The sequence below is a fragment of the Dasypus novemcinctus genome, chromosome 9, assembly GCF_030445035.2.
Source record: "Dasypus novemcinctus isolate mDasNov1 chromosome 9, mDasNov1.1.hap2, whole genome shotgun sequence".
NCBI classification, from domain to species: Eukaryota; Metazoa; Chordata; class Mammalia; order Cingulata; family Dasypodidae; genus Dasypus; species Dasypus novemcinctus.
In genome coordinates, this window is record NC_080681.1 from 19,944,215 (window position 1) to 20,016,303 (window position 72,089).

At 35.2% G+C, this 72,089-nt stretch overlaps 1 non-coding gene and 1 pseudogene across 1 annotated transcript; both read right to left on the bottom strand.

Annotated features, from left to right (window-relative positions):
• Positions 1–24,200: 24,200 nt before the first annotated feature.
• Positions 24,201–29,821, bottom strand: LOC101441637 (G patch domain-containing protein 11-like; annotated as a pseudogene).
• A 17,948-nt stretch (positions 29,822–47,769) lies between these two features.
• Positions 47,770–47,876, bottom strand: LOC111761333 (U6 spliceosomal RNA). The gene has a single exon (XR_002794733.2). It is a non-coding gene; the product is annotated as a U6 spliceosomal RNA (small nuclear RNA).
• Positions 47,877–72,089: the final 24,213 nt, after the last annotated feature.

Genomic DNA, 72,089 nt, shown 5'->3' on the forward strand with positions numbered 1-72,089 from the left:
AACAAATGCAAAGTATACTGCCTAGGGATAAGTAGGGTGATTGTCACATATGAGAGATAGCTTAAGTATTGTTTTGTCCTGGAAAAGAGTCATGATTATGAATATTTGAATACATCAATTGAATATATAATGAGACATAGAGTCATGAAAGCCTAAGTGTTTCAATCACATCCAATTTGGAGATACGAATGATTACAACCAATGTAGTTGATTTTATGGTGATTTGTGTAGATGTAATTTCTGCCCCTTCCACACCTATAATCTTTTACTTTTATATTCCATGATTATTTCATAGACACATTTATAAACTCCTCCATTTAGATTAATTCATGTAGAAGAAGTAATTAATGATTACCTTTTTATTGCTCTGCTCATTATCTTAATTATTTGTGAAAGCAAATTCTAATATAAAGAAAAAAACAGTCTCAGTTTAGAACCTAAGAAATAGCTGGAATTGTGTGCTTATATTGATGTCTTTGTATGTGAGCAGAGAAAAACCTTTGGTAAGCATAGAGTATATGCCAGTCAGTTACCTGAGTCTGGAATAGTTATGGCCATTTTGTTCACTGAAATGTATCCAGTTGGCAGAAGTTAATCTAGAGGGAGAAAGTCTAAATATCAACAAAATGTGTTTCTGGTTAGATAATAAAACCTTGATGGAGCCGATCAGTTGGCAGTCTTCCAATTCTGTCTCACACCTGCTTCATTTATTTGTTTTATGTGAACTCTAGTTTACAAACTGTAATATTTAGAAAAATCAGAGTGTTCCAGCAATCTAATTGCCAATGCTGATTTCTTGATTTAGGTTAAGAAATTCCAGTGAATAATGCCAAAGTTTCTCATATAAAGTAGGCTCTCTTGCCAGCACATGCAGTGCAATTAGGGATGTGCCAATTTTTCAAATGAAAATGTTCTCTATAAAGAAGCTCATGGGCATTTATTCTGCTAGAGCTTAAATCTGATTAAATGGGCCTGAACATTAAACTTCAGCAAATTTGAGATAACAAAGAAAACTAGACAATTTAGGGTGTAGATTTGGCCTTTTTGTCTTTTGTGTGTATATTAAAGTATGTAAAATAAGAGGTTAAACTCAAGTGAGTATGTTATTAATATTTTATCTCAACTAAATAATGTATTCAAAGTTATTTGAAATAGAAAATATCCTGCACTTTTTCATAGTCAAATTAATCGGATACATAAGAATGTCTGGTGTGGAAGACTAGAACTGAGCTGCACAAGACAAAGTGAAGCAATGTTTTAACTATTTACTAAATTCAGCTCTTAAAATAGTTACTCTTTACCATGTACTTGGCTAGTATAGTGCTTCAAGATTTTACAGTAAAGAAAAAAAATATGGAATAAACTTTGGAACAGATTCAAACCCTGACCCTCACTTAGCATCAATGTAAATTTAAGTAATTTAAGAATTACAGTCTTTTCATTTGTAAGCTAATAATATTTATTTCATAAGATTGAGAAAAAATGAAAAATATATGAAAAATAACAAAGATATAAGGCATCAACGAAGTACCTAACAAATGGTAATTCTTACCTTTTTCCAATTAAGGAAATCCCAAAAGCATAACAGAGTTTTGTGTTGTTGATTGTATGTTTCTATGTTTTTCTCAATAAAAGGCTACCCTAAAACTCTGGCTGCTTCCTACTTGGATAACACAAGATTCGTAACAAGGCTGGGAAAGAAGATGGTGTTCCAAAGTTTCCAAATCCTTTTGTCTCTTGAGAATAATTCTTTGAATTTTTTTTCCTTTGAACTTCAACTTTTCTTTAGAAAGATAATTCAACATTGAAGCAAATATGTATCTCATTCTTCACTGTGCTTCTCCAAATCTTTTTTAAAAAACGTAGTTCCAGAGAAGAAAGAAAAAAATGAAATAATTAAATATTGCTCATTTTATTCACTGTGGCCATGCTCAAAATCCTACATTATAGATTCAACAGCACTAATTGAGCAGCTCCAGGGCTCTAAATTTAATGCTGAATGCTGAAGATAAAGATGTGTGAAACATAATATGTGACTAAGATGTCTTAAGTCCGGTTGAGTGATAACACAAAGGTGTATAATTTCAGTATGAAATGGTAATTGGAGTCATAATAGACTACCATGGGGTGCAAAGCAAGAATAAGAGGAAGTGAATTTTTTTCCCAGAGGTTATTTAGAAAATAAGATGTTTCCTGGAAGAAATTTTTAAGATTGTGAGATAAAGATACATCCTACAGATGAAACATATTTTGTGTGAGCGAAGTATAGATATTTGTAATGGAAACGGAAATTATGAAGAACTATTAGTGTAATATTATTAATGCTTATATTAGAATTTAGATTCTGTCCTTTATGTTTAAGTGTGTGGAACAGCTATCCCAGTTTAAAAGGTACCTCAAGTTCAGAATGTTTTAGGGATTTGATCAAGATTGTTCATCTAATAAATTGTAGAACCGGGACTCAAAGCAGTTTGTTTTTTTTTAACAAGTATATTAAGCTGCACTTTCTACTTTAATAGATGACTAAATTGACCACTGATTTGTCTACCCAGATATAGATTAAAAATGAGTATGTACCTCTATCAAATATAAATAAATAAACAAACGAACCAACAATGTAGAGATTTACCTACTTCATTAAGGAAGTTCTGATAGACATTTGTTACCTTGGCTGCTGGACTTGCTTACAGAGTAGTTGTGAGTAGGAATACTCTGAATATTAATAATCACATAGCACTTACTTGGAGTAAATCTCTACCTAAAGTAAGCCATTTGTCTTTATTTTGGCTTCCATTGTGTAATCTCAATCTAATCTCCTATCAGAGAAACAATTCCGTCTCCTTCACTACCAAACAAAAATGTCTGAAACAATTTGGGAGACAAGGTGATTTTTACGCTAAAATGAAGCTGATTTACTCTTTTCTGCCACATTTCTAATTGTTTGGTTGATTGTATACCCTTTAGGGAAGTTTTAGCATTTCTGACCCAACATTCATCTCTGCCCTAAATGTCTAGATCGTAGTTAAGAGAATGTAAAGGAAATTGGAAAATACCCTTCTGTGTGATACCATTTGAACTGCAACTGACTGCCTGCTGAGAGGTAAGGGAAGTAGTTGTCAAGTAGATTTAAAGTTACTGTCATGTTTACAGTCACACTGAAATGGTTGTGGAAAGAATGTGCTTTTGTTGAAATTAAGTGCCAACGATTACTGGACCATACAGACGCACATTGGTTATCATTAATGTCTGACATCTGCATCTACTTTGAGAGGTTGAAGTCATTTTTCTTGTCAGAAACAAAGTGTCCTACAGTATGAACTTCATCAATTTTCTTTAAAAATTAGGATCCGTATTTGCATCTGTGAATCTAACACCTAAGGAGCATTTTTTTTTCTCTCTCTTAACTGATTTACTTATTGAAACACAAAGAGGTGGACACTAAAGGATAAAATATTTGTGATTCTTTTTTTATTTAAAATGGCAATGTAAATCAACAACAACAATGAAAGGATATCTTTTTGGTATGTACTGAAGAAATACTTAAAAATGATATTCATGCTGTTGGATTATTTTGGGGTTCTTGATTTTGGAATATTGTATATGAAATGAATATGAAATATGATATAGGATTATTTATTCTTGATATTGGAATAATGTATATGAAAAGTTCTATGGGCATAATGAAATTATGAAGAATTAAAATGAAATAATGGCTTAAATTTTCTAAAAATCAGTAAGAAGATACTTCCAAAATACTTAGATATGCCAAGGATAATTTAGATAGTGAGGTAATAAAGACAAATAAGTATACACATTAACTTCAAGGAACTTTTTCTTTCTTCTTGATAGCAGTTTGTATTTATTGTACAAAAACTGATTAATTTGGAAATTTTTAAAGGGGAAGCAGAATGTTCAATTCTAAAGAAACTGCATCATAAATGGGATGCCAAGACAAGCAAATCATCATATTTTTACTACGTGAAATATTATTTTACAGATAGAGCCCAACATTTGTAAATTCAGACAAGTCCACGTTTTGCTTCCTGGAAATTTTCTAAAGTTTTTTAATTTTAAAAAGAAATCTGATTAATAGGATGTCATGGATCTATTCTTAACTTTTCACTCTCTTTAACATCTATTTTTATTCCTGTATAACAAGATAATTACTCTTCTTATATACTTCAGTATACAGATTACTGCATGTGTTTTTGTACACACACACACATAAACATGTTTCTGCACATCTAACCTTTCTCCAAATGCGAACTTCAGTAATTATAGGACATTTGGTCAGTATGAAATATATCTCTAACAGGAACATTATTTTCATCTTCAATTTTACCACCCTGACACAAGTCATAATATGCCCGTTCTGATATACTTTAATAGTTTCTTAAAAATAACATTATTATGGAACATATATGAAGACAGTTCCTCTGTCCAAGTTATCTAGGACAGTACATCGCCTATAATAGGTACTTAACTAGGTGATTGAATGGAATAAATGAGATATTGCCTACTACTCTGTATATGCAACATTCTTTTAAAGCTCTAGAATATCAAAGAGGATTGAAAAAGAATTGAAACTCCTTTAGATTACTTGAGTATAATAACAGGAGAACAAGGAATAGGCTAACAATGCTCACAATCTAGCTTCCATCTCTTTTTTTATACATGCAGTAGTCTTAGTGGTATGAGAATCCAAAGACAAATAAAAGGTAAATGATGCAGATATGCGCATCAACTTTCTATAAAGTGCTTAGGAGGTACTAATTAGCAATGGTACGTGCAGGACACATACATAACCTATGAAAAATTGCCATTGTTAGTAGTTAATGTGTCCTGCATTTGTTCAATTCCTTTAGTTAAAACCAGCTTTTATATAGCTGCTAGAATACTTTTAAAGGTTAAGGTTTTGGATATGTGAAACTTTGGACTCCAAGTTTAGAAAAACAGCAGAGGCTCAATCCCAACTGTTTAAAATACTTCACGAGAAATGTAGTTACCTGTATTTTGTCATGAACAGCACATGTCTACCCAAGTAGTATCCATTCAGCCCTAATATACTGTCAGTCCAGCAGTTTGGTCAGAACACATCCTGTGTGTTTTTATAGCAACATGAGAGACAATAGTGGCCTGATGTCAAAGTGTGAGTAAAGCATACTAGCTGATACATGTCTCTGAAAATATGTCTCATTAGATGTAGCAGTTGAGTTTTGTGAATATTCAAGGAGTTTGTTAGATATCTTGATGTATTAAAAATATGTTTCTTTTAATCTCTTTCTCTAGGTTATTTAAAAAAAAGTCTAGATGAAGTTATTCTAGCTGGTGTGAAGAACCGGCTAGCCCACATAAAACTTGTCGTCTAAGTAGATCTCCACATTTTCCCCATGCCAGTTACAAGATTCCAGGGCAAAACCAAACTGAAAAGCAGACTGAATAAAGTTGAATACTGAAAGAGAGTGAAATGCCTTGGACCAGGCAAAATGAATACATAGTCCATGTTCATTTCTGAGTCTTTTCAACTTTGAGATTCCAATGAGGGTGCAATCACCAAGAACCAGGTCAGACAAGAGTTGGTCTCCCAAGACCCCTCTGTTTGGCTAGAGGTTGGTCACCACAATTGGGAAGATATGTTGCAGAGTTTGTTTGGGTGCATCTGATGAGTGGGCTCTACATGGCTCAGGACACAAGCCAATAATAAATTCTGAAGTTGTGGAGGCGTGAAGAGCCATTCACTAGTTTCTTGTCTTTCAGGAAAATTTTTGCTACACAGTCCTTTGGACATTATACTATTACAGTAACTCCAACTTAATTTCTCTTTACTACAAAGTGATCACATTTCTCTCCGTACATATAAATCTTTGCTCTTCCTACATATGTACATAGTAATCTATCTGAAAGTGCTTTATTGTTTATCTAATATTACCTAATTTTTATAATTTAGTATAAATCAGAGGTTGACAAATTTTATAACCTGTGGGCTGGCCACCTATGTTTGTAAATACAGTTTTATCATAACACAGTCATGTTCATTTAAATGTGGATTCTGTATCACTGCTTTAATGCTATAATTGCAAGTTTGTGTAGTTGTGCTAGAGATCATATGAACGTTTAAAGTCTCAAGAACTTACTCTGACTCTTTAAAAAATGGTTATTCATTCCTAAAGAACAGGAATCTATAGAGAAATAAAATTTACAATAAATTTTTTCTAACAATGAAAATTTCAGACCTGTGGCATCAACAATGAATTCATTCAAACATTTAAGGATGGAGTAAAATCACATCATTCCCAAATAATTTCTAAAAATACAAGAAGTCAGCATATCCATGATACAAAATTCTGACTATGGCCCCAAGAGAATATTACTTATCAGTATCATTTAGCATAAATGTTAAAACCCCCTATAAAACATTAATTTTAAAAAGATTAATAATTATGCACAAGTAAGTTTTATCACAACCATACAAAGTTGATACAACATTAGAAAAGCAAATGATATAACTCCTCATATTGAAAGGATAAAGGAAGAAAACTATCTTTCAATAGATTTTAAAAAATCTTTTAAGAACTTTCATTAAGCTAGGAGTAGAAAAACACTTTTTTATTCAACTTATGAAATTGCACATCTGAAATGTGTGCATTTTTGCATGTAATTTATAGCTCAGTAAAGTTAATTGTACAAAAGTTGCCCCTGAAGTCATACTTAAAATAAAAAATATTCGCTCTGTATAATGAATTGTTTCTAAATATATGATTCCAAAATTACATAATTAATATATTTTTTCATTTATTTGAAAGGATACAGGTAAAGTGCACAGAAAAAAAATTGATAACATTAAATGTCATAATCCTTAAAGAATACTGAGCTTACTCCAGGTTGAACTAATATAGAAAGAGTTTACAGAATATGTTTAGTTGAATGTTAAAGAAATCATAAGGGCCACATAACTTTGAGAGATTACATTATAAAAACATAATATATGGACTCGAGAGTACTAAGGGGAATCAATGGCAAAGACCAGTAAAGACTGATGGTCCAACAATGAGCCCTTGATATGGATGACTATGCTTCTGAGCCTGTGCACCTGAAATATGAACTAGGCCTAGAGCTGCAGAGTGTCTAAGAGTTACCTCCTGAGAGCCTCCATGTTGCTCAAATGTGGCCACTCTGTAAGCCAAACTCAGCATGTAAATATACTACCTTCCCCCATGCATAGGACATGACTCCTGGGGATGAGCCTCGCTGGCACCAAGGGATTAGTACCAAGCACCAACTGATGAAGTAACTAGAAAAAGACATTGAATAAAAGGGTGAACTTAGACCAGCAGACTATCTCAGTCTACATGTAATATCAGGTGGTTAAAACTGCTTTTTGACCTTGGATAAAGGGGGGAAATGGAAAGGACAAATGAGTTTATATGGGGACCTCTTATATTTTTTGAATGTAACATTAAAAAATATAAAAAATTGATTAATTAATTAAAAGAGTACTAAGGGAGTAACCAAATTAAAGGGGAATGCAAAGGATACAAAATTTTAAAAAAAACACAATGATATCAAAATAAAATGAGATGATTTTATAGGAAGAAAAATAAGGATTTAAATATCAGGGAAATTTAAAAAGTAGAAATTTCTAAAGAAAATTTAGATATTGTCATTGTTCGGTAGATACTTCTTTTCCTTATTAAAAGTTATGTGTCATGATTTCATTCCATTTAGTGACTGAATGCTATGCCTTCATATGAGTATACCACATATTATTTTGTCATTCATCAGTTAATGGACACTTCGGGGCTTCCAATTTTTGGCAATTGTAAATAATGCCACTATGAAAATCAGTGTGTCAGTATCTGTTCAAGTCCCTACTTTTAATCCTTTTGGGTATATACCTGGTAGTAGGATTGCTGAGTCATATGGTAGTTCTATACTTAACTTTCTGGGAATTACCAATCAGTTTTCCACAGTGGCTTCACCATTTTACATTGCCACAGGCAAAGAATGAGTGTTCCTATGTATCCTCTTCATCACTTATTTTTGTTTTTAAAAAGGAGCCATTGTGGATGTGAAATGATATCTGACTGCGGTTTTAACTTATGCTTCCCTGATGGCTAATGATGCTAAGCATGTGCTTTCTGGCCATTTATATGTCTTCTTTGGAGAGATTTCTGTTCAAGTTTTTTGCCCATTTTAAAAAATTGGGTTGTCTTTTCATTGTTAAGGTGAAGGATTTCATTACCTATACTTGATATTAGTCTTTTAAAAGATATGCAGTTCCAAATATTTCTATCACTGTGTAGGTTGTCTTGTTACTTTCATGATACAGTCTTTTGAGGAACTTTTTAAAAAAATTTGGATGAGGTTCCATTTATCTACTTCTTTTCTTTTGTTGATTATGCTTTGGGTGTAAAGTCTAAGAAACCTTGCCTATACACATGGTCTTGAAAATGCTCCCCTATGATATCTTCTAGGGGTTTGACAGTTCTAGTTTTTAGACTTAGTCCTTTGATCCATTTAGAGTTGATTTTTGTATATGGTGTCAGGTAGGTGTTCTCCTTTCTTCCTTCCTTTCTTCTTTCTTTCTTTCTTTCCTTCTTTTTCTTTCTTTTTTTCCTTCTTTCTTTCCTTCTCTCTTTCTTTTTTATTTTTTTGCAAATGAAGATACAGTTTTCCCAGCACCATTTATTGATGAAACTATTCTTTCCCAACTGAGTAGTCTTTGCAACCTTGTCAAATATCAGTTGGCAATGTAAAGGTTGATTTCTGAGCTCTCAGTTCTGTTCCATTGGTTTGTACGTTTGTCCTTGTGTCAGTACTGTGCTGTTTTGATTAATAAGTTTTAAGAAGAGGAAGTATGAGTCCTCCAACTTCATTTCTCTTCTTAAAGATGGTTTTAGGTATTTGGGACCCTTTACCCTTCCATATAAATTTGATGATTACTCTTCCATTTCTACAAAGAAATGTTGTTGAATTGTTATTGGGATTGAATTGAATCTAAAAATTGCTTTGGGTAATATTGACATCTTAATGATGTTTAGTTTTCAGATTCATGAACATGGAATATCTTTACATTTATTTAGGTCTTCTTTAATTTCTTTTATCAATGGTTTATATTTTTCCACATAAAGTCCTTTAAATCTTTGGTTAGATGTATTTTTAGATATTTGATTCCTTTAGATGTTCTTGTAAATGGATTTTTTTTCTTGATTTCTTGTTCTGATTGTTCATTGCTCATATATAGAAACCCTATTGATTTTTGGGTGTGAATCTTCTACCATACCAGTTTGCTGAATTCATTTATTTAACTCTAGTAACTTTGATGTGGATTTTTAAAGAATTTTCTCTATATAGGATCAGATCTTCTTTAAATAGAGAATGTTTTACTTCTTCCAATCCAATCTGGATGCCTTTTACTTTTTCTTGCCTAATGCTCTGGCAAGTACTTCCAGTACAATGTTGGATAACAGTGGCAACAGTTGGCATCCTTATCTTGTTCCTGATCTTAGAAAGAAAGCTTTCATTCTTTCACCATTAATTAGGTTAGTAGCTGTGGGCTTTTCATACAAGCCCTTATCATGATGATGAAGTTTCCTTCTATTCCTCTTGCTCTACATGTTTTTATTTAAAAGGGGTGGTGCAGGCCTTATCTGCATTGATTGAGATGATCACGTGTGTTTTTTTTCCCTTCATTCTCTCTATGTGACATATTAATTGATTTTCTTATATTGAACCAACCTTGCATACTGGGAATAAATCTCTCTTGATCATGGTGTATAATTCTTTTAATATGCTTTGGATTGGGTTTGCTAGAATTTATTGAGGCTTTTGAATCTATATTCATATGAGATATTGGTATGTGTTTTTCTTTCCTTGTGGTATCTTTATATGGTTTGGTATGAAGGTTATGTTGGCCTTAAGGAATGAGTTAGCTAGTGTTCCCTACTCTTCAATTTTTTGGAAGCATTTGTATAGAACTAGAGTTAATTCTTCTTGGAAAGTTTGGTAGAAGTCTCCTGTGAAGCCAGCTGGTCCTGGGCTTTTCTTTAGGGGGAGATTTTTGGTTTACTGATTCCATCTCTTTTCTAGTAAATGGTTTGTTGAGATCTTTCTTTTTTAGTCTATTTAGGTAGATTGTATCTTTGTAAGAATTTGTCCATTTCACCTAAGCTATCTAATTTAATGGCATATAGTTATTCATAGTATCTACTTATAGCCCTTTTTATTTCAGTGGGGTCAGTAGTAATGTCTGCCTTTTTATTTCTGGTTTTTGTTTGTGTATCCACTCTCTTTTTTCTTTTATAATTCCAGCTAAAGGTTTTCCAATTTTATTGAACTTTGTTTTTATTTATTATCTCTATTTTGAAGTCATTCTGTTTTAATCCAAGTATTTAGAGCTATACATTGCCTTTACAGTGCTGCCTTCACTGCAGTCCATAAGTTGTGGTGTTTTCTAGTTTCATTTTCATTCACCCAAGGTATTTCCTAATCTCACTTCTGACTTCTTCTTTAATCCATTGATTGTTTAAGAGTATGGGTTTATTTTCCCCATATTTGTGATCATTCCCTTTCTTCCTCTTTTATTGATTTCTGCCTTTATTTTGTCATTGTCAGAGAGTGTACATAGTGTGATTTGAATATTTTTTAATTTATTGAAACTTGTTTTGTGATGCAACATATAGTCTACCTTGGAGAATGATCCATGTGTGCTTGAGAAGAATGTGAATTTTGTTTTTGTTGGGTGCAGTATTCCATATATGTGTGTGAGGTCTAGCTGGTTTACTGTATCATTTAAGTCCTGTATTTCCATACTTATATTCTGACTAGATGTTCTATTGCTTATTGAGGGTGTTGTGTAAAACTGTCCTATTTTTAATGTAGAGATGTCAATTTCAGGTTTCAAAATCTGTCAGATTTTCTTCATGTGTTTTGGTGCTCTTTTGTTAGACGCTGTGATAGTTTGAAATTATTTTATGAATCCCAAACAGATTACATTCTTAAACAAATCTATTCTTGTGGGTGTGAGACCCTTTTGACTGAATGTCAGTGATGTGTGACTCAGGTTGAATCTTCACCTTCTTGCTGGGTCTGATATAAACAGAGACACAGATAGAGAGACAGACATACAAAGGAAAAGGGAGCATTGATATATTTGATCCAGCCATGTGAGAGAAAGGACTCCAGGCTCACCCCTAGCTGCAGAAAGGTGGGGAAGCTCCAAGAAACTGAACAAGGAGGCCCAGAGGAAACAGCCCTATGCCTGATTGCCTACCACTGAACTCTGGAAGATGGTAGATTCCATAAGTCTAGGCAGAAACCTCAGCAGAGATTGCCAGTCATCTTAGCTGTGTTGCTGGACACCACAAGGATTACCATTAACTGGCTTTAGTGAGAAAGCATTTGTGATGGTGCCTTGACTTGGACATTTCACAGCCTCAGAACTGTAAGATTTTTACCCCCCAAAAGTCCCCATTATAAAAGCTGACCCATTTCTGGTAGTTTGCATCGGCAGCCTTTGGCAAACTAAGGTGTACATATATTTATAATTGTTATATCTTCCTGTTGAAATGTCCCCTTTATCATATGTAATGATCATCTTTGTCCCTCATAACAGTTTTTGACTTAAAGTCTATTTTATCCAATACTAGCATACCACCCTAGCTCTCCTTTGGTTACTACTTCTTTGACATATTTTTTCCATCTTCTCACCACCAACATGCTTGTATCTTTGACTTTAAGGTGAGTCTCTTGCATAACCCAGCATATAGTTGGGTTATGTTTTTTATTCATTCTGCCAATCTCTACCTTTGACTGGAAAGTTTAATCTGTTTACATTTAATGTCACTACTAATAATACAGGTCTTTCTTCTCCTATTTTGCTATTTAGACTTTGTAAGTCTTCTATCTTTTTCGTTCCTGACTTTCATTAATGCCTACCTATTTATTCAATTTCTTGTTTTGAACAATATTGAGTGCCTTCTTTTCATTTGGATATATTTTCATCTGCTTTCCTTTTGTTTACCATGGGATTATAATTTAACCTAATAAATAGATTCCAATTATATTTGGTTTAATACCAACTTAATGTAAGTAACACTCAAAAATAGTTTACCTATACTCTTCTATCTCGCCACCATTGTTGTCCTTATTATCGTTTACATCTTTTTATATCATATGTCCAAAAACATAGATTTAATTTTACTTTTTATGCATTTGCATTTTAGCTTGTGTAGGACATAATACAATAATCCTGGCATTTATAAGTATGCAAATTATTACCTTTATTGCAGGTCTTTTTTTCTTTATGCTGTTTTAAATAACTGCATAGTGCCCTTTCATTTAATTCTGAAGAACTCGCTTTAGCATTGCTTGTGATGTACTCCCTCAGGTTTTGTTTATCTGAGAGTGTCTTAATCTCTCCTTCGTTTATGAAAGCGAGTCTCGCTGCATAAAAATTAGTTGCTAGCAGTTTTCCTTCAGTACTTTAAGTATTCACTCCAAAGCCTTCTTGCCTCCATGGTTTCTGATGAGAAATTGGCACTTAATTTTTGGGGGACTCCCTTTTATGTAACATGTTGCTTCCTTGTGCAGCTCTTGTGCTTTTCATTTGATAGTGTAATTAATATATGGTGGGATTTATTTTTCTGGAGTTCTCTGAATTCTTGAATGTGCCTAGACACATCTTTTGCTAAGTTTGTGAAGTTCTCTGTTATTACCTCTTTTACCATTCTTTCTGCCCCATTCTATCGTCTTTTCTTCTTCTGGGACTCCCATAGCACATATTTGTCACTCCTCAGCCTGAGTCATCTCAAGTCCCTTATCTTCAATTTCACTGATTCTCTCTTCTGCCATCTTCATTCTATTCTTGAATCCTTCCTGGGCATCTTTCATTTTATTTTTTGTAGTCTTCAACTCCATTAGGTCTCATTGGTTCCTTTTAAAATTTCCTCTCCCTTTATTTAGACTCTCATATTGTTCATTCTTTGTTTTCCTGTTGTGCTATACTATAGTTCTTTCTCTGTACTTTCTTTCATCTCCTTAAGCTTTTTTAAGATTATATTTTTAAAGAATTTCTTTGGTATATCCACAATCTCCTCTTTTTTGTCGGTGTTTCCTGGATATTTATTCCCTTCCTTTGAATGGGCTATCATTTCTTATTTCTTTTTTGTTTGTTTGTTTATCATGTATTCTTTTGTTGTGCACTGTACATTTTAATATTTTTAAATGTTTACTCTGGGCTTTACCCCCTTGGATGTCTGTTTCTTGGTTCTGTAACCAGCTAGTGATAAGCCAAAGATTTGCTTGAACTTCAGCCCTCCTTTCAGGAAGGTATGCCCAAGATAAATGCACTGTGCAGGGGTTTTCTTGTCTTTCATGGGATATCTTGTCCTGGGATTTTGCTTCTTAGTTGTTTTGGAGTTCTCCTGTTTACAGGAGTTTGGTTGTCCTCTCATTTCCTCAGGAGACAAACCTCCTTCTCATAAGTATTTGAAGCTGGCAGGTCTTTGACCCAGTCTGTCTGACCCTCTAATTTTTTTACTCCTTTCATTATCTCATGATGCTTTGCTTGGATAGCAAATTCTGGGGGAGGGCCACACCAGGGAGGACTTTCCCAATTAAGTGTATTCCAGCTAACACAAGGCCAGGGACCCACAAGGTGGAGCATACAGGCTCCACAGTATCCTGAGAAGAGATTCAGGAAAATCACTAAAAATTTCTCTGATGGCTCCAAAGACTGAAGTTTCCTTGTCTGCCAGAAAATTCAGCCCTTTAGCTAAATATCCCAGCTGCCCTGATGAATCCCTGTGTGATTAAATTTCCACCACCTCTGCCCCTGTGTAGGGTGTGTTAAAGCAATGACTACTACTGTCTTTGTCCAGAAGTTGAAACAACAGCTGCCCTCAGAGCCAGGAACCAGGAATTGAGATTCACTAATCAAAAGCAGTGATCATTGATTGGCCATATATACCACTGTTCTTGGGGAAAAGAAGGTTTATCATTTAAAAAATATTGAAATACAGTAACCATACATGAACATATGTAAACAATAAGTATATAGTAACTGTTGTGAACTTACAAAACAGATGTTCCTGACATCATACAAGGCTCCCATACATCACCCCACCACCACCAAACTGCGTTGTTGTGAAATATTTGTTACAAATTCTGAAAGACCATCATCAAAAAATTACTATTAAATATTAGCTCATGTCTTACATTTGGTGTATTTTCTCCAACCTGCCTGATTAACACCCTATATTATTATTATATATTTATTATAGTTCATGATATGGTCCCATATTTGTTCTGTTAACCACAATCCATCTTGCACCATAGGATTCACTGTGTTATACAGTACCATGCTTTGTACAATCCATTCAAAGTGTACATACAGTGGCTCTCATTTTCATCAGAGTTGTGCTGTCATCACCTCAGTCATTTTAGAACATGTTCATTACTCCAGAAGGAAGAATCTCATACACACTAATACTCCCTATTGTCCCTCAGAATTGATATAATATATTCTTCGCCATTGCTATAAAAATCTTACACTATTACTGTTAACTATCATACATAAGTTACATTGTTATAATTTCCCCATGTATCACCATATTCTTAACATTATGAAAGAACATTCTTATATTTATATTAACCACTATCTTTATCTACCACTGAAATCACTATGTAATAGTCCCTACATTATGCTCTCACTTTCTTTCAATTGACATTTACATCCCTAGACTATTCTTCTCAACCAAAGTCACATTTATAAATCAGTGGTATAGTTATAGTCACTATAATGTGTTGCCATCAACTCTATTCATTGCCACAGTTTTACCATAAAAATTTTCCATAAAAATTCTACCTACATTAAGCATCAGCTCCATTTCCAACTCACATTCTGTCTAATAGTAACCTATATTCAAGAGTTTGCCTCCATGAGTTTACTCATCATATTTAGGCCGTATTAGTGAGACCATACAATATTTGCCCTTTTGTATCAGGCTTATTTCACTCAAAATAATGTCCTCAAGGATCTTTCATGTTGTTATATGCATCCTGATTTCCTTTCTCCTTATAGATGAATAGTATTTCATTGTATGTGTATACCACATTTTGTTTATTCATTCATTAGTTGATGGACATTTGTTTTCATATTTTGGCAATTGTAAATAAGTCTACTATGAAAATCAGTGAGCAATTTAATCAGTTTGGGTACTTCCCTTTAGTTCTTCTGACTATATTCCCAGTGATAGGATTGTTGGATCATATTGCAGTTTTATATACAGTTTCTTGAGGTACTGCCAAACTGTCTTCCCCAGAAGTTGCATCATTCAATATCCCCACCCATGAAGGAGTGTTCCTATTTCCCTACATTCTTTCCAGAACTTTTAGTTTTCTGCTTTTTTCTAAATAATGGCCATTGTATAAGGTATGAAAGGATATCTTGTAATTTTGATCCGCATGTCCCTAATTGCTAGTGTTGGTGAACAATTCTTTTCATGTGTTTTTTGACCATTTGTATTTCCTCTTTAAAAAATATCTATTCAAGTCTTTTGCCCATTTTTAATTGGCTTGCTTGTCATTTTATTGTTGAGTTATATGATCTAGGGAAGAACCAAATAGAAAAAGAAAAACCATACTGCCATATGCCTCACCATGTGATAAAAAACCAACGACCAAGATCACCAGCATCCACTCTTAGAATGCCAAAGTCATTGGAGAAAAATCATTGCCTGCTGGTGCCTCAAATTTGGACTTTTAGCCTCAAATCTGTAAGCCAATAAAGTCCACTGTTTAATCCAAACCATTGCTCATTATTTGTTTTTTCAGCTAGGAAACTAAACACTACTCAGTGATTGGTAGGAGTATGTTTATAGAAGCACTGCATATAATTCAATGTGTAAACCTTCTAAATGTCTGTTCACTGATAAATGTATAGAATACATATGATCTATCAATACAGTCAGAAAATATTTGAAAATAAGAAAAAATAAAGTACTGGCATATGCTACAACTTGAGTGAACCTTAACAACTTTCTTTTAAGTGAAAGAAGTCAGTCAAAAGGATCACATATTGTACAATGCTATATATCTATGTCAAGTTAAGGCAAATGTATGGAGTCAACAAGTACATTAGTGGTGTCCCAGGCCTGGTGTGGGGATATTGAATGACTGCCAGTGGGCATCATGTTTATTTTGCAGATGCTGGAAATTTTCTAAAATTAGGTTATGGAGGTGGGGGACCAACTCTGCAAATTTACTAAAAATCTTTGAATGGTTTGTAACTTATATACCTCCATAAAGTCTTAAAAATACATCTGCAGGCTGCCTCTCAAGTCACCACTCATAATGAATTAATTATTTCGGTAGGATCCCAGTATACTGTGTTAACTGTTGAGTTACTTTTGTAGAAAACCTTGGTGTTTGTGTGTATGTGCATGTGCGTCCACACATGTATATGTATGTGTTTAGTTTTGACCCAAATGTACTTTTATACATATAATATTACTGTTTTATGGTAGTGCAGAAAATATTCTTAGAGATCAAATACATAAAATTTCTATCATTTAATCAATCACCTTATTTTTTTAATAGTGAATTCATAGGAACTAATGAGATAGTCAATACTGTCAGTTATTTTGGAAGGAAAGAGAAAAAATAATACATTAAAAAATCTTGAAAGACTTACAGAAACTGACTGTAGAAAGGTTGTCATTGTGAGCTACTATTTTTAGTCCTTTGGTGTACTGCAGTCTAATTTAAATGTCACTAACTCATCTACAAAAGTTACATGCAATCTCTACTTATGTTTGCATATGAAGACAGCACTGTGGAATGAAATTTACTACTGCTCAAGAAATATTCTCTTTACAATAATGTGCATTTGTTTTCTTTTAATGAAGCCAAAGTATAGAAACAATATTATTTGCCAGATTTTTCTATGTCGATCACCAACCTAATAAAACAAATGGAACTGGTATTTCAATCTTAGTTAGGACTTTATGTTTTTTTCAGGAAACAATCCATTAATCATTTAATAATATTGTAAAAGTATAAAAAACCTAATGAGGAGTATATGTTTCATTGTCCTTGAGAGTACAGAAAACTCTGGGGGAATATAATATAGTTTGTGAGAAATCCATCATTCTTATAGCTTCTGTAGTTTCTGATCCCTGCTTTATCATTTTCTGTTACAATTTTTCTACATTTTGTTTCTAAGGAACATAACACAGATAAAACTTGATAAACCTGCCTATATTGCAGTGGAAAGTGGGTTTTATTTATAATGATGAGGGTAATTAATAATTTTGAATTGCTTATCTCAATTGTAAAGAAGCAGTTATTATTTAACTGTGTAGTTCAGCTTCAGTGAGAAAAGTAAATTTTTAAAATCTGTGAAGTGTATGTGGCTCAAGTGATTTGAGTGCCTGCTTCCCACATGGGAAGTCCTGGCTTAAGGTCCTGGGTGCCTCCTAATAACAAAGAAACAAACAACAAGCAAACAAACAAAAAACTAATTCAGGGGCGCTGATGTGACTCAGTGGTTGAGTGCCGGCTTCACACATATGAGGTCTGGGGTTCAATGCCAGGCCCCAGGGGGAAAAAATCATTAGCAAGTGTTTTTCTTACAAATATTCTTGAGAGCAAATGAGTTGCTAAACAATTTTGAAATTTAGTTAGTATGTGGTATGGAAAACATTGCTTTGCAAAACTTCTGAAAAAAAATGTTGAGAGATCATACTCATGATATTAATTAAATCACTGTCCCTTGATATAATTCTTTATGACAAACAAATACAAACATTCCAATGTCCTAATGAAATAATTATGAACTGTCAGGGATGTTTTGGAAAACAAACTTTAGGAAACAGCACTAAACATTTCATCTTCCTAGTCATTCAGGTAATATTTCTGTTTTTTCTTTTTTTATGTTTAATTGCAAATTAAAAAAAAAAACCCAGCAAGATATAGAAACAACCCAGTCTAGGAGCATATACAAATACTATCTTTTCTCATCCAACAGTTTAAACAAAGCATAATAGCTGGCATATGAAGAACAAAAATAATTTTCAGTGTGTCTAAATTTGCATTACTGGGAAACTATCAAAAATACATTAAACACATTCAATAATTATAATATTCCATGTACGTTAAGTTTATTTTTAACATGAAAAAGATGTTTTGCATTTATTGACAACTTCGGAGTCACTAAATCCTTTAATCAATTTTTTTAATGGCATGTGAATTGAATTACTAGAAAAACATACATATATATGTATTTATATACATATATACAAATTTAATAAGGCATGATACAGTATCCAAGAGAGTTATTGAATGGGATTTCAAAAAAGTACATAAGAATAAGAATTAAAATGTCATTAAAAATGTAAGTATGAAATGCCTATGGTAAGTCAAGCACTGTTTTGCGCAGAAATATGGGATCATTTTTATGAATCACACTCAACAGCAAAATAAAAGCAATAAAAGCAGTGAGAATATATTTGCACATATATGTGAAAAATACCATGCAATTTCTGATTTTAATCAATTTTGAAATAAAATATAAGCAATACGAATTTATATATTGATTATATTATTGTGCAAATCAAATTCTAAAATTCCACTTATGTTTTTGCTTGCATTGTTTCAATCACCAGTTCACAACAGTTTCTTTTTTTAGCTTTCTTTGCATTTCAAATTCTGCTTATATCATCAGAATACATAAATTCAGTAACTTCACACTCACATATCTACTTTCCCATAATCCCAGATTTTATTCCTGTTTTTTCTTATGCTTGGTGAGATTTTCCCCATTCTTTTACTTTCAACCTCTTTTTTGATTTCATATTTGAATTGTGTTTGTTATAAACAAGATACAGCACGGTGTTGCTTTTTTATCCTGTCCGACAATCTCCATTTACATTTACTAATAGTTACTGAGATGGCTGTGGTTACATTTATCATCCTGCTATTTGTTCGCTCTATGCTTCATCTCCTCTCTTTTCCTCTCCTCCTTTCCTGTCTTGCTTTGAATAACTGCATAAGTCTGTTTTTGTATTTTATTTTATTTTCTCTATTAGCTATTTTGCTATACTCTTTTTACTAGTTACTTGAGAGATTACAGCATGCATGATCTATTACTATGGTTTAACTTTAAATTATATTATTCTACTTCACAATATAATAATTACCAACATTTTATTTCTATTTATGCTCTACCATCATATGCATTCTTAGGTTTGTTTTATATTTACATGTGTTCTAAATCCAAATACACTTATTATTTTGTTTTAGCCATTAAATTTTTAAAGAAAAAATGCATTTGTGAAAGAATACATGCATAATAAATATAACAAAATATCTTTTTATATTGACTCACATACTTATACTTTTATAAGTACCTGCAGACTGTGTATTGATATTGAATGTTTCGCTTCATTGTAAGAACTTCCATCTCTTCTTATACTGTAGGTCTGCTTGAGATGATGCTAGACAGCTTTTTGGATACCTGAAAATGTCTTCAATTTTCTTTCTTTTTTTTTCCACTTTGTTTTTGTTTTTTGCTTTTTTTATTTTTATTGCAGTATATCATTCATACATGAACACACATAAACAATAAGTGTATAGTAAAGATTGCGAACTTACTAATTAAACTTACCTCACATCACACAGGGATCTCATATATCACCCCTCCACCAACTCTTTGCATTGGTATGAAACATTTGTTACAAACTATGAATGTAAGATAAAGAATATAGTTGGTAGTAATATTTTGCTTTCTTTTTTGTTGTTTATTTTTGCAGGATATAGAAACTCAGTTGGACAGTTTTGTTTACCTTCAACATATCCCTGACACTGCAGATACCTAGATCCACCAATTTTTTAATTTGCCACATTTTCCATATCATTCTATCAAGGTATCTGTCTATTATCAATGCATTTTCTGAACACTAGAGTGTAGGTTGTATATATCCTGCTCCTTGAACACTTAATACCGCCACATACACTTTCTAAGAACAAGGATATTCAGTTATGCAGTCCCCTTAAGTGCAGTTAACATTGATATAAAGCTTAGTCTATAGTATTGTTCTTTCATATATCCCTATAAATTTACTTTGAATCTTTCTTCCTCCCTTGATACATCCCATTTAGGATGACAAATTGCATTTAATTGTCATTATCTCTTTACTTGCTTTTTCCTTGTTATATGTTAATTGTGGGAACATATATGCAACATAAACTTATCCATCTCAGTCATCCCCATGGAAACATTCAATAGAATTAAATCATATTTACAATATTGCAGTACCCTCATCACCCTCCATTACTAAAACTTTCCCATCTTGCCAACCTGAAATTCTATACCCATTATTCAATAATTCCTCCTTCCCACTGCCTCCCACCCCTGGCATCTCGTACTCTAGTTTGTTGTCTCTAGGAGCTTGCATATTCTCCAATATTTTCTTTGTAGTTACCAGGAAACTTAACTTTAATATCCTAAATCTATAACAATCTCATTTACTTTGATATCAATTTAACTTCTAAAGTATAAACAAACTATGTTTCTATACATCTCCATCCTCCTGCCTTTATATAATCCTTGTCATAAATAGCATGTTTATACACTGTGATTCCCAAACCCCTGAATTTACATTACATTTTATGCATCTGCCTTTATATGGTATAGGAGTAAAAAGTGGAGTTACAAACCCAAATTAAAATAGGTCTGGCATTTATATTTACCCATGTCTTTATCGTCACTGAAGATCTCTATTTCTTCAAGTAGCTTCAATCTATTTTCTAATGTTCTTGCTTTTCACCCTGCAGAACTCTCTTTAGCATTTCCTGTAATGCTAGTCCAGTGGTGACAAACTCCCTCAGCTTTTATTTTTGGGGTATGTCTTAATCTCTATTCATTTTTTAAAGACAATTTTGCCTGATAGAGAATCTTTAGTTGACAGTTTTTGCTTTCAGCACTTTTGTGTTTAAAGAGATTATGTGTGTGTATATATATATATACACACACACAGATGTATATTTTTTACTTTTTTAAAAAAGGATATTTAGATTACATACATGTTATATAACAATATAGGGGATTCCTATATGCCCCGCTCCCTACATCCCCCACATTTTTCCACATCAACAACATCCTTTATTAGTTTGGTACATTCATTAAAATTGATGAACACATTTTGGAGCATTGCCACTAAGCATGGATTATAGTTTACCAGGTATTTTACACTCTCTCCCGCACAATTTTGTAAGCTATGGCAAGATATGTGATGGCCTGTATCTGTCACTGTAATGTCATTCAGAACAATTCCCAAGTCCTGAAAATGGCCCCTTTTTTCACTTGTTTTTCCCTCTCTGTCCTCAGAACTTCAAGTGGCCACTGCTTCCACATCAATGATATCCCTTGCTAAAATCACAGTAAGTCTATAATATAATAGTAGTAAGTCTCCTTTAGTCCATAGTTCATTCCCTAATTCTGAAGATTCTGAGATAGTAATTCCCACTCCACCTCTAATTGAGGCAGGGGGCTTCAATCTCATGGGGCAGGTGGATGGGACTATCTTGCTTGCAGTTGTAGACTTTCTTAGTTCTTTGGCTGGGTGTTATCCATCATCATCTCCTTGTCCTGGATGAGTCCACTGAACTGGAGAGTAGGTGTTGCAACTCCATTGAGATACAGGGCCCAGCTGGTACATGGACAACCCAAAGACTTAAGTCTCTTGGACATGCACCTATCAACCCTAGTACTAATTATAGGTTCTAATAGAAGGGTCAGAAGAGCCATGTGTAGAGAAACCACAATTGAGTCCAACTCTGTCACAGTGAGGAGTATAAATTCCAAAGTTGGGCCCACTGGTAAAGCATCAAACTTCTGAGCTATCTACAGTGACTATAGTGTCTGGATGTTTCCAAAGCCCTCAGGAGCCCCAGGATTTGAGGTAATATTTATTTTGTCAGTCAATGAGATCCTGCTGAGACAGGCATAAACATAACCTCTGAAATGATCTCCCAACTCACTTTGAAGTCTCTTAGCAATATAAATTCATTTTTCTTTACCTTTCCCCCTTTTGGTCAAGGTCTTTTTCCAGATGCTCTTTTTAAGAGCAATGCTTCCATAACATGTTGAGCTGCTTTTTTCTGTTCTTTTATTTTTGTAAATTTGAAGTAAAGTTGTTAATAATAAATAAATAAATAAGTCATCCCATTGTCTTCTTGCCTATGTGATTTCCAAAAAGAAATTGGCATTTAATCTTTTTTTCTTTTTTTTTTTGGTACATTAAAGTACATTTGTTTATTCTGAATTCCAGAAGCTACAGTATTTTAGATTTATAATTGTGAAAATGAAACACTTTAGAAATTCTAGATAAGATCTTGAAAATACACGTGGTACAATATAAATAAAGTAAATGGCATCATAATGCCAAAAGTCACTTCAAAGTTTCAAATTTGATAAATGTTTTAAGCAAATTTAAAAATTATTTTCAAAATTTTGCTCCCTCATTTTCATTATTGTCTACTTGCAAAGTCCTAAAAACTCTGTTAAAATGAAAAGAAGTTTATACCCATGTTGAAAGCTTAGATTTTTAACCTTAGATGGACAGGAAGGGGAGGACATCTCCCACTCCCTAAGGCCCTATCCTTGGAAGTATGGACCACAAACCCTCTATCTACATTCTCAGCATAATTCTTTATGAATGTATTTGAAATGCTGTTGGTCCCTGGGAAGGTGATGGATTTCCCCATAGTCAGTAAAAGTAGGAAGAAAAGCCCTTTCCTGTCTAATTCTATTCCATCAGAATTTATTCATGTGACTTTGAGACTGACTGAATGTCAGGATGTTGAAATGACAGAAAAGGATTTGATTCTAATTCCAAAAGAAAGGTATATTCATTTGTTTTTGGCTACTAATGCAATTTTATTTTTTAACTAAAAAAGTAAATATTAAATAATATCTAACTACAAATGCCAATAATTGATATATCTTTACATTTACACTCATAAAAATAATGGTTCATTTTCTGGATGAGGATTAGAGGTCGAGATATTAACCAGGTTAGTGGTTCTCAATCTCTGCTGCATCATATAATAGATTCAAGGGTAGTGATGCCCAGGTCACAGTAATCACTTACAGCAGAATCTATGTCAGTGGGACCCTTGCATTAACTTTTTCTAAAGTTATCCAGGTTAAACTTGAAAGCAAGTAAATTAGGTCATATTACATCAGGGGCTAATACCATTGTACTATTGGTTATCTTAACCTGTGCAAGGGTAGCTTATATATATAGATAGATAGATAGATACTTTTTAATTTTTAAAAGATACCTATATTATATAAATGTCACAAAAAATGTAGAGGATTCATATATGTCTTGCTCCCTATCATTCCCACATTTTCCCACATTAACAGCATCCTTCATTAGTGTGGTACATTTGTTAAAATTGATGAGCACATTTTGAAGATTGCTACTGAGCATGGATTATACTTTACATTGTAGTTTACACTCTCTCCTGCACCATTTTGTAAGTTATGACAAGATACATATAGTTCTGTATCTGTTATCACAATGTCATTTAGGACAATTCCCAAGTCCTGAAAATGCCCCCAAATTACACTTATTTTTCCCTCTCCCTCACTTCAGAACCTCCCACCAAGCACCAACTAACAATGCAAATAGAAAAAAGGAACTTCTTGGGAGAAAGAAGTATGGCAACCAGTTCTCCCTTCCCAACAGAGAAGTGTCTTACTGTGATTGATGATATTGGGAGAAGAAACTGAGTATATGTGGATTCTTTAATCTTGAGAGCTTACTGGTCTCAGAATGCAAAAATGGGCCCTCCAGTCAGGAAGAAATATTAGGAGCCTAATTGTAGAACAAGCCAACCTTTTCCTCTATTTCAGTTTCCAAGCTGATATTTTGAGCTCCCTCTGACTCCTGGGTCTTAACTTTCAATTTTTTCCCAAGGTAAAGAAGGGAAGAAAGGAGTTACCTGTTGGTGCATCACAATACAGCCATAAATTGTAATCGGCCACATCTATGCTACATACATTTAGAAATGGCATCCTATTAGTTTGTCAAGTGAATGAACAATTATATCCTCTAAAGTACAAAAAACACACAAAAATTATAATTATATAAAGACCCTCTTTCTTCACTGGCATTGAAATGTAGGGAATTCTAACTGCTCAATTGTCTGTCTCTAGGAAACAGTGACATTTTTCTAGGTTCTACTTTATTGAGAATATTTTTAGTTATCTGCAGAAGTTGGTCCTGGGCAATTTGAAGTTGAGGATTTCTGTCTAGCATCATTTCATCTTGCTTTTTCTTAAGTCTCATTCGAAACTATTTTGCAGGTTTTTCTTTGGCTTGGTTATTCATGTGAGTCTTTATGTGGTCACTTTCTAATTTATCCTCTGCTCTCCCTTTTAATAATGTTTCATGATCAATGCCTCTTATCCTGATTTTGACATTGAGAGGAATCAGTTTAATATCTCCACTCTTGCCAAGTTCCTGGCCACTATTATATTCCATCTTCTGGAGCAAAGAAAACCATTTATTTTCTCAGCCTAGTGCATTCTTCAACTCAGTGTCACATCTTTCTTGTTCTTCTGCCTATTTATTAAATTAGCATCTGGTTGCTTTTCTTCTTTTGACAGGCTCTCAGATTTGCCTCAGTATTGGCAATCCTGGTCTGATATCTTCTTGGATATTAATGAAGGAGTCAGACATGTAGTCCACCTCTTCTGTCCTGTTCAATTTCATATGGCAATAGCATCTGGCAGCTCCACTCTCTACTGGTCAGCTCACAAGAGCACGCTGTGCATCACCATTTAATCCTATTGAAGCTCCCTTGTATATGACATGTTGCTTTGCTTCTGCAGCTTTCATAATTCTTACTTTATCTTTGACATTTTACAGTGATTATAATATGCTGTAGAATGTGTCTATTTGACTTTATTCTAGAGCTTTTTGAGCATCTTGAATGTATATATTCATGTCTTTGGCTAAATAATTTCATTATTTCTTTTAATATTCTCTCTGCTCCTTTCTCTCTTTTTTATATTTCTAGGACTGCCAAAATATGTATATCAGTATGTTTGATGATTTCTCACAAGTTCCTCTATTTCATCACTCTTATTCATTCTTGTCTCCTTCTTCTTTCCAATTCTCAGACAGAATGTATTAGTCAGGCTTCTCTGGGGAAACAGAACCAACAGGAGATATCTGCAATGTGTATGAGATTTTATAAAATTGTCTCATGCAATCTTGGGGATGCACAACTTCCAAATTCCATAGGGCAGACTGTAAGCCAGGAAATCCGATGAATATCCTCAGTGAGTTCCCCAGAAGCTAGCTGTCTGAAGTAGAGACAGCTACTAGTAAAGCCCTTAGTTTGTCAAAGGGCTGCTGATGCAAAGTCCCGGAAATGGGTTGGCTTTTATAAAAGGGATGTATTTGGGGTAAAGCTTGCAGTTTTTAGGCTGTGAATGTCCAAATCAAGCACCATCAAAGATACTTTCTCACCAAAGTCAGCTACTGTTGATTGTGGGGTCTGCCATGTAGGGAGGTTGGCCACTGATCTCTATTGAGGTCTCTGCCTTCCCTTTCAGAATCTACATTTCCTGGGGCTCAGATGTGGGCAACTAGGCATAGAGTTTTTCTCCCACTGGGGCTCCTCTCTCAGCCTTTGCTGCTCTGCTTTCTTCCCTAGGTCAGCTGTGAGCTAACACGCATATGGCTTATCTCTTCAGTCTTGATTCTATTCCATGTTCTTAGCCTCTTGGGGTCTCTTTCAGTGGCTCTGTGTTTTGCTGGTTGCAGACTCTGGGACCTATCTTAGCACTCAAGGTCTCTCTGTTTTCCTGCAGTTCCCTCTCTCACATGGCAAGATCAGTATGGTGTCTTCCCTTTCCTCTGTGTGTCTATCTCTTTCTGTATCTCCATTTAAATCAGCTCCAGTGAGAGGGCAGAGACTCAACCTGAGTCATGCTTCACTGACCTAGTCCAATCAAAAACAATGTAATCAAGTGATCTAAAGTGAATTGAATGCAATCGAAGGGAACTATACCCACAAAAACAGATTGGTTTAAGAACATAATCTTTTTCTAGAATTCAACAAAAATAGATTGGTTTAAGAACATAATCTTTTTCTAGAATTCAACAAAATTCAAATATCACAGATGGGAATTTTCTCTCTGAATCCTGAAATCACTTCTCCTTTTAAGGCCTTAAGTGGATTGGATGATGTCATTGGATGCATTCATTGCTGAATGCAATCTCCTCAGTTGATTGTAGGCATAATCAGTCACAGAGTCAATCAACTCACTCATGATTACAGTCCACGAAGTGTCCTTGCATTTCAATTAGTCCACTGCTTGCTTGACCAAACAACTGGGCACCATTACCTGACCAAATTGACATGCCAGCCTAATCATCACACTGAATTATTTCAGTAGTCTTATCTTCAAGCCCTTTAAATCTTTCATCTGCCAGCTCCAATCTGCTGTTGAAACCCTCTGGGAAATACATAATTTCTGTTGCTGTGGTCTTCAGCTCTGTTTGGTTCCATTTCATAATTTCCATCTTTATGTTGATGCTCTCTTTGTGTTCATCTATCCTGTTTCTGATTTCCTTTACTTATTTGTGCATGTTTTCCTTTAATTCTTAGAGCATATTTAGGACCAATTTCTTAAAGTCTTTGGCATGTCCAGGTATTATCTTCCTCATCGATGGTTTCTAACAGTTTAATCTTCTCCTTTGCCTTTGGCATTGCTTCCTGTTCCTTTGCATGTTTTGTAATAATTTGTAGAAACCTGGACATCTTGAGCCTTGAATTTAACCTCTGAGCCATCTGTTCCTTAAGCTTTTATCTGGCTAGCATTAGACAGAGCTTTCCTTGAATTCCAGGAATTTAAAAATATCAAAAAGGAAGAAAAGGAAACACCTTTTCCAGTTTTTGCAGATTGACTTATCCAAATGCTCCCTTATCCTTAAAAGGAGTTTGGAGAATAGTTACAGGCCAAAGTGTACTGGCTGCCCTGATCCTTTCTGCACATGATAGCTGGGGCATATCATGATATCATAGGAATTTTCCTAATTAAGCAGTTCTCAATGTCCCCTCTTCCCTAGGAATTAGTTTCCTCATGGCTCTGACACCTGCACTACATGCTCTTCTGCCAGCAATCTCTAGCCCCAATCACTTGACTCCTTTTCCACAGTGCTCAGTGAGTTGTCTTCCAAATTCAGGGCAATTTCTGGGATGGTAAGTCCCTCAGGCCACCACCAGACAGATTTGTCCAGGCATACATACTCCCATTTTGTGCCCCAGGTTTATTCTGCTCTCTCTTGAAATGGAACCAAGGATCCACACCGGGAGAATGGGTCAGCTCTGAGCTGAGGGGTCAGGAGAGACCACCCAGGGTCCTTCCAGTTTTAAGGAGGCTTTGTCTTGATTTGGCTCTCACCTTGTTACAGTTTTTAAATTGTTTTCGGGGACTTTCAGAAAGATGTTTCTGCCAGGTTCTTGCTAGAAATTCAAAGCTGTTGTGTGGGGATGGAACACTGAAGCACGTCACTCATTTTGTCAGGTTAGCAAACTTTAGGCATTACTTTTTAAAAAATTGTTTCCCCAGGGTTCTTTTCCCATATAGAGTGCTCAATAGATTTAATATTTAGTGTTTAGGTGTTATAATTTTGTATTTATCCTTCCTGGTTTTGCTGAGTTTCTTAGATCTGAGAATTAATGCCTTACATTAATGTGGAGAAAATTTTGGCCATTATCTCCAAAACTTTTATTTTTTGATACATTCTATCTCGACTTTTTCTAGTACTCTGATTATCTGTATGTTAGGCTATTTGACTTTTTTTTTCTTTCCCTTTCTTTTTTTTGAGATTCAGTTTAGATGTTTTTTTATATTTTCAAGTTCAGCATTTATTTTTCCTCATGTTTCAAATGTATATTTAAGCCCAGGGAAAAATTATTTTATAAATATCAACATATATATATATGAATAATACTTTTAATTGTATAAGTTTGTCAAAGGTTACCAAACTGAATGACCCCAAAGTGTGAAATTTCCTGTCTGATTTACATCTCAATAAAATGAAACAAAATAATTGACTTTAAAAAAATGTGTAAAGACAGAAGTATTTATCATCTATTTCCAGAAAATAGATTCTCTTCTGTCAGACTGCCAAGGTGAGGAATGAACTTTTTGATCAACAGTTGAACTTGGATTTTGGTCTTATGCAACTTTACATAGACTGCATTTACATTGAGAAAATATCCTGAAATCTAGCTTGTTTTCTCTTAATATTGTTATTGTATTCTTTTAATATCAGGGTGATAATGGAGTCATTTCATAATCTGGGAATGTAATGTCCTCTTTCCATTTTCTGCAAGATATGGTTGGTTTTTTTTTTTTTTTTAATATTTGGTAAAATTCTCCAATTAAACCATCTGTATATGGAGAATTATTTTTGGAACTGGGTTTATTTTTATTTTTTTCTTTCTTTTCTAGTTTCTTTTGGGCTGGAACTAACTTAGGTTATCAATTTGACACCATTCCTCTTTCTAATGTAAACAGTTAGTACTATAAATTCACCCTTCAGCAGAGCTTTAGCTTCATACCAATTATTTGGATATGCTGAATTTTCATTATGTTCCAAATCTATGTATTTTTAGTTTGAGATGTTCTATTTGATCACAGATTGGTTCAACTATGACAGGGGAGGAACACTGGTGTGGGTGTTACTGATGGGGAACACATGGTTGGGAGGGAGTTCTCCAGGGCATGTATATAGGGTATATAAAAATGCTCAAATATTCATTGGGTATTTTCATAGTAGTTACAGTTACAAATGACAACTGAAGGAGTGCTGAGTTCCTAGCCAGGGAAGCTCTGTCATGTTCTCCAATGGAACAGCAACAATTCCCCAAGTGCAAGAGCAAAGACCAGTGGAAAAGGATGGTCCAATGATCAGCCCTTGATACTGATGACTATGCTTATAAGCCTGTGTGCCTGAAATTTCAATTAGACCTATAGCTGCAGGGTGCTTAAGGGTTACCTCCTGAGAGCCTCCATGTTGCTCAAATGTGGCCACTCTCTAAGCCAAACTCAGTATGTAAATGCATTACCTTCCCCCCAAAGAGGGGCATGACTCCTGGGGATGAACCTCTCTGGCATCAAGGGATTACTACCAATCACTAACTGGTGATGCAACTAGAAAAAGACCTTGAATAAAAGGGGTAAATAGTAAATACAAATGAGTTTGTGGCTAAGAGTTTTCAAAAAAGAGTTGGGAGGTCATCAGAGGGATCATGCTTATGCATGCCTCAGCAGGATCCCAGAGAGAGTCAAAGTAGATACAACCCCAGATAATGGTGCTCCTGAGGGCTACAGACACACAGGTTCTATGGTCAGGGCAGATGGCTCTGGAGTTCAGTGCCTTATCAGTAGGTCCTACTTTTGAGTTTGTGTTCTTGAATGTGATGGAGTTAGACTCAGAGGTGACCTTTCTACACATGCCTCTGCTGTCACTTTTACTGAACCTGTGGTTGGCACTGGGGTTGGTGTATACTCAGGAGACTTGAATCTCTGGACTGGCCATGTGCCAGCTGGGCCCTGAGCCTCAGCAGAGTTGCAACTCCTACTCAGTTTGTTGGACTTACCCAGGTCAGCTAACAGGGAGGTGAAGATGGTCAACTACCACACTAGGGAACCAAGAGTGCCTACAACTGCAAGCAGGAGAATAACATCCATCAACTGTGAGGGATCTAAGCCCCCTCTTGATATAGAGGTGGAGTGGACATCACCATCCCAGGGTCCACAGGATGGAGGAATAATATGGATTAGAGTGGACTTACTAGTATTCTACTATAGAACTATGTGACTAGTAATGGAAGAAATTGTAGCATTGATGTGGAGAAAGTGGCCATAGTAGTTGCTGAGGGCATTGAGAGGGAAGAAGAGATATGATGTGGGAGCATTTTCAGGACTTGGAGTTGTCCTAAATGACATTGCAGGGACAGATGCTGGTCATTATATATACTGCCATAACGCACTGAAAGTACTAGGGAAGAGTGTAAACTACAATGTAAACTGTTATCCATGTGGTACAGTAGTATTCCAAAATGTATTCACCAAATGCAATGAATGTTCCACAATGATGAAAGATGTTGTTGATGTGGGAGGAGCGGGTGGGGTAGGGTGTGAGGTATGTGTGAACCTCATATTTTTTAATATAACATTTTCATGATCTATGTATCTTCAAAAAAATACACTTAAAAATAAATTAAAAACATAATTTAGCAACACATTATTTTATTGCCAAGTTTTCTGAGAGTCACCTGTAGTCTTTCTGATATTGGTTTATAGTCTGATTTCATCAGAGGATATAATTTGTAGTATATGAATTCTTTTTTAAATTGTTGAAATTTGTCTTATGACTCAGATTTTGGTCTATCTTGGTGGATGTTCCTTGGGTACCTGAAAATCATGTGTTCTGCTGTTTTGATTGGAGTGGTCTATATATGCTAATTAGATCTTTTTTGGTTTGTTATGTTACTCAGATATTCTATATCTTTCTGATATTGTGTCTACTAGTGCAATTAGTTCTATCAACATCTTGACAAAGGGATATTGTTGAAGAAAACAAGCATAGTTGTGGATTTGTGGATTTATCCTTTCAGTTTTTTTCATGTATTTTGAGGCCTTGATATATGCTGTGTACATATTTAAGATCATTGTATAATTTACTAATGTTACTAATGATTATTTATTATTATGCAATGTCCATTGTCTGTAGAAATTTTCTTTGATTTGTATTATATTTCTTCTGATAATAATATGGACATTTCTGCTCTTTAAAAGTATGATTTTTTTCCATCCTTTTACTTTCAACCTATCATGATATACATTTTAAGTGTGTTTCTTATAAACAGCAGAGCTTATAAGACCTGTTTTTAATCCACTCTCAGCTCTGCTTTATAACTGCAATTTTTACACCAATACATTTAATGTAATTACTAATGAGGGCTTAATTCTGCCTCTTTACATTTTTTTCTGCTTTTTTTCCCCCATCAGTTTCTTTCTTTACCTTCCAGGGGGATGTGTGTATATTTTTCCAGTTCCATCTTAATTTACTTTGCTGTGACTGAGTGCATAACTTTGTATAGTTTTCTTTTCATTACTCTTTAAGTATTTTAATATGCATATGTTCTCTATCACAGTCTACCAGTATCAAAATTTTATCTCTTTGAGCAAAGTATGGAAACTTTAATTCCAATTTAGTCCCATTATCTACCCTACTTTAAAATATCATTTTATTTAGTAACAGATGGTGTTATAATTTCTTTCAATTATCACATACCTTTAAAAAACTCATAAAGAGAAAGATAATCTATTTCATTTATCAATATTTGTATTCTTTCCAATGTTTTTTTCTCTCTTGATGCTGCAGAGTTGGTCCTTTAATCATATCTTTTCTGTTTTAAGAACTTCCTTTAGTCATTCTTTAAGAATATTGAAAAATTCTCTTAGTTTTCTGTAATATGATGATGTTTTTATTTCCCCTTCATTCCTAAAAATAATTGCATTGATTATAGAATTTGTGGTGGACAACTCTTTTCTTTCAGCACTTGGAAAATGCTGTATCATTTCTTTCCTGCCTCCATGATTTCATATAAGAAAATATTTCTCATTATTCAGTATTGGTATTTCCCTATAGGTAATATATCCTTTCTTTCTGGATGCTTTCAATAGTTTTTCTTTGCCTTTAGTCTTCATAAATTTAACTCAGTATAGATTTCTTTGAGTTTACACTATTTGGTGTTAGCTCTGCCCCTTGAATCTGTGGGTTTACTTTATTTTATTGATTTCCCAATTCTGGAAGCCTTCAGATATTATTTCTTTGAATATTTATCCAGCACACTCTTTTTCTTTTATTCTTTTTGGACTCTAATAGAAATGTTAGATTTTTTTTGTAATCTTCCTCATGTCACTGAAATGCTGTTGAATTTCTTCAAGTTTTCATTTTTCAGGCTATTTTCTCTCTTTTCTGATTGTTCAAACTCTATTGACTTTTCCTTAAGTTTACTGATTCTAAGCTTTGTTTTCTCCTCCCTACACTTGGTTTCATTAAGCAAGATTTTTTAAAAATTCTATTATGATATTCAGTCCAAAACTTTTCATTTTAATAACATATTTCTTTGCTGAGATTTTATATTTTTGATCAAGAGAATTTGAAATTATTTATTGAATCACATTTATGATGGATGCTTAAAATTCTTTTCAGATTATTCCAACATCTGATTCATCTTGGTATTGACATCACTTGATTGTATTTTCTCATTCAAGTTAAGGTTTTCCTGATTCATATTATGATGGTTGATTTTTTTTTAATGTGTCCTAAATATTTGGATATTATGGGAGGAACCACTAGGTCCTAATTAAAGCTTTTATTTTAGCAGGAATTCACCCTGTTTTGTCATAATACACAGATCTTTGTTTATTTTGTAGGCTGTAATTTCCATAATCTGTGAGGAAAGATTTTGCTCCATTTCATTTATTTCATGCCACTGAAGCTCCCAGTTTTGTGTTGGTTCTACTTGAGGGGTTAGAAATGACCTTACCAAATTTGGCCAACTGGTGCTTCTAAGTAGTGAAAGGGATCTTTGGCCCACAGGAACAAAAAAACGCCCTGGCTCAGGCATTATTGTAACAGGATCATGTTTCATGTGCTTCCTGATTGTCCTATGTCTGTGGGTGGAAGGGGAATATTAGGCCCAACAGAGAAAGAGCGCATTTATCTTGGCTGCTTATTGTTGGCATTGTTTCCAATTGATCCTACTTGCCAGCTCTCCCTGTTTTACCTGTTGATATTAGCTAGACTATTACTTGTTCTGTGGTTGGATATGGATGAGACTCCTTTGGCTGCCTTCTGTTGCTAGGTTGAAAGTCAGGAAATGCCAGGCTCAGATTTGCTTCTTCCGTTGAGTGGGGCAGGGAAGACACCCTGTGCTATGTTTTCCTTCCTGTTTTTGGGTCTCTAACTGATAAGCCATCCATTTCCCTCCATTAAGTGATTGCATTTGATTGTCCATTGCATTATTTCCAGTTTATAGTTGTACTTTGCGAGGAGGAGCATGGAAAGATAAGACTATGACATCTTGTCTGGACCAGAAGTCTCTATTACCCATTTTGGAACCTACAATTGTGTCAACATTGGGCCAGGCCTATCTTGACAATAAAAGTTGGAAAAAAACATACTTTTTCCAAGACTTCATGACATTTACAGTTTATTAGGAAAAAAGGAAAGCCAACACATGATTACTAAAATGTGGGATATAGTCTGCAATAAAGGCAGTATCAAGAATTGTCAAAGTACATAACATGAACCCTTAATACATTTAGTTGGGCTAACTCAGGACTTCCTAGAATAAATAACCTTAAAGCAAGAAATAAATTTAGATAGTTAGATAGACTAGGGAAATGAAAGAATCTTCTAAATAGAGGACTACCATGTGAATAAAGCTTGAATGAAAAAGAGCAAAATAAGTTTTTAAAAAGTAGATGGGATGTTCAGTATGAATGGAGTACAATTTTTGAAGGGAATAGTGGAGGTGAGGGTGGCATTGGTTATCCTTAAAATAGTAGGAAGCAAGAGAATGGTTTTAATAAGAGCATGATATGAATTTAGATATATCACCCTAAAAACCATGTCAAGTACTGAAACAAGAAGAGGGGGATTGGAGGGGTGCATATAATAATTGTGTTTTGTTTTATATCAGGAAATTTAGTCCTAACAGATAGTAGGGAATATTTAGTTACTTTGTAATACATGTCATCAAAAGCTTCATCATGAGAGACTGCTTCTACTGGACCAGAACTGATTCTCACGTCATTAGCATTTTCAATCACCATTCTCTATCTATCTTCCAGAACAAAAAAACCCAGCCCAGCTGCATTTTTAAGCATGGTAGATAATCCAGAGCCAGCACTAGATATAATGGCACAAAGTCAGCATAAACAATTAACAATAACATCATTGTAAACACCCATAACTAAGCGTTTAATTTAAATTTAATGGAATAGTTCTTCTATGTTAAGTCTGATCATGAATATTAATGTGCCTAAAGAAAACATTTTGCCAAATAAAAAAGATTAGATGAGTAAAATGGCACTAAAAATACATAAAATTTAATATTCAAAAGACTGTGCATTAACTACATCATGTCTAGGATATATTATCATCTTTATTTATACAGATAATGACTACAGCTTTAAAATTCTAGCCAAAGAAGAGTTTTCATGCTCCTTTTGGAATTAATTGACCATTAAAAAGCTTACAGATTTAGCACTTTTTGTTGAATAAGGGTGAATCAAAGCCAATCTATATTTGTTTAATGGATACTGTTTACAGCTTCACACCACCTGATTTTCCTACTATATCAAGAATGAAATCAACAATTTACTACATGGTTTATATAAAAAGGTGGAAAGAGGGCAAAGAAGCAAACAGAGGGAGGGAATTGATGTCAGTGGAATAATAATTGTAAGCACTTATTGTTTCTAACAGTGTGTTAGATCATTTAATTGTGATATTTAAACTAATCTTATATCAATCAAGTACCCCAATTTATTGATAAGGAAATATGACTAGATCACACAGCTATTAATACATATTGTAATGGCAATGGAATTTTTTGACTAATCTAACACTGAAGTTGATTTCTTCTCTTTTTACTACATCATATGACCTCAGATTTTAAAGGATGGATGGATGTATATTAATTGCTGATTTCTAATAATGTATTTCCAAAAGGATCTTCCAGACAAGCATGATTAGCATTAAAGTCCCCCTTCTAGAATAAGGGGAAAGTGATTAAGTAAGAATTAGTTAATTATATTTATAATTTTTTTTCTCCCTTTATTTTGTAAATAAAAGTAATAGGTATGTCCCTTACTGTGGCTTAAATTATAAGGTAGAAGTGAAACTGATCACCTTCATAAAAAATTTGAGCATGGAAATCTTGAGAAAGGAGATATCAGCATATAGGGATGTATCAGCTCTCATGGAGGAGGTGAAATTTAAGCTGGATCTTAAAGTGGGAGTAAGGAGTAGATAGTCAAAGGAGAGAGGAATGTCATACCTCTGGAGTTATACTGGGAAATAGAATTGGATAGATATATTTGGATTGGATAAATAAAATCTAGAAAGCCACAAACTGAAGTTTGGGATCTACACTTTCTTTCCCTTTTTTTCAAAATATCTGTACCACTTAAGTCATTTCAAATTTGGCCTTAGAACTTGTCCACATTTCTAATTTTACATAAGCAGGAGGACTTTCAGGTGATCTAAGCCTACAATTTGGACTTTGCTTAGAGAAACATAGTAAGTCTGCCCCACGTCTTAGTTTCAGTTATTTTTCTCTTTTTTGAGATTATCTACATTGTTTTTAGTTTTGATAATGAAACTGCTGTAGTATACTGTAAATCACATTTTGTTTCCATAATTTATCTAGTAATCCACACCATGTGAATGTGCTACTTATCTTATTTTTATCCTTTTATATCCAGAGATCTGGAGTTCTTCCCACAGTCATTGGCTCTCCTAACAGCCCTCTAAATGCTGGCTTACTGAAATGTATGGATTTTTGAGTAAACTCTTTTTAAATCACCTTATTCAACCTGCTTGTCAGAATATCTGAGCCCAAAACCCTGCATTCCTTTATTTTCTATTAGATCTTATAATATCAGTTATCCCTTAATAACTACAGGCTTATCACAAGAAATAGAGTTCTACCCACACCTTCTTTTAGCACCTGCAACTAATAATACTAGTCAAGATTAAATTTACCATCAATAATTCCAATTTTCACTGTTACACTGTAAATTAGGAAATGTTACAATTGTTATTCTCCAGATGAACTAACATTTCGAAAAGGAGGCAGCAAAAAAGTCTCTTTCTCCAAAATCGACTTCATGTCTTACAACTGAAGATGAGCCTGCTATTTGCCACATCTCAGCGCTTGTCCCAGTTCAGTAGAAGAATATAATACTTTCATTTGTCAGGTTTCTCATTTTCCCTATCAAACAGCAGTTATTCAGGCAAGTTACTGCACCCCAGCATGCTGTTAAAAGAAAGAGTTAGATCCAAGTGAAACAGATGATGGGATTTGTCTGGTAATTTTATGCAGCATGGGTTAAGCTGGGTGAGTGCAGGAGCTTGCTCTGGCCTGCTGTCAAGAGCCTTTTTTTAGCATCACTTATCAAGTCTTCATCTAGTGGGTTGCATTGGTAGCCTGTAATTAACCATGGTGGGATTATTTACAGAATATATACAAGCAAAGGCATTCCTTATAGAATGGTGTTGTTAAATATTTACTAGAGTACAATAAGATAAGGGTTTTTTTAAGGTAAATTTACACTGGACTAGTTGAGAGTATGTTGCAGTTATAGAGGTATTGGTTCATAAAAGCCAAAATTACAAAGGAAAATTAAAATAACAATAAGGATAGGAGATTTTCAAATAAATAACTTGTAGAATTATTAATTAAGTTTTGGAAATGAAGGAAACATAAGAAGTCAAAATTATGAGGATATGTATTTGTGTATTAGTGCTAACTCAATAAACACATATCTGATGATCAATTAGTATGTAAATTACTCTTAGAGATATTTATGGGGAGAAATTTGAATCCTTCTTGGTTTAGAAGACAGTTTATGTTAAGACCAACGTGTGGACTTCTGGGAAAATGGAACTGAAGTAGGTAGGCAGAGTCTGACCCTTTTACAAAAACAAAACAAAAACAAAAACGAGTGAAGGCAGGAGCCTATCTAAAGGAGATGCCTTGACTATATATAGAATGGGAAGGTGCTCTGAGCCATCTAGGAGGGTGCTGCTTCAGTTGCTTGCCCCTGTGGGTGGAGGGGTCACGTACACCCCGCTGCTTTGGTGGAGACTCTGGCTCACTGGTACCAATGGACTGGGAGGGGGCATTCCCTGAGAGGAAGAAAGGTCTGACCAAGTGGACAGTGGTTTTCTCGTGGTGAGTTTGGCCAGCAGAGCTTCTTTTGAATCTTGGAAGGGACCCCCACCCGATGGGGAGAGAGGAGGATATCTGCTCAGTCAGGCTGTCATGCCCCGCTGCCAGGGAAACGGAAGAACTAGACTAGAGAGGGGTGGGGCAGGGGCGTACTCAGCAGAACTCAAGCGAGCTGTACTTTAAAACACCTGGCGGAAAGGAGGTAGATAGGTTTTTGAAGGCTACTTAACCGAGGGAGGGAGCTTACCTCAGTGGAGGAATTCCTGCTTTGCTTATGCAAGGTCCATGGCCTTTTAGGCAAGTGGAGAAGTGATTGACCAGGTCATCAGGCATCCTTATGAAAGGGGACATATAGACATTTGTAAATTTTAGGTTTTCTTGAATCTGTTTTTTTTTCTTTTTTAAAGTTTCCTTTCCCCCATCCCCTTATTTTACTCGCTAAAACCCAGTACATTACCTGCAGAGGGAAGGCTGCAGGTTTCATGCAGGTTTGATTGATGAACACCGGCAGCCTGAGAAACTCTTTAGAGGCCTAAGAGGAAAGGCTGTTTTCCTTGATTTTTGTTTGTTTGTTTGTTGTGTTTCCCCTTTCATTGTCTCCCTTTTTCTCTTTTACTGATTTTTTTTCTACCTACATTATTTCTTTCCTTTCCTTTATTTTTCTATCTTCTGTTTTCCATTCTTTTTCTTTCATTCCATCTCATTTTCTTTGATCTTCAATTGTTTTTGTTTTTGTTTTCCTTTCTTTTTCTGTTTTCTCTTTTACTTTATCTTTTTTTGTTTATCTTTCTTTTTTCTTTTCCTCTCCTCATTATTCTGCCATTTTAATTCATTCTATATATTTTTCTCTATTTTGTTTCTCATTTCATTTTTTCTGCTCCCCTTTTTTGCACTAATTTATCTGTACTTCTTATGATTTTCACATGTGTTAATTAGTTATTTTCCTAGGCCTTGTATGGCTCCACTTCTGTTTTTATTATTATTACCTTTTTTTTTTTTTCTCTTATCTCTGTCGTTTTCTCTGGTCCTAACTCTTTTTTCAAGGGAAGATAGACATAGTAAGGAAATAGAATAAGAGGAACAAAGTGTCAAAGTGAAGCCTTACCACACATGCCAAAAAATACAACAAAAATAAAACCAAAGAGTAGAAAGAGAAGCTAACTAACCAAACAAACCTATCAAGACAGATACCTAGACGTCAACAAAAAATTATAAGCCACACTAAGAAACCGTCTGTCTAATGAACAAACTAAAAAGCAGGAGGAGATGCAGAACATGGAACAACTAATCAGACATGTCTAAACAAATATCATTAATCAACTTAATGAAGTGAAGGAAGAAAGCACTGGGAGAACATATCAAAGAAATTGTAAACATAAATAAAAAGATAAGGGATATGATGGTGATGCCCACTCTACCTCTCAATTGAGAGGGACTTCGATCCCTAATCCCACATGGCTGGTGGATGTGACTCTCGTACCCACAGCTATAGACTCTCTTGATTCCTTGGTGTGGTGGTTGTCCAGCCTCATCTCCCTGTCAACTGACCTGGGTAGTCCAATGAACTGGAGAGTAGATGCTACAACACTGCTAAGGCTCAGGGTCCAGCTGGCACATGGACACCCCAGAGACTTAAGTCTCCTGGGCATACACCAACCCCAGTGCCAAACACAGGTTCAGTAAAAGGGACTGAAGAGGCATGTGTAGAGAAGTCACATCTGAGTCCAACTCCATCATACTCAGGAGCACAAATTCTAAAGTAGGGCCCACTGGCAAGACATTGAACTCTGGAGCAATCTGCCATGACCATAGGGCCTGGGTGTCTCTGTAGCACTCAGGAGCACAACTACATGGTATCTACTTTGGCTGTCTCTGAGATCCTGTTGAGACTTGTGTAAGCATGACTCCTCTGATGACCTCCTGACTCATTTTGAAGTCTCTTAGTCATATAAACTCATTTGTCTTTACCATTTCCCCCTTTTATTCAAGGTCTTTTTCTAGCTTCATCACCAGCTGGTGCTTGGTAGTAATCCCTCAGTGCCAGGGAGGCTTATTCCTGGGAATCATGTCCCATGCTGGGGGGAAGGTAATGCATTCATATGCTGAATTCGGCTTTCAGGAGGTAACTCTTAGGCCCTCCACAACACTAGGCCAAGTTGAAATTTCAAGTGCAACAGGCTCATAAGCATAGACACCAGTATCAAGGGCCCATTATTGGACCATCCTTCACTGGTCATTGCCCTTGCACTTGGAGGATTGTTGCTGTTCCATTGGAGAATATGGCAGAGTCCCCCAGGATAGGAATCCAGCACTCTCTCAGTTTCATGTGAATCTCTACCCACTGTGTCAATATCCAATGAACATTCTAACATATCTATATACCCAATATGCATGCCCAGGCAAACTCCCTCCCATGCATCCGCCATCAATGACAGCCCAACCAATGCTCCTTCCCTGCCATAGTTGAACCCCTCTGTGATCCAAAACTTCTTAACAAATGAAGCCTAATATATAGCCTAATTCAATAAATAAGAAAATGAAATAGTAATGACAGTTTTAAACCTTAGAAATAAAATACATAATAATTTAGAAAAACTAAAAGTTTAAAAATTGGGGTATTAAAAAAGAAAAATATTTTTTAAAATTTTTTATCTTTTGCCTTTCATCACTGTAATAGGTGTTGTCCTATATGTATAGTGGCAAGGCAATGTCTTCCATTTCTTCCTCAGTGTCTTAACCTCTCTCTCTTTTTTTAATGTCTTCAAAGAAATTTTAGGTCAAAATAATGTCACATACAGAATATAGGGGACCCCCATATACAACATCCTCCCCCTTTTCCCCCTTCCCCAACGATGATCTTTTAACATGTGGATGTTACATTTGCTACAACTGATGTACAAATATTGAAACATAGCTATTAAACATGGTTAGTAGTTACATTATGGTTTACATTTCAGACCATAAACTTTTATAAATTTTTGCTGAAATTTAACATGGCTTGTATCCATCATTGCATGATCATTTAGAACACTTCCATTGCCCCTCAATTATGCCCCCCCTTCCATCTACTGTATTCTTCTCTCCTCCTCCCCTTGGGGCCCACTGTGGCAACTAAGCTTCACTGTTTGAAGGACAAGATTCATAGATACTTGCCCCATGGGATCTAAGCCCCTTCTCAATTAGAGGTGGAGTGGACATCACCATCCCAGCATCCTCAAGATTGAGGAATGAACGATGGACTAAAGTTACTGGTATTCTACTTTAGACTTATTGTGATTCCAGCAATGGAAGACCTTTTATCATTGATGTGGGGGCAGTGGCCTCTGGAGGTTCTGTGGGAAGAGAGGGAAGTACCAGCTTAACATGGGGGCATTTTGAGGTCTTTGGAATTGTCCTGAGTAATGTTTCAATGACAGATACAGGCTATTATATATCTTGTCATAACTTACAAAATTGTGCAGGAGAGTTTCAACTATAACGTAAGCTATAATCCACACTTAGTGGTAATGCTTCAATAAGTGTTCATCATTTGTCACAAATGTACTACACTAATGAAGGATGTTCTTAATATGGGGGAATATGGAATGGGTAGGAAGTGTGGTATATGGGGATCCCCTGCATTTCTTATGTAACACTTACATAATCTAAGTAGCTTCTAAAAACTAAAAAACAAATAAAAATAAATAAAAATTTTAAAAGAAGTCCAATGTGTGCTTGGGAGGTAAAGCAGTGGTACCCTAGACCAGGCAAAGGAAGGCTATGATTTCAGTCCCATGCTGTAGAGGATTACGTTTTATTTCAGTTGTTTACCTATAAAATTAATTATTTTTACTTCTTTTAAATATTTTTAAATTTTTAAAATATTTTTTCTGGTATGGATTCTAGGTATAAAGATGGCTTGGTCTACCTTATCATCCAGTTCCATCTATTATCCTCTAGTAATTTATTCAGTTCTGCTTTGCTGTGCCCTTCCATGCTCTATGACCTTTAATTTTTACAGACAGTAAGCAGGAATAATTTTGGGTTTATCTCACATGTTTTTCATCTTCAAGGTATCACTGTCCTTTGTTCCTGGTACCCAATGTCTTGAGAACCTTTACATCATGTATTTTACCTAGTTTTTCAGTGGTTTCATGTGAGAGGGCAAATGTGATTCCTATTACTCCATCTTGGCACAAATTTTATGCATGGCTTTTCTCTCAATTTATTCAAAATTTTAATTTATTTTTCAAATTATTGTTAAATTTGCACATATATATTTTTATGCACGTTACAACTTATGAAGGAGTACATTATAGTATTTTTAGCTGTTACAAATGACATGTGTTTTTCTATTGCATATTCTAATTGGTTATGATCTTTACTAAAAAAAATCATTTTTTAAGAAATTATCTTCTACCCAACAACTTTGTGAAATTTTTTCAGCATTTCTTTTTCAACAATAGACTATATATGATCTTGGTTTTAAAATGAAAGTATACATTATGATATTATCACTTTTGCCTTCCCACTTTGTATTTTAGTAATTCTGTTGCTTTTGTATCTCTCCCTCTGTCCTTTCTTCTTCTCACTCCTCTGAAACACCACTCTAAACCATACCCAATGGCTTCCACTGGGATTGGGCCTCAATCCAGAACCAGGTTTTATAAAGGTGTTTTGTAACTACTGTGATATAATGATATTGGGTAGCCATTTACCAAATGAGCAGAAGACTCTGTTTACTTTCAAATTTTGTCTTTTCTTCAAATTGAGTCTGTGTAGTTTCCCATCTTCCAAAAAGTATTAGCTTAGCCAAAGTTCAGCAGCTAGGCTTCTTTTCAGGTTCCTTTCATGATTAGGGATTGGGAAGATTCATTATTTCTCCTATCTTAAAGAAAAGAATTGTAATTCCTGTTGTCTGATGCATCAATCTATAGCCTTCCACTGCACTATTTTTTATCTATTTTTATCAATTTTATCTGTGTTTGAAGAAGTGGGTAAAGCAAAAATGAAGCGACTCCATTCTTTTGATTTCATCATGAATTTCGTTTGCTATTTACTCACTTAGATATGGAGATGTGGGTCAAACATGTAAATCAAACAACAAATCTGTATAATAAAAACAATTATGGTGAGGACTTAGAATGTCATGATTTTGCATTCCTATCATTTAACAATGAAATATTCTCACCAATTATTTTTCCTGTTTTCCAATTTAGTTTCATGGGTTAGAGTTCATAGAAATTTCACTGGAATTCTATGCATTCATAGAATCGCCATGATTTTTTTTTGTTAAAATGATTACTTACTCTTGGAATAGTGTACTTGATTCCAAAGGCCCCACCAATTCTGATAGAAATTGCTCTTTGAATTGGTTATGATCCAGGTAAGGGTTCACCACAATTCTAAAACTGACTAGACATATTTAGGACTACTCTTAGACTCCATAGTCCCTAGTACTTCCTTACTCTCTTCACACTATTCAAATGCCTCTATTACTCTTATCTATAACGTGAAAATGTTATAGCTATTGCGTAAGCCAAGACTTTTATAGTCACAGTCTTAAGCACGTTAAAGTGACTGATACAAATCAGTACAAAGGACCATAAATATGTTTTTATTGGATATTAGTCTTAGAAGAATCAAACAGGTTTGTATTAGTATTTCCTATCTCAGGAGAAGCTCATGTCAAAATGTAAACATTTTTTATGTACTGCTTTTCCCATTAATTATTGTTTCTTAGGTAACTCAATGAGATTCTTCACATTTATAAGGGTTATCTGACCATTAATATGGAGAACTTGAAATGGGCTGGATGTGTTAATGCAAATTATCATTGACACAGCATTTTCCATTAGCTGTGAAATACAGGACACAGAAAAACTGATTAGTCATCATGGTAGAATGAACACTTGGAAATTACTTTTCTTTGCATATCTTTTACAGAATCAGTTAGGTGAATATATAGAAATCAATATTATTTAGTATAAGGAAACAAAGGGAAAAAACACATGCCTGCTAGCTACTGCCTCAGATTTTTTTCTCTTTGTCCTGACAATCTTGGAAGAGGCACTTAGAAAAAAGATGTAATAAAGGTCACCTTCAGCGGCAAAAATTGCCCTTTTGCTTCTTTTCAAAAGCATGATGTTATCAAATCCAATACACAGTGCAAAGGTACATCATTGGACCACTGTGATATTTCATAAATAAAATTTGAAAATTGCTTCTTTACAATCAGCCAAAAAGGAGTATTTTATTTGTTTCTGTCCTTTTTCTCTTACCTACATTCTAGTATTTAGTTATTTTCTAGTTTTTTTTTGGTTGCTTGTAAAATGTCAACCCCGGTATTTGGCATTATTTTTGAGACCTTTGAATGTCACTTAGCAAGATATCAAATTTGTAGTTAAAAACCTCCAATACAAATTAATTTCATAATTGTAAGCATTTTAAGGAGCACAAGAAAACACCTTTCACTTATATTATGAGGTGTAGCTTTATGAATCTCATATGGGAAATATCTATACCTTTCCTATTAGGACCAACATTATAAGAAATAATATGAAAGGGAACTCACTTGGTGGTGTGAACAAATACTATTATTCAAGTACTGAATCATTCTCTGACAACTGAATTTGGGACTTATTTTGGAGTGAGATGACCATTCAATCAAAGATACTAATATTTAAAATTACTTTTTAACAACTAAAAAACAACCAAAAAAGCCTTTTGCCTTAATATTGTTCTATAATAAGCTGTCTATTTCTACTTTGGAGATGTGTTAACAGGGTAAGTTCTTCTTTTTGACATTCTCTCTCTTCTCTGTATTTCTACTTGTTGCTTTGCCAAGAAGGATCAACTTTTTTTTTAACTTATTCTTTTTTAAAGATCTCAACTGAAATGTCACTCTCCAGGAAACCTTCCCTATCATCAAGGATTATATAACATTATCTTGTTACATAATATTATAGCACCATGTATGCTTTCTTCATAATGTTTATCACAGTTTTCTAATTATTTTTGTGATTATTGGATTGAAATCTGAATTTCCATTAAGCTGAAAGTACCTTGAAGGAAAGACTGAGTCAAGGTCTGTTTACTATTATTTTTCCCATTACCAAGCACAGTATCAGTCATAAAACAAATACCTATTGGGGAGATGCATGAATAAATGAAGGATCCAACCTTACATTATGTTGTGAAATATCTCTTTGTCCAGACAGCAGTAGTATCCTGAAACAGGAACATTAGTTTTAGCTCTTTCAATGATATTCCATTAAGGACAGGGCATAGGTTATTAATATTCTTACTTCTTTCTTTTTTTAAGAAAGTTTCATATTTCTCATGTTATCATAACATTCAAATTCTGGATCCATCGGCTCACTCTCTCTAGTCCCAAATACATTTTCTTAGCAACACTTTATTTCTTGCCATCTTTGTCTATAAATGTATTATGTCTCATCTTGTATATTTATCTTAAAAATATCCATTGCATTGTGTCCAGACTATTCAATCATTTCATAAGCACTTATTGTGTGCCTGCAGTGTGTCATTTATTGCAAAATAAAGTAAAATAAGCCAGGCTATTATTTTCCTACTTTATTATAAAGCTAAAAGTTCTTAGAATATCATTCACTTTCTAGTGATTTCTACCACTCCCTAGCATGCATTTTTCTCCAATAAAATGAACTACTTGGATTTTTCTTTTATGTATTCTGTATTTTTTCACCCTTTGTGGCTTAGCTTATCTTGTCTCAATTACCTTGGTCCTTCCCCATAGTTCATATCTATCAAGGCCCTTATTCCTAAATGCTTGGCTCAAATACCAGCTTTAATTCTGATGCAATTTGTAAGCCACATAACATCTATTATCATTCCTCTTCCACTGCACAGAATGTACAAATGGCATTTTATGGCAACCATGGAATACTTCTTTTGTGTAGTATAGTGTAGCAGTTTGATATTGCTTATGAATTCCAAAAATAGATATTGGATTGTATTTGTAATCTGGTCTGTTCCTCTGGGCATATTAGATTGTATTAGACTCAGAGGTTTCACTTTTACTTCATTAAATCAAGATTAGGGCTTTTATTTGACCACATCATTAGGGCAAGTCTCTGTCTTCAGCTAGTTTACAGCTGTGGGCTATATAAATAGATACTCAGTTAAAGAAAGAGAAGAAAACACACAGAGAAGGAGCACACAGAAAAGTAGTTTTGATGCTGGAACCCTGGGGAGAGAGCCAAAGCGTTGACCTGATAGTTCGCTAACTGGCCTTGTGGAGAGAGCAGAGCAGCTGAGCCCGGAAAGGGATAAAGCCTTATGCCAGCCTAAAAATTGGAAGAAGCTGGGACCACAGAGCCTTAAGAGAAAGAAGGAAGGCTGAACCCTCAGATATAGCCCTCCATCTTGCATAAACACATGGCAACAGACTTTGGGTGAGAAAGTACCTCTTACAGCACCTTAAGTTGGACTCTTCAGGGCCTGGTAACTGTCAGCTTCTACCCCAAATAAATACCCTTGATAAAAGCCAACAGAGTTCTGGTAGTTTGCATCAGCACCACTTTGGCTGACTAAAACATACAGTTTATTATAACTTGTCTATGTCCTTCTCTCTACTCTTATATAAATTATAACATTTAAATGGGAAGGGGAAATATTTCCTCAGTGAATAAAAATACTAATTTATCAGTATGTGTCTCTTTTGTATTAATCATTCTTTATTCACTTACATATACCAATCTAAATTATATTATATATTGTCCATGTAAAAAATAAAGATACTGAGGTTTAGAGAGTTTTAATGGTTTGCTAAGTTAGGAATGATATGTGTTTTAACTGACATTTCATTTCATGTTTTGCTGGGCTTTAAAGCCTTGAATAAATTAAGATAAAATGTCTTTAAATCAGTGTCCATCCAGATGGAAGAAATAAACTTCATTTTGCAAATATTATCAATCAGTATTTTATAAACTGATCATAATCCAATCATTGATAAATAGCCATTGGCTTAAATATAATAAATTTATTGGTGAAATCAGATTTAAGTGTGCAAAGATTTGTATTTAAAAAATTTTAGTTTAAACACTAAAAAAAAAAAGCAATAATAAAAAATATCTACTGGGCTTTTTAAGAAATACTACTAATGATCACCATCTCCAAGGTTTACTAGGTCTCTGATGGGGTCCTAAAATCTACATACATATTTTTTTACTTAAATCCTAGCTGATTGTGATATAACTAGTTCATAGATAATATTTTGAGAAACATTGTTCTAAAATAAGATTGTGAAATAGAAGCTTGCTGTAGTAATTTTATGCAAATATTACATTGTGAAAAATTGGGTTTTTCTGTTATTGATAAACTGACTACTGTCAGCAGGTCAGAAAGTTTACACAGTTAACAAGCAGACTTCACAGAAAGAATATAAAAGAAAAAAACTGAGGACATACACTGAAAGAATGCATCATGCTTTATTCTGCCATATTCTGACTAGCATTTGATAGATATACATGTCTATCTAGGACTTTGAAAGGAGCACAGATATTTATCACCACAATTTTTCAATAACAGAAATAGACTGTAACCTTTGTAAGATGCCTCAGGAGGCATTGATATATAAGATTTCCCCTGCCCACCCCTTATTGCTCAATAAGTAAAAACGTGATCTTTGAAAATTACACTATTACTGATATTCAATTGAGTTTTCAAACTATTTTAGAGAATTAAAATAAATAAATAAATACAACCACTAGAACAAGGGAATGATTTGTATAAGCTTTGCCTGCCTTGATAATGAAGAGTGCTTACAATTATATGTAGAAAATATATTGTATATAATTGTATCTATCACACTCTTTACATCTATGAATACATATATTTAAGTAAATAAGGCATTATTTAACTTATATTTTTCACAATGTAGGTTGGGATTTATTTAATATATTGCCTTTTGGTATTTGTTCTCTCATAACTTTAAGGAAAGCTCTTTGATCAATTATTTCTAAAAGTTCATCAGACATTGATATAGGAACATGACATTGAATATATAGTTTCCTTTTTCCTTTTTAGAGAGTCATAAGATTGTTTTATACTCCATTTTACCATCTTTACTTACTGTTTATAAAAGAACACGTTGACCACTATGACAGTTTGAATTTTGTGAATTCCAGAAAAAAAGATTATGTTCTTAAACTAATCCATTCCTCCAGGAGTCGGACCCTTTGAATTAAATTCAGTTAAGAGACTTTTGATTAGATTACTCTATAAGATTTAAGTAGGGCTTTTGATTGGACTGCCAGTGAGGCCTGAGCAAGCTTGGATCTCTGCCTTCTTGCTGGCTCTGATAAAAACAGATACACAGGAAAAAGGAACTCTGCCGTTTTTTATTCTACAATGTGAGAAAGGACTCAAGGATTGCTCCTAGCCAACACTTAAGCACGAAGCCCCAAGAGGCTGGGCCCAGGGAGCAGCTAAAAGCTGAAGAGTTGAGTTCCAGGAGCTGGGCTCTGGGAGATGGTGAGCCCAGAGGAGAAGGCAGAGACCTCAGTAGAGGCTTCCCACCATCTTGCTTCAAAATGTGGCATCATGCCAGGATCAACAACTGACTTTGGGGAGAAAGCATCTCTGATAGTGTATTTTTTTTTTTTAATCATCTTTTTAAAAAGGTGATAGATCACACAAAACGTTACATTAAAAAAAACATAAGAGGTTCCCATATACAAAAATATGGAACACTTCATGAATTTGCGTGTCATCCTTGCACAGGGGCCATGCTAATCTTCTCTGTATCATTCCAATTTTAGTATATGTGCTGCCAAAGCGAGCACCTATGGTGTTTTGATTTGAATATTTCATGGCCTTGGTACTGTAAGCTTTTACTGTAATAAAATTCCCATTATAAAAGCCAACCCATTTCTGGTATTTTGCATTGGCAGACCTGTGGGAAACTAAGATTACTTGAAACAGATCTTCAAAATTTTATTCATATTAAAATCTATGTGAGATGATTTATGCTTTGAGATTAGAGTTGCTATATAAATTTAATTAATGTTTTTTCATCACACCTTAAATATAATCTGTGTTATCAAACTAGTAATATCCTTTGAAAATATAGAGCTATCACTTTAACCATTAATGATAATATACAAATATATTGTGGCATATACTACTTTGCGTTTTCGCCCCAACACTTCCTGTTCTTTCCCCCTCCCCAAATTGCTGCAGCATTTCTGAGTAGTGAAAAAGGCATGTCTCAGGAACTGGATGTGAACTGGTGACTGATCTGTTGAGCAGCCTAACCACCCCTATGTCAATAAACCTTTCCACCAATGTGTGACTTTTGCCCTGACAAAAACATCTATTCCCTTAGGATTTATTTCCTGTAAAAGTCACTCGTACCCCCAGGTGCCTTGATAATTATTATCGCGTCATATCACTACATTCTTTAGAAGACAACTCCCATCAGCTGCTCCCATCGAGATATACCCCATAAAAGACCCCTTACCTCTGAAGGTAAGTGTGGACAATCAAGCTTGGAAAATGTTGTCTTGCCTCCCACTGCCAAGGACAAAGACAGCACATAAGCCTCTAAATAAATGCTCGTTACTCAGCGAGCTGGACTTGTTTGAATCTTTCTTTGATCTGATGTATCCATATCAGTTTGGCAGAAAGCTGTTGCTTTACACAGCTGTTTGCCATACTCAGGACACATGTATTACAAAGTATGTACTAAATTTATATTTTTATTACATGAAATATAATAATGTTGTTATATAAAAGCTTTTATATGTATTATTTGATACACATACTTAAAACAATATTTTGCCTAGAAGACAATGCATTTTTAAAGTATTTTAATGTCTGAAATATATTTTGCATTGGGATCCTTAGGAAAAGTGGTAGTAGTAAAGATCATTCAGTTAAAATTATATACCAGAATATAAAATATCTTACAATTGGGAGGTGATATCCATCAATGATTTTGGGCTCTGCCAATTACATATATAGGGATGTGTTTGTGTGTGTTTGTGTGTGTGTGTACAAAAACTCTGTTTTCGTAGAATTATGACTTATATTTAGATGATGTACTCTCTGAAATGACAAATATGTATATTTATATATATACACACAAACACACATGCATATGAAAATGACTAGCACCATTGATTTCAACCAATAAGATCATCTACTAAACATTAAACACTATTTTTCTATATAATTTCTAGCTCAACAATATTTTTAATGTGATTATTACCTACTTTAATGGGTGAACATGTAACATTAGCAAACTTTATTTTTTTCCCAAAGGCATTGCAATTTCCTAGAACTTGATTATCTTAGCTTTGTCTGTACATAGGTGCAAATAATAGGTTTCTTCTTAACAAAGTTAATAATATTTTCATATCAAGAGAAACAGCTATCAGCTGCTTCATTAATAGAGGGTGCCATTGTGAAGTGACCGAGTTAAAATCGTACACAAATACAAAGGGAAAACGTGAGAAAAGGAAGCAAAGAACGGTGAAAAAAAAGTAGGAATGAGTATCTTTAGGGAAAGAGAACACTAAATGAAAGAGAATAAAAAGAATAACACAAAGGGAGAGAGAACATTTAATGAGAGGTGTTCTCAGAACACCTTACCTCTATTATATATTATAGAATCTTATTTTTTTAAAATAAAATATACAGGGTTCTTTCCTTTTCTTTATTCTTTCCTTTCTTCTTTCCTAATACCTTTCCTCCTTTTTTTCTTCCTTTATTTTCCTATTTAAATGTGGTATGTGCATTTTTTAAAAGTCCCTACTAACAAAAAACATTTGACCCTGTTATACAAAACAATGATGGAAATCAAAGGTGGACCTTCAGAATTCTCCTTTTGCTATTTCAAGTTCTAAAATGCTGCAAAGACTTTTCTTGGCAAACCTTCTGTTCTAAGGAAGCATGGAAAGGACATTAATTTTGATTAACAAGTCTCAATTATTATTTTCTATCTTTAAAGTCATGAAAGCTGTGACTGTATATATCTATATATAGATATAGATATACACACATATACATATACATGTATATGCAATACTATTTTCTTTTCCTATTTAATACTGTACTTTGAAGTGATTTTTAAAATGTGCTTCTTAATTCTACACTCAAAATAACCTCACTGTGTGTAATTGCAGTTTCTTTAAATTATTTTGAAGCAAACTGTTCCTTCTAACTCTTTGTTTATAGAGTTCTCTCCCTAACCCATTTCTTTCAACCCTCATTTTCTATATTTCTCAGAGTTTCCCTGGAGTCAATGTTTTCTTAAGAACAGGCCCTGTAATCCCTGGGAGATCAGTACTCCCTGAAGTTTGATTTTTCATCCTGATTAGCTGTACCAAGATTCAAACTGTGATCTTTTTTGAACAGTGAGCCTGCCCCAGTGCACCCTGGTGAGTTGAGCTAAGAAGCTATTTGTTAACTTAGTTAAAATGCAGTAATAAATGAGCTACATAAAATTTCTGTTAAATACATGTGATTCCTTGAAAAATAACTATGCAAAGTAAAACTAATTTGCATTAATATATTTTAAGTAATTATGACAGGCAGTTGTTTCTTTTCCTTTAGAACTGATGAATGGTTTGTATAAGTAAGCCAAAATTTTCTGAGATTCTTCAAATAAGAAATATATGTTAGAAAAAATTAAGTTATGTCAGTCATACTTCCCATGCATAAAGAAAAAAAACTAACCAAGTCAAGCCTAATTTTTAGTTCTTTTGAAGAGATCAGTTCATTAAAAATTAACACTTCATTATACATAATTTACTTTCCAATCATATTGTCTCTCATTATCAACCTCCACAGACACCTCCATCAACCATACGATAAAATCTATTTTATTCAGTCTATTTTGTTCATACAATCTGAACTTTATCTGAAATTATTTTTTTATTTTCATTTTTGCAAATTTATTCAACTAACTTTATCCTAATTCTTTAACGTTTCATTACATGTGATGAAAACACCTAACCTTTACAAATATTGTTGACCTTTCCACACAGGTTAATTGGTCAATTTATTTCTGAGTGCTTCATTCATTATTATTAACTTTTTACTTACATTTTCAAATATTTCTCTAGATTATATTGTATTATAACTTAACATGAAGTCAAACTAGTAATAGAGAATTGAAATGATAATTGTCACTGTTTTTTGATATTATGCCAACTCCATTGTCAAAATATTATTACTTATAAAATTTTATACTTTGAAAGCAATAGCTATAAGAAAATAATCTTAACTCACAATTTAGAATATAAAACCTAAGGCATCTGTGAAAAACAGAGAAAACTTTAAATAATCTAGAAGTTGCATTGAGCTATTAGAACAAAAGTTATTTTAACAAAAAGTTAATTCCATATTCACAATAGATATAATAATAAGGTTTAATTACAACGTGTCTTACTATGTTCTGAAAACATTTATAAGTACTTTACATATTTTACTCATTAAATTCTCAAAAACACTGTAAGTTACCTCCCAGTATACAAATATGAAAACTGAGATACAGGGAGATTACATTTATGCAGTATTAACATCTAAGAAATAAATATTTTATTAAAGAAACTGCTTAATAAGCCTCAGAAATGAATTTTGCCTTTGTTTTAAAAACAAAACAGAACTACAGTCACATTTGCTATATATTTAGTTGATTTTATCTAAGGTGAACGAACGTTCTCATTACTTGTAATATGTGATTTTTCTATATTTCCTATTTTTATACTTTTGAAGAAAAAGTCCCAAACAAAGACATCATCTGGGCAGTAGTTGTTTCCTATAAAGCTAAGTGTCCTAGCAATAGAAGAGGATTTATTAGTCAATAAAAGCACTGTTTAAATATATATCCATTGCTTATGAATAACTTCAATGGCTTAAGTAAGCTTAACAGATCTTGTACTGTCTCAATTTTTCTCTTCTATGAATAAAGGCATTAGAAGTCTATGGGTAAGTGACTTCTAAGTGAAATGAATTTATATGAATCATGACCTTATAAACCATACTTTATAACATGTCACTTACCTTTTCTTTTCCCTCCTTACATGGAGTATTAAAAGCTTTCTCACAACAGGATGCTTTTCTTCCTTCAGTACATTCCATAACTTGGGAATTCCATACCATTGTGGTCCTTTTACTTTCTTATCATTTTGAGCATGTCATATATTTGGATTGTTAGAATTTGTGTAGAGAAACCACTTATATTTATGAGCACATTATGTAAAATGCACTGGCAAACGTGGAGCTGAGGTAAGGTACATGTTATACCTAGCTTGGGATGTGCAAATCTGACTAAGTGAAGGTATTTATTGTATTACTGAGTTAAGAGAAGGGTTAAAATAACAAACTACAGAAAGAAATTAGGGTTTCAGGCCTATTTGGAATTGCAGGCTCAAATGTTGTCACTAATCTCTCTTTCTGTTACCTCAGCTCTGTTTATACATGTGTAATAAAGACTTATGTCTTGCCCAAAGAGATTTATGGCCTTCACCCTCAGCTTCTGGGATGTAATTGCTAAGGCTGTGGAATGTTATTCCTGTTAAGAATATTTTTGTTTCCCTGAGGGCTTTGGGTAACCTGGGTTGTCTATTTATAAGATTGAAAGTGGAGGTTGACCACACCAGATAGTCTAAAGGTGTGATTCAGGTTGGGGGCTTTGGCATGCACTATCAGCTTGTCTCTGGAGGAACTGGAGATTAAGATCAGCCATGCAGGCAGTCAACCATGTCTACATGATGAACCTCCAACAAAATCTCTAGACACGGAAGCTTCTGTAAGTTTCCCTGGTTAGCATTACTCTACATGCTGTCACACATGGATCTTGAGACAGTTACACTGACTTTGACTCCATGGGGAAAGGATACCTGGAAGGTCCATGTTTGCAACATTCTTGGACTCTACCCCATGAGCCCCTTCCCTTGGCTGATTTTATATGGGCCCTTTAGCTGTAAAACCTTAAACCTAAGCTTAACAACTGTGGTTTCTGGCTTCAGTGATTCCTTCTAGTGAATTATTACAACAGGATTTTCTTGGGGACCCCAGAACTTACAAACAGTGTTAAAAGTGAGGGCGGTCTTGTGGAGTGTTCCCTAATTTCCTAATATGTAAATTTTATTTTTTAGCCTTGGCAGAAAATGGCCACCAAGAACATGCAAGTTTTAAATCCTGTCATAGAAAGTGGTTAGATATTCAGCAAAAACATGTCTATATCTTGGCACTCTGTTAAACTTTCTCTATCACCCTTAAGTATAGGTAAGACCATTTGGCTGGTTCTCTGGCTTGTACTACCAGCAGAATATAGAATGTCAAAACACAGAAAATTAAAAACGGGAGTACCTTCTTCACAGTCTTCTTTCCCTCCGTATTGTCAGCCTATGCCACCAATGCAACCTGGAAGCCAAGCATGGAAAATTCTACATGCTACATCAGCAATATGGAAGTGGCTGCTCCGCATGTCACAACCACTGAGCCAGGAATGACTATGAAATAAATAGAAAACATACCTTTACTTTGTTGAATTAGACTTCAGGCTTTATTTGTTACCCAGCCTAATATAGCCTGAACTGATTAAACCATCAACAATTATGTTTTGCGAATGTGGAGAGACGGACCAAACTTTCTGTTTCTTCATTAAAAATTCAGGGAAAGGTACACTGAGAGGCCTAGCTTGATTAGTGAGTGCCGCCACCTAGCTTGAGTCAGGTGACATCCCCTTCCTGGAAAAGAGTGCCAGGTCAACTAGTATTAAAACAGAGGACCCCAAAATAATTGTATAGATCTGAGAGGGACAGATATTACAAAATGGATGCCGGGCAGCTAATCCTACTTGTATCCATTGTACTGGAGTTAGGATCTTCAAAGTGCTTGTTTCTAAGATGATTTGCTGATCCTAAAATGTCTTTTGTGAATGCACCTTTACTGCTATATAATATTGTATATTTTCATGTGTAAAGCATGATGCTTTGCTATCCTATGTCTCAATTCTCCTCTGTTTTACCTGTAGTGATTATTCAACTACGTCTCAGTAGAAAGGTTAAATTTAATCAAAATAAAAGCCATGATTCATCCAATCAGACTTTTCAGTCTGTAGGAGGTACTGTTGATCAAAGTAGAACTTCCAAATTTTATTAATTCCAACACTTGTGTAGACTTCCAAATTTTATTAAATCCAGCAGTTGTGTATGCTTTAAGTTTAATATTTATACATGTCCTAGCTATGGGCTTGATTTTCTTCCCTTCAATATCAAAAAGATTGGCTGTTTTTATTTTGTTTGGCTAGAACTTTTCTTCTTGAGTAGAAGTCACACTGCAGTATTTATTCATGAGATGCAAAGTTTTAAGAAAATAATTACTAAACTACTATAATCTTTTTTTTTTTCAGGATAGATATTAGGTATTTGTTCTCTTTTATGAGTGTTACTCTATACTGTGGTTCTCACAAATACTATCTCATTTAATTTTCCTAACACTGCAAAGTAAGTATTATTAGCTTGATTTTATTAATAAGGGAAATGAAGTTTAGAGAACTAAGAAACTTGGTTATATTAGCATATATCATAATGCCCAGATTCAAAACCTTGTCATTTGATATTAAATCTATATAAAACATTTAAAATGTGTTTAGTTTAACCTAACATTATTAGGTACATGAGAGATAATTAAATATGAGGTACATCATTATATGTCAAAATACTGATTTCAAAAATGAGCACCTGAATGTCATTGCTTTTTGGGTGGAGAGATTAATGAATTACTGGTTTAGGTGGGCATACATTTAAGAAAATATATTTCTCCATTTTAATGTATTAGAATAACTCATTGCAAGGATTTAAAAAATTTTTTAATTAATTTATTGAAGTATAACACTCATACATAAACATACATAAACAATAAGTGTATGATAATAGTTGTGAACTTACAAAACAAACATATATAACATCATACAGAACTCTCATAGCTCACCTTACCACCAATAACTTGCATTGATGTTAAAACATTTTAACTAATGATTAAAGAGCATTGTCAAAATATTACTACTAACCAAAGTATTTTCCCCCAACCAAACCTATATTATTATCTTCATATCATTTATATATGAACATACATAAAAAATTAAATGTATAGTAAAAGTTGTGAACTTACAAAGCAAACACACATAACAGCATACAAGAGTCACGTACATCAACCCTCCACCAACACCTTGCAGTGTCATGAGAGGTTTGTTACAAATTATGAAAGAATATTGTCAAAGTCTTACTACTAACCATAGTCCTTATCTTACATTTGGTGTGTTTTTCCCCAACCCACCCTATTAATATTTTTTAATATATTTTTTATGGTAGAAGTTGTAAACTTATAAAACAATCATGCGCATGTGCTGAATTCCCAAACAACATCCCTCCATCAACACACCACACTGTTGTGGAACATTTGCTACAGATAAGATAATATCATCTGATTGTTACCTTGTCCACAGTGTACATTTGGCTCACATTTTCCATACTGTCTCACTATCAACAGAGTACATCTTTGGCATAGATACAAGAATATTCTATTATTACTATTAATCACAGTCCATAGGTCATTCCAGCTGTATTTTTCCCATACTTCTCCATATTCCCAACACCCTGCAGTAGTGATGTACATTTTCTCTAGCTCACAAAGAACACTCTTGCATATATACCATCAACCACAATTCTCATTCACCTCTTGGTTTACTGTGCTATTCAGTTCCTAGATTATTCTGTAGCATTCTGTCAATTAGCATTTACATCCCTAGACTACCATTTTCAGCCACATTCCCATTTATAAACTAGCTATTACTCACTATTTGTTACCATCCACTCTGTACATTCCACACTTTTACAGTAAAGCTAATTAAAACTTCTACATACATAAAACATCAGTAGTCCATCTCAGTCCTCCTCTTATCTCCTTTAAGAATCCACCATTTACCACCAGTTCTTGAAGATATTGTCCTACAATTTCTTCTGGAAGTTTTATGGCTCTTGCTTTTATTTTAAAGTTTTTGATCTATTTTGACTTAATTTTTGGATAAGGTGTGAAAGAGGGGTCCTCTTTCCTTCTTTTAGCCATGAATATCCAATTCTTTCATTACCATTTTTAAATGGGTTGTTCTGCCCAAGCTGTGTGGATTTGACAGGCTAGTCAAAAATCGCTTAATCATACATGTGATGGTCTACTTCTGAACTATAAATTTGGTTCAACTGTTCTATGTGTCTGTCTTTAGGCCAATACCATGCTGTATTACCATTATAACTAGGTAATATGATTGAAAGTCTGGAAATGAGGGTTCGCATTTCCTTTTTGATGTTTCTGGCTATTCAGGACCCCTTTATCTTTCCAAATAAATCTGATCATGTTTTGAATTCTTTTTTTTTTAAATGCTGGTGGAATTTTTATTGGGATTGCATTGAATCTGTATATCAATTTAAGTAGAATTGGCAGCTTTATGATATTTAGTTTTCCAATCCATGAGCATGGAATGTTCTTCCAGTTATTTAGGCCTTTTTTAATTTCTTTTAAAATTGAGGTGCAATTTATGAATACAAGTGCTTTACATCATTGGTTAAGTTTATTCCTATTTGAATTTTATCTGTCATATTTTATTTTTGCCACTCTTTTGACACTTTTAGTTACTTTTATTGATATAATCTTCATTTCTAGTCTCTCTTCCAGGCTTCTCTCTCCTGTCTTTTCTTTTCAGGTTCTAGCGCACCCTTTAGTATTTCCTGAAAATCTGGTCTCTTGTTTAGAAATCCTCTCAGTTTCTGTTTATCTGTGAATATTCTAATTTCACCCTCATTTTTGAAAGACAGTCTTGCTGCATATAAGATTCCTGGCTGGAAGTTTTTCTTTTGTAGCATATTAAATATATCAGACCACTGTCTTCTTACCTCCATGGTTTCTGGTGAGAAATTAGCACTTAATCTTATTGGATATTCCTTGCATGTTATGCATTCCTTTGCTCTTAATGTTCTCAGTATTCTCAATTTGTTTTTGGCATTTGACATTCTGATAAGTATGTGTCTCAGAGTTGGTCTATTTGGATGGGAGTACATTGTGCTTCTTGGACATGTCTATCTATGTCCTTCAATAGGGTTGGGAAATTTTCTACCATTATTTCTTCAAATATTCTTTCTGCCCCTTTTCCCTTCTCATCTCCTTCTGGGATACCTATGACATGTATGTTTGCATTCCTTTTTCTGTCATTTAGTTCCCTAAGAACTTGTTCAATTTTTTCCATTCTTTTATTTATCTCTTCTTTTGTATGTTCACATTCAGAGGCCATTTCTTCAAGTTCACCAATCCTTTCTTCTGCTTCCTCAAATCTACTCTTATATGACTCCAATGTTTTTTTTTTAACTTTCATTTATTAAAACTTTCATTCCTACAAGATCTGCTCTTTTTCTATGTATGCTTTCAAATTCTTCTTTGTGCTTCTTCAGTGTTTTCTTAATATCCTTAATCTCTTCAGACATCTCATTGAATTTATTAAGGAGATTTGTTTGAATATCTATGATTAGTTGTCTCAATTCCTTTATGTCATCTGGAGGCTTATCTTTTTCCTTTAACTGGGCCATAGCTTCCTGTTTCTTGGTGTGGATTGTAATTTTTGTTGGTGTCTTCGCATCTCGCTTACTAGAATATTTATTCTGGGTGTAGTTTTTCTCTTTAGTTTAGTGCTTCCTGCCATTTCTTCCTTGCTGATTGTGCAGTGGGAGCGAAGTATTTAGTTGGTGCTGTAAGCTGTGGAGGCTCAAGCTGCCCTCATTGCACCAGGGACCAATGAAGTTTCTTCCAACTTTCTTCTTTGCCAGAGGTATGGATAGTCACAACTAGGTGGAATAATCCAAGTCGTGCAAACGTAGACTGTAGCTGCCCAGAGAGACTGATTAAACTTCACATCTTTTTCCGCTGCCTGAGGTGCGGATGGAGCTACAGGTATGGGCAGCAGTCTAGGCAGTGTGGGTCCAAGATGACCAAAGTTGCCCAGGTAGACTTCCAGTTTTCAGTCTGTGTCAGCCAAAATTACCTGCAGTTACCTGGATAGATTATAGTGCAGGGCCCACCAACCTCCACCATGCCAGAGGCAGGACTGAAGCCTAGGCTAGGACTGCAGGCCAATCTAGGTGAAAGAAACCAGTTCCTGCCATCACTGTGATTTTTGGTCCTGGCTTCCCCTCAGGTTTGGGCAGAGTCAAAATAGCAACCACCGACCTCTTTCTGACTTGAGCAGATTCACACCTCAGCTGTTCCTAGTGTTAAATCTTAGCCAGCCAAATGTACCAATCAGTAACCAAAATCAGCAGCCAACTGTCTCCTGCTCCCCTGTTTTTGGGAAATGGAGCTTCCAGTTGCAGCCAGAGAACAGCTCGTGGGTTGTCTCATGCCACCAGAGCAGGATAATCACCGGACTCTGTGGCTTGGCCTGTAAATTCCTAGAGAGACTGGCATATGTTCCTGCAGCTTCCTCTCTGCTGGAGGTGGGACTAGGGCTTAGGCTACAGCTGCAATCTGACCTGGATGGGAGGAATCCAGTCCCCACCAGCACTATGATTTTCAGTTCACCCCCCTTGCCCTGGTGTCAGGTATATAGTTAAGATGGTGGCTCCCAGCCTCTTTCTGGCTTGGACCTGCTCAAACTTTAGATGTTCTCAGAGTTATACTTTAGCCTGCTGAATTTACTCATCAGTAGCTGAAATTGGTGCCTAGCTGTCTCTTCCTCCCCTGTTTTGGAAGTGGAGCTTTCAATTCCAGCTGCAGAACAGCTCCTGAGGTGGCTTATGCCTCCAGTGGAGGATGGGCACTGGCCTCCGGGGAGTGGAACGCTCTACTTCCAAGTCTTCTGTGCAGATGGGCAGTCTCCTCTTCCAATCCTTCAAGGATGTTACAGGATGCTCTTCTTGCCTCCTGGAGCCCCCAAAAAGGTGCTACAGCCAGCTCCAGAGAGCTCTGGGTGTCTATTAACTGCCCTGTAGCAGGAGCTGACTCTAGGAGCTCCTTATTCCACCACCATCTTTCTGGTTCTCCTATCTCATGGACTTTTAAAAAACAAATTGAATGATACTGAAACATTTCCCATTCAGTCCTGCATGTTTTGATAATGTATGTTTAAACAAAGCATTACAGGATGCCTTTTAGATTTTGATGAATTTACTAAAGGAACAAAATCTTCAGAAATACCATTAAAATATATCAAGCCAGTTAACTACTATTTAATATTACTCATATTTGTGTTTTGAATATCTACAGAAAGTTAAAATAATGATACCTACATGTACTTATAGATTACTCCCATTATTCATTCATTAATTCACTTATTATTTATGAGAACCTAATATATGTTCAGCTATGTGTGAGATGTTGGATATATAGATGTTATATTAATGCTTTCTTGAAATTTATACTTTTGTAACAAAGAGAGATTCACAAGTTTCTGTCTTACATAAGAATATCGAGAATCCTGATTCAGACTGAAGTTTTGGGAAAATTTCTCTAAGGATGAGTCTTGGAAAAGGAAAAGATCTGGACCTCTGAGAAGATGGAAGATTAAAGAGGTAGAGGAATCACTTCTCTCCCAGAAAAATAGCTAGAGGACTGGCTGAGATTGGAGGGCTTTTCTGGGATTTAGGAAATGAGAAGAAGGCTAAACATCACCCAGAAGAGAGAAGGGCAAAGGAAGGGAGTCGCAGCTGGCTGGAAAATTCTTATGAGTAAAATTGCAGTAGCTGCTACTAGTATCCAACCCTCTACCCTCGGAATAAAATGGAAGTTGGTCCATTGACCCCTGGCACGGGGCTGCAGCCTGAGGGGCTTGCAGGGGTTCTTTTCCGCAAGGGAGGGGAGCAGGACACAGCCTACAGAAAACTGAGATTTTGGCCAGTGGATTTGGTCGGCTGTGTTGGAGGGGTTACACACTTCCAGGTCAGGTGTGACAGCAAAATTATTTGCCCTGATTGTCTGAGTTAGCTAAAGCTAATTTGCCTTCCCAATCACTCTCCCTACTGTCCTGGAAGGAGGGTGCGGGTGGCCAAGGGAAGAAAACAGTTTCTGAGACAGTTTGTTTGCAGGGCTTGGCCCACCCTGAGGGCATTGCTTCTGCACTGCCCATCCCTTGTGGAGTTGCAGTGAATGCATTCTCTTCTGGCATCTGGGGTCTGAGATGAGAGGTCTTAAAAAGCACCATCTGTTTCCATGCAGAAAAGTGCATGGAAAGAAAGGAAAAGTAATAATAAATAAATAAAAGAAGCAATCAGGTGCTTTTATTGCCTGACAAAATGTTCCTTCAAAAAGGCAGTGAGTTTGCAATATTTACAGATAAATAGAAACTATGAGAGTTAGTTTCTTTAACTCTAAAGAACTCTGCAGGAAATAGTAAAGGCAGTTCTGCAGGCAGGAAAGAAAGACAAGAGAGAAAGACCTGGAATACACTGTAGAGAGTGAAGACTATCAGAATAGATATGAAAATGGGAAAAAGACAGACAAAAATAAGATATAACAAAAGGCTGTACTTTTGAAGAAGTCCCATTTATCTATTTGTCCTTTTGCCGCTTGTGCTTTGGGTGTGAAGTTCATGAAGCCATTTCCTATTACAAGGTCCTGTAGATGCTTCCCTACAATGTTTGTCAAGTAAGTGAAAAGACAGCCTACCCAATCGGAAAAAAAAATTGGTAATCATATATCTGATAGGAGACTAATATCCTGCATATATAAAGAACTCCTATATCTCAAAAGTAAAAGGACAAGCAACCCATTTAAAAAATGGGCAAGAGATTTGAACAGATGCTTCTAAAAAGAAAAAATAAAAATGGCTAAGAAGCACATTTAAAAAATGCTCAAAATCACTAGCTATTAGGGAAATGCAAATGAAAACTACAATGAGATACATCTTACTCCCATGAGACTAGTGGCTATCAAAAAACAAAAGACTACAATTGTTGGAGAGGATGGGGAGGAATAGGAACACTTATCCACTGCTGGTGGGAATGCAGAAGGATCCAGCCATTCTGGAGGACAGTTTGTCAGTGTCTCAAAAAACTAGCTATAGATTTGCCATATATCCCAGCAATTCCACTGCTGGGTATATACCCAGAAGAAATGAAAACAAGGACGCAAACAGATAAATGCTCACCAATATTCATAGAAGCATTATTGACTATTGCCAAAAATTGGAATCAACCCAAATGCTCATCAACAGATGAATGAATAAACAAAATGTGGTACATACATAAAATGGAATACTACACAGCTATAAGAAGGAATACAGTACAAACGCATGTGATAACTTGTATGAATCCTGAAGACCTTATGCTGAGTGAAGCAAGCCAGGCATTGAAGGACAAATACTACATGACCTCTCTGATGTGAAATAAGTAAACCAAGCTGTCTCAGAGAGCTAGAGACCAGATGACTGGCTTAAAGGAAGTTGGCAGGGAGGGAGGCAGGGAGATAAGAAGGTTGCAAGCTGATGCCTACATGGGTGAAGTCTATGATAAGCTGGAGGTAAGTATTAGTACAGGGAAGGGATAAGATGGGGGCATAGGGATAACTTTGGCTGGGGCTTTACAGGCTTGAGCAGGGCTAGAGTTGGGAGGATGGGTCAGATGACCCAAGCAATTGGGGGGAAGGCTGGGGAACATTTGAACATCAGAGATTGTCCGGTATGTTGAAACTATAATGTTAAGAAAACTCTTTATGAAATATAAGGAAGGATTACCTGTTTAAGATGCTTAATGTGGGGCACCTGACGCAGGAGCAGGCTTCTAGGGAGGGTGTGAGCGCTCATTTTGTCATAGTGTGTTATATCATTGAGTGGAGACCTATACAATGAGTGTGAAGGTGTACCCAAACCCTGGGGAGGACTGATGTTCTCAAACAGGGGGAATTGTGTCTCTCGAGAGAATTGGTAGCTCCCAGTGGCTTAGGGCAGTCTAGTATGTCAAGCCCTTAGCATTGTGAGTATCTGTGAATTTGGTCCTTCAAGTAATGAAGATTTTTTGCCACTGTAGGCCCTGAGGGGAGAGGGAGTGAGGTATAGAATAGATGGAATCAGGGTAACTGGGGGGGCAGTGGACATGTTCCATAGGATTGTGCAGTGATGGATATAGGCCATGTTAAATTACACCAAAAATGTGTAAAAGTGTATAGGCTAAAACATAAACCATAATGTAAAACATAAGGTAAATAAAAACTTAGAAAATTGTACAGTCTAAAATATAAACCATAATGTAAACCAAAATAAAACCATGTTTGAAAACTATGTTTCAATATCTGTACAACAGCTGCAGCAAATATAACATGAACATTAAAGGGATCATTCCTGGGGAAGAGGGAAAAGGGTTTGATGTTGGATATCTGGGAATCCCCTATATTGTGTATGTGAATTTTTGTGATCCAAAACTTTTATAAAGATGAAATTAAAAATTAGAAAGAAAAAAAAAGCAAGGATGTAGACAATGAAGATGAAATGAAAGAAATTGCCTTGTCACTGTGCATACAGGGAAACACCTATTACAGTAATGAATTGCAAAATGTCAAAACCAAATCTTTATAATATTTTTCATTTTTATTTATAATATTTATAATATTTTCATTTATTTTTACTCTATTTTAGTTTTTCTAAATTACTACATATTCTATTTCTAATTTTTAAAACCATCACTATATTTCATTTTCCTATTAATTGAATTTGGCAATATATTAGGCTTCATTTTTGAAGAAGTTTTGGACCACAGAGGGTCAACTTTGGCAGGGGAAGAACAATGGGGTGGAGTGTTATTGATGGTGGGCACATGGTTGAGAGGAAGTTCTCCAGAGCATGTATATAGGGTAAATAAAAATGTTTGGATATATGTTGGGTATTTTCATAGTAGTTATAGTTACAAAAGACAGCTGAGGGAGTGCTGAATTCCTAGTCAGGGGAGCTCTATCACATTTTCCAATGGAACAGCAACAAACTCCCAAGTACAATGGCAAAGACCAACAAAGAAGGGTGGTCCAACAGTGAGCCCTCGATACTGATGACTATACTTATGAGTCTGTGTACCTGAAATATGCACTATGCCTAGAGCTGCATCATGCCTAAGAGTCACCTCCTGAGAGCCTCCATGTTGCTCAAATATGGCCACTCTCTAAGCCAAATTCAGCATGTAAATGCATTACCTTTCCCCCAGTGTAGGATATGACTCCCAGGGATAAGCCTCCCTGGTTTCAAGGGATTGCTACCAAGCACCAGCTGGTAATGTAACTGGAAAAAGATCTTGAATAAAAGGGTCACCTCAGACCAGTAGAATATCTCAGCCTACATGTAATATCTGGGGTTAAAAACTGCTTTTTGACCTTGAATAAAAGGGGAAAATGGCAAAGAAAAATGAGTTTATATGGCTAAGAGTCTTCTAAAAAGAGTTGAGAGGTCATCAGCGGGGTTGTGCTTACACATGCTGCAGCAGGACCCCAGAGACAATCAAAGTAGATACAACCCCAGGTACTGTTGTCCTGAGGGCTATGGAGACCCACAGGTTCTATGGTCATGGCTCTGGAGGTCAGTATCATGTCAGTTGGCCCTACTTTGGAATTTGTGTTCTTGAGTGTGATGGAGTTGGACTCAGAGGTGACCTTTCTACATGTGCCTCTTTTGTCACTTTTATTGAACCTGTTGTTGGTGCTAGGGTTGGTGTATACTCAGGAGACTTGAATTTCTGGACTGGCCATGTGCCAGCTGGGCCCTGAGCCTCAGCATTCTTGTAACTCCTACCCTCTGGTTCATTGGACTTACCCAGGGCAACTAACAGGGAGGTGAAGATGGTCAACCACCACACCAGGAAACCGAGAGTGCCTACAACTGCAAGCAGGAGAACTGTATCCATCATCCATGTGGAATCTAAGCCCCCTCTTGATATAGAGGTGGAGTGGACATCACCATTCCAGGGTCCACAGAATGGAGGAATAAAATACGGATTAGAGTGGACTTACTGATATTCTAACTATGGAACTATTGTGACTAGTAATGGAAGAAATTTTAGCATTGATGTAGAGAAAGTGGCCACAGTAGTTGCTGGGGACAGGGAAAGGGAAGAAGTGATGTGATGTGGGATCATTTTCAGGACTTTGAATATATAATGTTCAGCATTATATATCCTGCCATATCCCACTGGATGAACTGAGGGAGAGTGTAAACTACAATGTGGACTGTTATCCATGTGGTGCGGTGGTGCTCCAGGGTGTGTTTGCTGTTTGCCAAGTGCATTGGGTGTGCTGCAGTGGTGAGGGGGTTGTTGATGTAAGAAGATTGGTGTGAGGGAGGGTGGGGGGTATATGGGAACCTCTTATATTTTTTGAATGTAATATTAAAAAAAAAGATATGACATGTGGAAACCAACAGATAAAATGTGTGAAGTAATGCCTTTACAATAGTAACATTGAATATTAATGGATTAAACTCCCCAATCAAAAGACAAAGACTGACAAGAATAGATAAGAAAACATGAGCCATTAGTATGCTGTTTGCAGGAAACTCACCATAGACTCAAGGATGCAAATAGGTTGAAAGTGAAAAGTTGGAAAAAGATATTTTATGCAAATCTTAGCCAAGAGAAAGCAAGGATCGCTATACTGGTGTAAGACAAAACAGGCTTTAAATGCAAAGAAAAGCAATAAGAGATGCAGAAGATAATTATATGTTAATAAAAAGGGACAATTCACCATGAAGGAGTAATAATCATAAATATCTATGCACCCAAAAAGGGTGCCATAAAATACATGAGGAAAACTGGCAAAATTGAAATAAAAGTTTCTGCATTAATAGTTGGAGACTTCAACATACCACCCACATCAAGAGGTAGAACAACTAGACAGAAGATCAAAAAAGAAACAGAGAACTTGAACAATATGATAAATGAGCTGGACCTGAAGACATATATAGAACATCACAACCCACATTAGCAGGTTATACATTCTTCTCAAGTGTTCATGGATCTTTCTCCAGGATAGACCATATGTTAGGCCACAACACAACTTTCAATAAATTTAAAAAGATTGACATTATATGAAGCACCTTCTCTGATCATAATGGAATGAAGCTGGAACTCAATAATAGGCAGGAAAGGGGGAAATTTGCAAATATATGGAGGCTAAACAACACTCACCTAAAAAACCATTGGGTCAAAGAAGAAAGTATGATGGAATTTGCAGATATCTTGAGACAAAAGAAAGTGAGAAAGCAACTTATCAAAACTTATCAGCTACAGAAAAGGTAGTGCTGAGAGGGAATTTTACATACCTAAATGCCTATATTATAAAAGAAGAAAGAGCTAAAACCAAAGGTGTAACTGAACACCTGGAGAAACTAGAAAAATAATAGTAAGCCAATCTTAAAGCAAAAAGAAAGAAAGCAATAAGTAATATTAGAGAAAAAAATAAATGAAATTGAGAACAAAAAAGCAACAAAACCAAAAGTTGTGGTTTTTTTTGAGAAAATGAATAAAATTGACAAATCCTTAGCTAGAATAACAAAAAAAAAAAGAGAGAGAATATGCAAATAAAATCAGGAATGAGAGGGGGGGGCATTATAATTGACCCCACAGAAATAAAAAGGATTAGAAGAGAATATTATGAGAAACTATGTGCCAACAAATTAGACAACCTAGATGAAATTGACAAATTCCTGGAAATGCACAAACAACCTACAGTGATGCTACAAGAAATGAAGGAACTCAGCCTACCAATCATAAGTAAAGATATTGAATCAGTCATCAAAAGTCTTCCAACAAAGAATGTCCATGACCGTATGGCTTCACAGGTGAATTTTACCAATCATTGCAAGAAAAATTAACACCAAGCCTTTTTCAACTCTTCCAAAGATTAAAAATGAGGGAAAATTACCCAACACATTTTATGAAGCCCACATCACCTTAATATAAAGCCATATAGAGATATTACAAGAAAAGAAAATTAATGAACGTAGTTGCAAACTTCTCAACAAAGTACTCAAAAATTGAATCCAACAGCATATTAAAATAATTATACAGCATGATCAAACAGATTTTGCTCCTGGTATGCAATGGTGGCTCAACATAAGAAAATCAATTACCATAATATACTACATTAACTAATCAAAGGAAAAATTTACATGATCATTGCAGTTGATGCAGAAGAGGCATTTGACAAAATTCGGTATCCTTTCTTGATAAAACACACTTCAAAAGATAGGTATAGAAGGAAAGTTCCTGAACATAATAAAGGGCATATATGAAAATCCTACAATCAACATCATACTAAATGGGGACAGGTTGAAAGCTTTCCCTCTAAGATCAGGAACAAGACAAGGAAGTCCACTGTCATCACTATTATTCAACATTGTGTTAGAAGTTCTCACTAGAGCAGTTAGGCAAGAGAAAGAAATAAAAGGCATCTAAATTGAAAAAGAGAATGTAAAACTCTCACTATTCACAGATGATATGGGCCTATATTTAGAAAATTCCAGAATATCTACAACAAAGATATTAGAGTTAATAAAGGAGTCCAATAAAGTGGTAGGATATAAGTTCAGCATGCAAAAATCAGTAATGATCTATACACCAGTAATGAGCAAACTGAAGAGGAAATCAAGAAAAAAAATCCATTTACAATATCAACAGAGGGGGGAAATATTTAGGAATTAATCTATCCAGAAATGTAAGGGATCTGCATTCAGAAAACATACAAAACACTGCTAAAAGAAATCAAAGAAAATCAAAACAAATGGAGGGACAATCTGTGTTCATGGATTGGATAATTAAACATTGTGAAGATGTCCATTCTACCCAAACTCTTGTATAGAGTCAATACAATACCAATCAAAATTACAACAGCCTATTTTACAGAAATAGAAAAGTCAATTACCAAATTTATTTGGAAGAGAAAGGGGTCCAAAACAGCCACAAACATCCTAAAAAAGAAGAGTGGAGTCAGAGAACTCAGGATTCCTGAACTTGAAGTATATTATAAAACTATAGTGGTCAAAACAACATGATATTCACATAAAGATAGACACATTGATCAATGGAATCAAATTGAGAGCTCAGAAATAGACTCTTACGTCTTTGTCAACTGAATTTTGATAAGCCTACCAAGTCTATTTTTCTGGGACAGAATACTCTCTTTAAAAAATGGTGCTGGGAGAACCGGCTATCCATAACCGAAAAATGAAAGAGAACTGCTATCTCACTCCCTATACAAGAATTAACTCAAAATGGATCAAAGACTAGACCTAAAAACCGACCATAAAAGTCCTAGAATATAACATAAGGAAACATCTACAAGACTTTGTAGTAAGTGGGAGTCTCATAAACCTTATACACAATGCACGAAACAATAAATGAAAAAATAAATAAATGGGACCTCTGCAAAATTAAAAACTTCTGCACCTCAAAGGACTTTGTGAAGAGGGTAAAAAGGCAACTTTCTATAGGGGGAGGAGTGTGGTGAGAGGGGTGGGGGGTATATGGGGACCTCATATTTTTTAATGTAATATTTAAAAAATAAAGAAAAAAAAAGTCATCTTTCTCAATGGGAGACAATATTTGGAAATTACACATCCGGCAATGGTCTAATGTCTATGAAACATACAGAAATCCTACAACTCAGCAATAAAAAGACAAAAGGCCCAATTTAAAAACTGAGCAAAAGACCTGAATAGACATTTTTCTAAAGAAGAAATACAAATGGTGAAAAAACACATGAAAAATTGTTCAACATCACTGGCTATTAGGAAAATGCAATTTAAGGCTACAATGAGATATCATTTCACACCTACTAGGATGGTCGCTATTATAAAAAAAAGTCTGCAAGTGTTTGAAAGGATGTGGAGAGATAGGAATGCATTATTTACTGTTGGCAGGAATCTAGAATGTTACAGCCACTGTGGAAGTCTGTTTGGTGGTTCCTAAGGAAGTTAGACATTGATCTGCCATGTGATCTGACATTACTATTACAAAGTAAATACCCAGAAGAACTGAGAGCGATGCCATAAAGAGGCTTCCACACACCAATGTTCATAGTGGCAAATTCATAGTTGCCAAAAGATGAAAACAACCCAGGTGTCCATCAGCCAATTAATGGATAAGCAAACTGTGATATATATACATGATTGAATATTATTTTTCGCTGTAAGAAGAAATGAAATTGAAACATATGACAACATGGATGTACCTGGAAAATATGTTGAGTGAAGGAAGTCAGGCACAAAAGGACAAATATTGTATTATTGTGCTATTATGAAGTAAATATAATGAACAAACTAATGGAGTTAATAGCAGAACATAAGTCACCAGACAATAGAAAGTGATTAGAGAATGGAAAGCTGAGGTTTAATCTGTGTAGAATTGGCAGAAAGCTGTCCATAAATCTTTAGAAATGAATAGAAATATTGAAAGCACATCATAGGATTTGTAATTAGTAGTGCTAACATATGGGTATAATAGTGGGTTTTTTGTTGTTTCTCTTTTTTTGTAATGAAAATTCTGTAATAATGATTGTAGTGATGAATACACAACTCTGATTATACAAAATGCCACCGATTGTATACTTTGATAAATTGAGTGGTTTATGAACAAAAAAAATAAGGTAGGGGGAATAATTGGGGGGGAAATACACCAAATGTAAGATATGAACTATAGTTAGTAGCAATACTTTGACAGTTTCTTTCATAATTTGGTACTAATATTTCACAACAATTCAAGATTTTGGTGTGGGGTGATGTATGGGAGTCCTGTATGATTTATGCATGTTTGTTTTGTAAGTTCACCACATTAACTATACACTTATTGTTTATGTATGTTCATGTACGGATGATATACCTCAATAATTTTTACATGAAAAAAAGAAAAAATATCTGGAAAATTGCAAAATATAAAGACCTGTGGGGAAGAAAATTAAATGGGGTGAAGGAAAGTATTATTTGAGGCTTTCATTCCAGATGGTGTAGAGTTCCATAGGTGTGGTAAATATTTTATATTTTACTCTAAGTCCATTGGGAAGACTGTGTAGGGCTTGTGTAGAAAACCTGAATCCTGGGATTCTTCCATTAAACAGATTATTCTGGCTTTCATATGGAAAATGATTTGGAGAGTGTATGTGGGCAGAGGGACCTGAAAATCCAGGTGGGAAGAAATACAAGTAGTGCAAAGTAGGGACTGTAGCATGGTAAGTTGGTGAAAGAATTTAAGTATGTTTACAGGCAAAATCAATTGAGACATATTGTGTATGTGTAGGAGGAAATATGAAGTTGTCAAAGCTAACACCCAGGTCTATAGCCTATAGCATAATCTACAGGATGGATGAGGGTGTCCTTTGCTGATATTGGTAACATAGGCAGAAAAAGAGCGTGGAGGACATTATAAGCACCCAATTCTTCATATGTTATGTTTAAGATACCTTTAAAATGTGAAAGTAAATATGCATGTATTTAAATATACAGGTAAAACTCAGAAGAATAACAAGCTAGAGATTTACATTCAGATTACATTTTAAGATGGTTTTAATTCCATGAAAAATGTGATTAACTGCTCTCTAGAAAGGAAAGACTAATAACAAGGGGGTCTAGAATTTAACTTTGAGTAGGTCTAACATTTAACAAACAAGAGGAGGAGGAGTAGCTGGAAAAGCAAACTAAAATGGAAAAGCTGGAAACAGGAGAAATACCACCATAGCATCATGCCATGGAAACCAAGAGAAGAGGGATTTTCACACCTGCGGTCACCCCTCGGGCTGAAGTGTGGTTTGCTGGCCTGGCGGGGGAGCGGCCGCGGTAGGCCTAATTCCAAGCCGCTGCCCCCATAATAGGGTGGCTGGTCGGACTCACCGCCACCCCTGAAGGGAGCTCGGCATGGGCGCAGAGTGCCCTCGGGTCTCCCCTTCTCGGCAGCCATGCTTCCGCGGCTGCCCCTCCTCCCGGATAGTGCCACACGATGCCTTATGAGGCAACACCCTTCTTCTTCTTTCTCCCTGCGCAGGCGCAGGGCGGAAAATTCCAGTCTGCCTTTCCCCCCCCCCCCCAGCAGCAACAGCCAGGCACAAGGCGGGAAATTCAAGTCTGCCCTCTACCCCAGCAACAGCAGCCACCAATCACTAAACCCTGCCACTTCCCCCAGCAACAACAACAGCTAATCCCTAACCACCATCCCTCCCCCTTCCAGTACCTCCCACTGACCTTTCTCCCCAGTAACTGCTTGCGGCAGCCAATCAGAACACAGCATAACTTCGACCAATCAGCCTTCCCCAGCCCCTATAAAACTGTAGCCACTTCCTCAATAAAGTTGGACCTGCGTGTTTACCTCATCTCCGTGGTAGTTCTTCTGCCGTGCGCCCTCCAGTCCTGAGAGCCCCCGACAAGGGCCTGGCCTCCCTTGTCCCCAGTTCATCGCCTGCTTCTCCGGGCGACCCCTTCGTTGCCGGCTTCGCCGGGCGACCCCGTCAGGCGAACCGCGCAACCCCTGTGAGACCGACCCCTTGTCTGCTGCCGGACCGACCCCTCGTCTGCTGCCGGACCGACCCCTCGTCCCAAGCCGGACCGACCCCTCGTCCAAAGCTGGACCAACCCCTCGTCCGCAGCCAGACCCCACCGCCACCGATTGAGCAAGCCGCCGCACACACCTATTACATTCCACTGAGAATCAAGTAAAAATGATGAATAAATTATTTCATTTTAGCAACAATTAACTATACCAAACTATGTGCCCTACAAATTCATTTCATTTAATCATTCTAATAAACTGTTAATCATATAAAGTTGTCTCTGTTTTACAGACCAGAGTTAAGATTGCTTGTAACAGAGTAAATGGTACATCTGAAATTCAAACCCTACTTTGTATTGCCTTACTCTAAAGTCCTTACTACTGACCAATACCATATTCTAGTATATGATAAAAGTTTAAATGATAATTTGTACAAATATCTTACATTTTAAGGATTCTAAGGTTGAAAACATTTTATAGCAAATGATTTAAGAAAACTGAAAAACAATCTAGAAGGATAAAAGGGTCCTATTCATATTGTTTATGACATTTTTTTTATTGTGTCTTCTGTATGCAGGTAACACTTGGTAATGAATTTCTCCTCAAGTCAACATCTAAGGATAATGATCTTTTCTAAAAAGTTTATTTTGTAAATGAACAGACATTTCTATTGCTAAATTGTTATTGTGTCATTTAAATATTCTAACTATTATATCTACAGATTTTATACTAAGAATAGGAAAATATCTGTTTCAGTCTGATAGGCTGCCAGAACGCAACATACTAGAAAAGGACTGGCTTTTGCAAGCTTACAATTCTGATGCTATGAAAATATCTAAATCAACGCATCACCAGGTGATGCTTTGTCCCTGAAGACCAGCTGCCAGCAATCCTGAACTCTTCTGTCATATGCAAAACATGTGGGAGCATCTTTCTGGTCTCATTGCTTTCAGGTTCCTACTTTCCTGGCTTTCTCTTTCAGCTCCTGTTGCTTTCACTCTGTGCTCTGAATTTCATTCTCTTATAAACCTCTCCAGTAAGAGGATTAAGACCCACCCTTGATCACACCAACTTGAAGTAACCTAATCAAAAGGCCCTTAACTAAAATAAGTCATTCAAAAGGTCCCACCCATAATAGGTTCACACACACAGGAACGGACCAATCTTAAGAACATAATTTTCTGGGAGGTATATCCAATTTCAAACCATCACAATATCTAAAAAGTATTCCATTTCTTTACAACGATCTGGATCAATCTGCTTTGTTTGCTTCATAAAGATGTAGAATAAACATATTTCTCATTTTTGCCAGTTTTCTTCATGTGCCTTTGAAATTTTGAATGTGCTTTGTGGGAAAGTCAGAGCTTTTCAAACATTGTATTGTTAGCTTATTTTTAAATCTTTAATAGAAACCATGTCTTCCTAGTGTAACAACTGTCTTTCAATAATTTCACTTGATAATAAAATCTTTTAATAGAATATATTGTATATTTTATTATT